This window comes from Sceloporus occidentalis, unplaced genomic scaffold (genome assembly GCF_023333645.1).
Source record: "Sceloporus occidentalis isolate IW3139 unplaced genomic scaffold, rSceOcc1.0.p SCAF_4, whole genome shotgun sequence".
NCBI classification, from domain to species: domain Eukaryota; kingdom Metazoa; phylum Chordata; class Lepidosauria; order Squamata; family Phrynosomatidae; genus Sceloporus; species Sceloporus occidentalis.
The window spans coordinates 77187598-77242884 of record NW_028316984.1 but is presented as its reverse complement, the minus strand read 5'-3'; the positions used below and the strand labels follow the sequence as shown (position 1 = coordinate 77242884).

The window sequence follows — 55287 nt, the reverse complement described above, 5'->3', positions numbered from 1 at the left end:
ATTAGAAATATTGGGAGTTGATTAGTGGGCTCCCCTGGAGTCCCCTTGTTTCTAAGCATGAGTCCTAGGAAGCTTTCTGGGGGATCATTAAATTTAGGGGTGCCAGTTCAGGATTATTCCCATACCTCAGACCTAGGAATGGCCCCTGTTCGTTTAGCATTGTGCATTAGTACGAACCACAGCTTGTCATGGTTTTTCATTCAAACACATACACCGATTATATTTTTCTGTTTGGAAGTTAAGACAGAAATCTTAGCTAAAGAATCTGTAGCCAGATCAAGGTGAAATGAAGGACTTATTTCTTCTCATCTATTTAGGGAGATGGTATATGAAATATTAAAAGTAGCCTACTTGCTTCTAGCCAGAAGGTGGCTGCAGAGTAGAATGGAGGGTGAACCCTGGTGTACCCACAATGACTAGGAGGGAAAGAGGAAGCTAAGTCAACGCATAGTCCCACTGAAGAATCCTTGCAAATTGTAGCACTAAAAAAATTAAGATTTGCAAATTGTGGCAAGCTGATGCTCTCCAAGGTGAACTGGAGATTTGCATGCAGCACTTTCCTATTGCCTGGAGCTGATTCCCACTAAAACTGGAGAATTTGCACCCTGGTCTCCCAACTGGAAATGCCTTGTAAAACCTGGAGTCTCAAGGCTAGGCCCTGAGATGTGGCAAACCTAATTAAGTGTGCAGTTCCAGAAGAGCAGGAAAGACAGAATATTGACTGGAGAGATGAGAAGTTGGGAGAGAAAGAGGGGAAAGTAGAAGAGTGCCCCCATTTTACCCAGCAAGGACCAGAAAGCTTAAGAGAAACCTCCAAAAGTAGGTTTCCAGTTGGGAAAGTGATCTGCTCTAATTTCTCATAACTTTCTAGGAGCAGCAACTCCTAGAAAGGAAATGGGCCAGTTTACTTCTATTCCCTTAATCCATAATGCAAAAAGAGTGCTTTCTTCTTCCTTTGTGCCAATGCCAGCCAAATCCCTTTGGACTAGTACTGTAATTTGCTTCAGAATTTTACAAGTCACTTGATTGCTTAGAGGTTTTGAGCATGTTGTGCCACATCAGTCTGGCTTGTATGTTCATTCCTAGATTTACAAGTCAGGCTTCTTGAATCTGGCTGTATGCTGTTATTTGACCTTCCCATCCTTTCTACTTATTTTGATTTATTTTTATACTAGAATCCCCCATGTTAGACATAACAGGGAACACTGGCTTCAAGTTAGCAAGCTGACCAGGTTAATAAGCAAGCAAAGATTTTGTTCATTAGGCAAGGTATTGGCCTGGTGAATACTTGCTTCAGTAGGCACTGCAATGTGATGGTTAAAGGACTGTAAAACTGGGAAAGTAATTCCAATGTTTTGATATTATACAGTCATAGGTTTTGGATCTGACTGTGATTCAGACTTCATGATGGACCAGATTATCTTCTAGCACAGTTAAATTATTCCTGATGGGTCTAGGCTTTTTTTTAAAAGAAACTGCTTCAAGGGAGGGTCATGTAAACATTGTGCCCAACAGTTATTGTGATCAGGAAATTTCCCTAGTGGCCTCAATAAACAATAATTCCTTGCCTTTTCTCCTCCCACTGCTGCTCCTGGCAGCCTGGTACATATCTGAAAATTGTAAAAGGAACACCCCAATCTCACCCCAGCAACCTCCGCTCCTTTGCACCAGACAGATGATTTTTCCTTCCCCTTGCCTTTTAGACTCGATACTTGGTGTGGCTGTCCTTTGAGTTCTGTTCACCTTCCTTGAAATGGTGGGTTGGGTGGGAATGTGGGGAAGGCCACAGAAAGGAACATGGCAAGTGCTTCAGCTGGGGCTCACCCTTCACCTTGCAATGTATAATTGATTGAGTTCATCAAGTGTAGTGATGACTACTGGCTTATGGCTCTGAAAATACCTTTGATGAATTCATGGGGATAAATCTACCAGTGGCTATTAATGGGGAAGTCTAAGCTTGGGGAAAACATGTACATTGTGTGTGTGAGGGAAGATGGAAACAAAGGTGGTGGTGGTGGGACAAGATGTTGTGTGTTAAGTCATATTGCTGTTTGAGGTAAAGGATAAGGTGGCACCTCTCTCTTAGGCACAGAAGGTGACTGGACTGACCATGGTAATTTTTGGACCTTGGCAAAGGGAGAGCATTTTGTGCTATACCTATAGGCAACAGACTAGGGTGGAGGGAAGGGAGTATTACCTTCTTTCCAACTTTCCCTACTTTTGGAAGCGAAGTTGCACCAATGCTTGTATAGACTGATCAGTGGGAGAAGGAGTGATGGGGAGCTAGATTGTCCCTGCAGTTCTCCCTCTCCTTTGCCCTTTTTTAGATCACTCAATCAGTACTTAAGACTTGCTTCTTTCTTGCCTGTAGAAGTCACTTCTCCTTTCTGCAAGTATACCGCACAATTATAGCACTATGGTTCTACTTTACCTGCCATGGCAACATCCTATGGAATCCTGGGATCTGCAGTTCAGGGAGGGATCTTTTGAATTCTCAGCCAGGGAGCTCCTCTGGTGCTTCTGACCAAACTACAGATGTCAGGATTAGATAGGATGCAGCTACTGCTGTTAAACTGAATTCATGGTACTATAATTGGGTAGAGTGAAGGGGCCCTAAGAAATTAGTCTCCTTGTTCCCTTTTTCTGGATATCAAGCAGCCATAGGGCTTGAGCCTGAATCATGGTTGCTAATTTACCCCACACATGAGACCCAGCTTTGATCAGGTATAGCTCAACTCATTTTGGAGTTTATCACATGGGAGGAATTTCTCTTAATTTCGAATGAAAAGAAAGTGGAAGCAGAAAGCATTCACGTGAATTCACTAGTTCAGCGAATTTATGTGAATTTGAATTGCATTTGAACTGACTTCCCATTGCCCTATTTTTGGGCAATTTTTTGCTTGCCATTGCCTGAAATTGTGTGTGATCAACTCTCACGCAATAACATTAAACCCCATGATTGCGTTCGAATTGCCATTGGATTATACTTCCAATTTCCCTTGTCTGATAAATTCCTTTGTCTGTCTCCTTCCCTATCCCAAGGTAAATTTGGAGACAATAAATGCTAGTTTTCCTTTTCTTCACCTGACTAGAGGATTCTGAGTAATTACTCCTGTTTCTACTAAACATTTTCTGCTGGTCGTAGGGTTGCCATAAGTCAGGACCTCCAAACCAGGACAAATGTAGGACAAATGCAGGACAACATTTTCAAATGTAGGACACGTTTTTTTAAAATGGAGGACACGTGAAAAAATTGATGCTTTTTTAGAAATGTTAATATAAATGCATGTTTCTTAGGCATGATCAAAATGGAGGACATTTTGACATTATTCGTAGACAGATCGCAGAAATGTACTTCCCTTTCTGGCCACCCCCCTCTCCCCATTCCAAACAGCACATTTGGGCATTGAACATGGCTTTATTTTAACATTGCCTCTTGCATATTTCAGAGGCTTATTCCACAACTAAACCCTTTGGGTTTAACACTGAACATGGGTTAGCATGGCTATGCATATAGAACATGGTTAAACAAAAAGTGGATTTGCCCTCGGTTTCAGGTGTCTCACCAAGTATACTTCTCAGAAGTGTGTACTTGGTCAAGGGACTTTGGTTTTTCTTCATTTTGACTTGTTTTGTCTGTATTCTTCCCCACTAAATAAAGAAGACATGAAATGGAGTTAATGGGTACAAGTTGTTAAACAAAAAAGTCTTGTGAGACTCTGTAGGCAAGAGGTGCACCATGTTAAGAACTGCATTAAGCACACTAAGGCTGCTGCCACACTGCTTTCACTCTCATCACTCCATCCTATGGAATCCTGGGATTTGTAGTTTGTTGTGGTGCCAGGGCTGGGCTTTGAAATCTCAGGCATAAGAGAGGCAAAAGGCTTGGGCTGCATCTACACTGGAGAAATAATCTGGTTTGAGACCACTTTAACTGCCTCGGCTGAATGCTATGGAATTCTGGGAATGGTGGTCTGTTCCAGCACCACAGCAGAATGGCAGTTAAACCCCTGGAAAGCTCTCTGACCAAGGTGACCAATGCCCTCACCCCAAAATGTAGGGCACCCAAGCAAAAAAAAAAAAAATGTAGGACATGGCCAAAAATAAAAGCTAAAAACACCCATGTAATTATAAATCCATGCTTCTTAGCCATGATCCAAATGGAGGACATTTGAAATTTGACAGAAGAGGACATGTCCTGGAAAAGGAGGAGGATGCCTGGTCACCTTGTCTCTGGTCCAAAATACACTGCAGAAATAAAACAATGCTGGACTGAAATGCCCAGAGTTCCTCACCAAAGCTGCATCCACACTGAGGAAATAATCCAGTTCGAGAGTGACTTAACTGTCCTGGGTTAGTGCTGGGGAATGCTGGGAATTGTAGTACACTGTGGCCCCAGAGCTATCTCTGACAGGGAGTCCCATAACCCGCCAAACATAGTTGAACTGCAGTGCCCAGAATTCCTCCCCAGGTGCATCCACACTAAGGAAATGGTCCAGTTTGAGACTGCTCAGTGCTGGGGAATCCTGGGAATTGTAGTCTATTGTGGCCTCAGAGCCATCACTGACAGAGAAGTCTCAATGTCTCCCAAACACTAGCATTACCAGGATTCCCTAGCATTGAGTTAAAGCAGTCTCAAAGTGGGTTATTATTCCTGCAGTGTGTGAGAGAGATATAAAAGCTAGGGACTGGATTCATTTGGAGGATCTCTGTGTCCAAAACACACTGCTTGGACTGCCAGGGCTCAGTGCTATGGAATCCTGGGAATTGTAGTTTATTGTGGCACCAGAGCTCTCTGACAGAGAAGGCCAAATGCCTCACAGACACCAGAATTCCAGAGCATCGAGCTTTGGCAGTTAAAGGGGTCTCAAAGTGCAGAGGGGGGGGGGGAGAGAAAAGCCAGGGAGTGTGAATGAGCTCTGAGAGGAGGAGGAGGAGGAGGAGGGAGGGAGGGAGCCAAGGGAAGTGGCCGGGACCATCCGGAGGAGCCCCTGCTTTTCCTCATCATCGCAGCCTCCTCTCTTCCACCGCAGACTGCTGGCAAGAGTAGGGCTGCCATAATTGTCCACTTTTACCAGGGACAAAATGTAGGACAAATTCAAGACCAAACTGTAGGGCAACTGCAGGACAAAACTCAGCTCAAAATGTAGGACATTTAAGGTCCACCATTTTTCTTCAATGTCCTACATTTTGGGCTGAGTTTTGTCCTGCAGTTGTCCTACAGTTTGGTCTTGAATTTGTTCCACATTTTGTCCCTGGTAAAAGTGGACAATTATGGCAACCCTAGGCAAGAGGCTCTGCCCCCAGGCAACGCCTCCTCTGTGGACCATTCAGCCTCCTTTTGTCAAAAGAGCTCTGGTGCCACAAGAAACTACAATTCCCAGAATCCCATAGCACTGAGCCATGGATGTTTAAGGGGGGGGGTCAAACTATTTCTGCAGCCTTTTGCTACCCCAAAGCCCTCTATTATTTACCACCAAGGCAAAATCTCTTCCTTCACCAAGCCATTGAAAACCAACCCAAGTGGAAGGCTGATTGCTTCTTTCCCATTGGTCAGCATTGGGAGAAATTTGCATATTACAAGTAAAGGTGTTTAGGGCCTCAAAAACGATCCTGTGATAAAGAATTACAAGAATACTGATGTGGTATACATTTAAAAGATGAGGCATTTAGACTCCCAGTGAAACATGAACGATTTATGGCCTTTTTTTTCTTTTCTCACTGTAACCTGGAAAGTTAGGCCTCTTGCAGGACATATATACCAATGTGGGTGGGCAAAAGCTCTGAGTGGCAGATGTCCTGAAGATCTGCTCTCTAGGCTACGCCAGTGTGCCAGGTGGGGAGAGTGGCACACAGCTGCGCAAGACGGCAGGGAGGAGGCAGGGGAAGGCCGAACCGGGGGCTAGGGGCCAAACCGGACCGGGACCGGGAGGGGGCCCCCAAAAGCGGGTTTGTCATGGGGGCTGCCGGGTTATGGCATCCCTAGCTGGTAGTGACCATCTCAATATGCTTGTGGAGAAGATGGACAAGAAGAGATAAAAGCTGTAGCCTTGCTTGTAGGCTTTCCAGAAGCATCTCATTGACTACGGTGGGAACAGGATGCTGGAAGGAGTGGATGGCTGGTTTGTTCCAGCAGGGCTCTTGTTACATTTTTATGTTTATCCTGTGTTGAGTGAAGTTGTAAAAATTAATTTTTCAGATATATTTTCTCTCCCCTGCCTTTTAAAAATAGTCAAGTACAGCCCAACCTTTATGTTGTTTGCCTTGTGCAGAAAGTCCCTTAAATCTGGATTTTACCAGAGCATAGAAATTTTACTTTTTGGATTACAATTCACAAAATCTCACACTTTTGGATTATAATTTTTGGACTACAATTGCTAGAGTCTTGGTCATGTTTGCTGGGGGATTTTGGGAGCCATAGTCCCAAGAGTAGGGCTGGGGAAGGCCCTTTTCCAAATTCTGAATTTTACAAATAGGACAACTTGCTTTTTATAATTATTTGTTTCATATCCACCTTTCTCCCAACATAGGATCCCAAGCAGTTTACAAATTAAAACAAAGTACAGCAAAAAAGAACTATTAATAGAAAAGTTTTTAAAAATTAAACAATTCTATTTAAAAATAAAATTTAAAATGCATTTAAAGCTTAATAAAAAAGGTACAGGCTGAAAGTGCTGCCTGCTTCAAGAGGTAAAAACCCAAACACCTGCCTAAATATAAAGGCATTTGCCTGCTGGCAGAAAAGCAACAGGGAGAGGGCCAACCAAACCTTCCAAGCCTAAAGTTGAAAAGAATTTTGCCCCACCTCGGTTGCTGCTATATGAACGCACAGTGTGGAATGTCATACTAGGGGACAAACGTGTAGAGAGGCTTCATTGTTTTCAAGGAGTGAGTGTCTGAGATAATATGAGATAGCTTGATGATTCGCTGAGAGATGCAAGTCATTGCTTGATGCTGCCATCATCAAATTAGGAACATGCATGCAGGAATCAGTCTTTAGTGACTCTCAGGAAAAAAAAACAGGATTTGAACACAATAATTCTAAAACCCAAAGCTCTTCATTTTGCTGGCTAAGTCACACTACCTTCCTCATGCATCTTGTCTTGTTGCCCCCACCCCCCACCCCCTGCACAACATTTGCTGCTTCCTGTTACATTGGAAAGCTAACAGCAGTTGGTTTTATTTGCAAACATATCTTGGTCATTAGGTGCACTGCAAGTGACTGGACTCAGAAATAAGAGCTTAATCTGAGTAAAATATTAACAAATGCAAGTGTTTCTGGAGAAGTTCTCAAATGCTTGTAATTCCAGAGTGCTTTCCTCTTCTCCCAGGGGGCCATTATTGTCCATTTTGAGATAAGAATGGTAAAGCTTTTTGCAAACTAAAAAATGCGATAGGAGAACAATAAAATTAAATGAGTATAAAAATGGCATTCAAGAGACGAACAAGGCTGCTTCTCTTTGCAAGTTTTCTCCTCTAGCTTTAAGGATTCTGGTACTTCTGGGAATTTGGATAACCTCTTGGCAGTTCTCCAGCTATTTGGGTTCTCTGAACATTTCAGTATGTATCCATTTGAGCAGCTCTTGGGTAAATTGCATTGGGAGAAAGATACAAGCTGTAATACTGCAGCAGAAACAGGACCATCTTTGATACTGTTTAGCAGTGCTCCTTGCAGCTGCTAAACAGGGGCCTGTTACAGACTGCCAAAATAAAGCTGCTTCGGGTCTCTTTGGAGATATGCTGTTTAAATGATGCATGCATCCTAAGAATCCGGAAGCTGCACCAAAGTTGCACTCCAGTGCTTAGGAATGGAGTGTGGCTTTGGCACAACCTCCACACTCTTAGGACCCATGCATCATTTAAATAGCAGACCTCCAAAGAAGCCCAAAGCAGCTTTATTTTGGCAGTCTGTAACAGGCCAGAGTCTCTTTCCCCAACCCCAAATCAGAGTTTCCATCAATAGGGAAAAGACTGCCAGATGCTCATGGTCATATGAAGTGTATGTCATGAGGAGCAGTCCCCATGCTGTGACATTTTTAGCACCTACCTTAGCACTGTTTTCTCATTTGAGGCTGTCACGGTTTAGGGAGCTTCAGAGAGGGCCCTTTTCTCTATCCTGCTACCTTTGTTTGTACATCTGGTGGGAGCACAGGGGAGGACCTTCTTAGTGACAGCTCTAAGGCTTTGGAAACCCCTTCCTAGAGAGGCTAAATTGGCCCTATCCATGCTATCCCCCATAGTATCCCCTGGGCAAAGTCCAAAGTATTGATTGTTACCTTTAAAGCCTTACATGGTTTGGGTTGAAGTTACATAGATTGTTTTCCCCTACAATCTTCTCCATACATTCAGGTCATCTGGGACTGGGAGACATCTACTTTAGTCAGCCAAAACTAGGCAGACTGTTACCCAGAGGATTTTTTTCCAGCTGCCCTACAAGCTGCCAGAAGAAATTTGTCAGCTGAAGACACTGTCTGTATTTAAATCATCAGTAAAGACCAGACCTTTCTGACAGGCCTATAGTTTATTTTTAAATTATGGTTTTTTAAAGTATTTATTGATGGGTTTTAATTTGTATTGGCTTTATATACTCTTTTAAATGATGTTATATGTTGTGTTATTGTTTACAGGGAAAGAGCTTTGAATAATATGCTGTACTGTGTATTTTTACTTTTCGATATATATTTTAACATATAAAACAATATTTATATAAAATATTACTTTGGGCTATATTTTAAAAATTGATTTTTTATGTTTTGTTATCTGTATTTGTTTTAAATTTTGTGAGCTGCCTAGAGTCCCAGGTTTAAGGAAAATATGTTCTATAAATAAACAAACAAAGCAAGTGCCACTGGCTGTACAAACTGGAGATAGTGCCATGGTTCTGTCTGTCTCATAACATGGCAATCTCCTCACACAGAGCTGCATTCAAATCATTAATATGTCACTGCCAGATTCCACTGAACTATACAGCTGGAAAGAACCTTCAAGGTCATCTGCTTTAGAACTGAAACAATTACAATCAAACATACAAGCAAAAACAAATATACATATGCAAGTATTTATTGCATGTATACATATGCAATTATTATAATATGTGCAGGTGTTAATGTTTTTTGCATTGATTGGTACCTCAGGAATCCTAGTGGTGAAAGGTGAGGAATATAAATCTATCTGAAATTTATTCCTCACCTAGAATCTTCATAGAATTGGAAGACACCACAAGGACCATCCCGTCCAACCTCCTGTCATGCAGGAACACAGAATCAAAGCACCCCGGACAGATGGCCATCCAGCCTCTGTGTAACGACATCCAAACAATGAGGCTCCACCACTCTTTGAGGAAATGAGTTCCACTGTCGAGCTACTCTTACTGTCAGGAAAGTCTTCCTAATGTTGAGGTGGAATCTCTTTTCCTGTAGTTTGAAGACCTTCAAACACTAGAATTTCTGAGGTGTCAATCAATGCAAAAAACATGAACACATGCACATATTATAATTGTTTGTAATATGACAATACAACAAGAATAGAGAAATCACAACAGCAACTATAAATTAAATATTCATTATTTAAAAGACATCATATTATGAGGAGATTACTGTGTTATTATTATTATTATTATTATTATTATTAAGCTTTATTTATATAGCGCTGTAAATTTACACAGCACTGTACATAAAATCATTAAATTAGACGGTTCCCTGCCTTCATGCTTACAATCTAAGGAGACACGACACAAAAGGAGAAGGGAATGGTTGAGGGGAAGGGGATCAGGTCAAGCATTCTTCTCTCCCTCTGAGGCCTGGACCAAGGCAGATGGACAGATGGAGGGCTCTGTATCTTAAGGAAAGGCCTGATGGCATTGGCCCACCCTCTCTCCCCCTCAGAGGCAAAGATGGAGTCAGATGCCTTGTGGGAAGGGTTCAGTTCCTTTCTCTCCCCCTCAGAGGCAAAGATGGAGTCAGATGCCTTGTGGGAAGGGTTCAGTTCCTTTCTCTCCCCCTCAGAGGCTAGGATGTAATTAATTTTGATGGTGCAAATGAAAAAGAGCAGGGGAAAGGAGGGATTAGCAATACTGATTTATTATAGCATGAGATTTCATAGAGTTCAAGCTACTTTGAAACCCATGAAACAACATGTAGTTTCTTTGATATGTAGAGCAGGATGACCAGCAGGCAGCCTCTCCCCAAGGCTTGAAGTGGGGTAAAAGATAGATTAGGTAAAAGTAAAGATAGTCCCTTGATATGAATGTCTAGTCTTAAGTGACTGTAGGGGTGGTGCTCATCTCCATTATTATGCTGAAGAACCAGCATTGTCCAAGGACTGCTCTGTTGGTCATGTGGCCAGCATGACCGCACCGAATGCTGTAACCTTTCCACTGAAGTGGTACCTATTAATCTACTTGCATCTGCATGCTTTTGAACTGCTAGTTTGGCAGAAGCTGGGACTAGTGACAGGAGCTCACTCAGGCATCAAACTGTCAACCTTTTGATCTTCTGATTGTCAGAATTGGCGTGTTAACCACTAAGTCACTACATCCGTTTAAGATAAATGAAAACACATTAAACCAAAGCGTTCTGTATGTTACGGGAGGAGGCATCCTGGCATTTTCCTCATGTCTTCTCCATCCTCATGTGGAAATGCCTGTTTAATTTGCTACACTGAAGACCAACTAAATCCGAAGAATGTTAAATGTAACTCTTTTGCAGTGCACTCATCCAGTGAAACTTTTTTTAGACCGACTACAGTCTTCTTGAAGCAGGACAGTTTGCCACTGCACAAGTTGTGTTTCATCTGCAGTTTGGTTCTCTTCTTCTTGCCTTGCAAAACTGCTGTCTTGTAGGAACTGTTAACAGCCAGAGGCCATATAGGCAATCTCAAGACTGCATGTTTGATCAAACTGTTTCTATCTTGGGATCAAATACCACTTAGTTGTATTGTTGCCCCTTTTCAACATGACATCAACTGAGGCTCTGCTGTTGACACTGGACATGATTTCCTGCACAATGCTACTTGTTGCAATATTGTAATGAAGCAGTGAGGTCCTGCCTGCTGTATTTGTTATGTGCTGGGTTTCTCTCATCATTGCTATGTGCCTTCAAGTCAACTCTGACTTATGGCAACCATACTAAGGGACTTTCTTGTCAAGATTTGCTCAGAGGGGGTTTGCCTTCCTCTGAGGTTGAGATAATGTGACTTGCTCAAAGTTATCAAGTGGGTTTTTAGGGCTGAGCAGGGATTTTAGGGCTGAGTGGGAATTTGAAGTCCTTGTCCAACACTCAAACCCACTAAGCCATGCTAGTTTTCCATGTATTTTCTCATATACAGTATCTATGAAATGCTGTGGTTACACTGCAGATAGGCACAGCCTGCACAGTGATTTTTTTTTAAAACAAAGAAAGTCAGATTGTCATGTTTTAAGAAAACTAGTTTAAAATGGGTTTTTATTTTAAAAATATTTTTCTTGTTCTACTCTGACAATTCATTTCCAGCTCTGCTGTCCATCACTGGTTCCCCATATTCAGCTGAAGGAGAGGAAAAGAAAAAGCAAAATCAAAGGGATGAAGTGGAAAAAAATAATAATTGCAGGAAGGAGAAGGAAAGCAGTCACTAAATAATCAGATTAAAGATGATTAGGAAGGATTCCTTGTAAAAATCATTCACCCTGAGTTTTCTTCCCTGTATTGCATCTACATTTTCACAAGTACAGGGAGCCAGGGGGAGCTGGTTACACTGCAGATAAACACAGCCTGCATTCTGCTAGAGTTCCCTGTTAAGACCAAATCAGAGAACTTTGGCTCATCATTGGTTAACAAAACTGGAGAAGAAGGTAGGATATGACTGACTATGGATCACAAGAGAAACATGGGGCTAGGATGCTCATCTATGGCCAGGATAATCTTGTGAAGATGGCCATACTGTCTTGAGAGGTTTAGAGTCATACAGAATTACACTTCTGTTACGTTCTGCATCTTGGTTTTAAAAAAGAAGGCCTATACCAGTAGTTCTCAAACAGTGGTGTGGAACCTCTTGGGGGGGGGGGGCAAGGGATGCTCAAAGGGTGTGTAAGACTTGGAGACACTGATCCCCCCTCCTCCTCTTCCAAAACTTTTTTATGTGTAACACTTACACATGCATTGAGGTAAATATTGAATTTACTTAAATAAAATTGTTCCAATTTGAACAATGTTATTTCCTTGTAAAATGTTAAAATGTATATGAACGTGCAAATGAAATATGCACATTAAATAAACAAAGTATTTTTATTCCTATACTGTCAAGTGGGTGTGTGTGCAACATCCATATTTAGTTGTAAAATGCAGTCACAGAAGTAAAAAGTTTGAGTGCCACTGGTCTATACCATGCAAACAAGGAAATGTTAGTGCTAGAAGAAGAGAAGAGCTTGAATAATATAATTCTAATCACATTATTCTGACATCGAACCAGGGATAGAGATTGTGGTATGTTTAACTGAAGAATGAGGGAGAAAAATAGAGTAAGGTGATTGGTTTGGTTTAAGTCTTTTCAAAATATTGGGTAGTTTGGTTTTGAGTGAGTAATTAGGACCCATTAGTTTTACAAAACTGTTTCCTTAAGGAGATGAAAACTGCTACAACTGGTTTGTTGATATGCATCAACAGAGCTCCCTGCAGTTTTAGACTCTTCTTGGTGATGCAGCTATGAGGACGGTAAAATTGAGAGCTTTTTTTCAAAATTTGCCACTGGCCTTTCTTACTCTTTGTTTCTGGAGATAGATGGGAATTGATTATGGAATCCACTGGCTTCTGCCTGCTAGTGATCAGTTGGAAAGACAAGGAAAGAACAACTAAGAGGGTTCCATGGTTGGCCCCAGGGTCCGTTACAGAGGAGTATATCACATGGAGCTTTTTGGTGGTGTTGTGGCTCAGTTTCAACTCACTTCCAATGATGAGGTTTCACTTCATAAAGGGACTGTTTTATCAGACACCATTGATTTCTATGGGAGCCCCTTGCGAATTGCTTCAGCAGTCTTTCTGAAGTCACCCCTCATTTTGGTAAAAACGGGAAAAAAGTGGCTTCAGAGAATTCGCTTCCAGGCTGCCTTCGATTGCACTGCGATTTGTTCTGGTGTGGAAAAGCACTCCGATGCCACCCCCCTTGGCCCCTGCGTCCTGCTCCGTCATCCCCCTCCTCCTCCTTCATGCCATCTCTTCCTCTCTGCCAACCAGCCGATCCCATCATCTCCTGCGTCCCCTGCATCCTCCTAGACCCCGATCTGCTCCTCTCCTTTAGCCTCCCACCAATCCCATCATCCCCTGCCTTCCCCTAGACCCTGATCTGTTCCCCTCCTTCACCCTGACACCTAACGCATCATCCCCTGACTACTCCTGCATCCCGATTTCACCCCTGTACCACCTAACCCATCATCCCCTGACTGCTCCAGCATCCCCATCTCACCTCCTGTGCCACCTATCCCATCATCCCCTGACTGCTCCTGCATCCCCATCTCACCTCCTGTGCCACCTATCCCATCATCTCCTGCCTTCTCCTGCATCCTGATCCTGGCTCCAGGGACCCCCAGTGACCTATCCCATCATCCCCTACCTTCTCCTGCATCCTGACCCTGGCTCCAGGGACCCCCAGCAACCTATCCCATCATCCCCTGCCTTCTCCTGCATCCTGATCCTGGCTCCAGGGATCCCCAGCGACCTATCCCATCATCCCCTGCCTTCTCCTAGATCCCGATGAAGGATGACAGCTAAGGAGGGGGCAGGGAAGGAGGGCAGCGTCCAGAGCCCCACTGAGCATGTGCAAGGGGGCCGATTCGAATCGTTGACCCCTTACAGTATGCTCTGGTGTGGTAATACAATGTGCACTCACTCCCCTTTGCTTGAGTCCGCATCACGTGACTTGCTTGGAATTGAGCTGACTTCGCTTCCCCTTCACTTCGGAAGGACAACAGAAAGGCAACCAGGTGTGGGAAAACATGACATTTTAACCTCAATCCGAATTACTAGAGAGGAGTGACTCTGAATCTGGTGTGGAAAAACATCACGCTTTGGATTGCTAGAACAGGAGTGACTGCGGATCTGAACTGCAACCCTCCCCATGTGTGATAAGGTCCAGAGATTAATCAGTACAGAACAAAAAGCCATGCTATTACTTTCTAGGGCTCTTTAGCTTTCAAGGTTAAATAAGCTGCTATGGTTGAGTTCTAACATTAAGACTAAGAAGTGTTGTTCTAGAACCATTAGCTTCCTGCCACACTCTGTATCGTGTCGGCAGGGTCCCTGCATTTTGACTCATGCTGCAAGTAAAGACAAGAGCCCTAGGCACAGATTTTTTTAATATTTACATTCAGTTTGCATTCATATATTTTCATTTGGGAGCAGGTCTGCTTAGATACATGAGACTGATCAACTTATTTACATGAAACAAGAGAGCCAGAGCTGTGGGCCTGTGAATGTTTCCTGTGGATCTCTCCTTGATGGTCAGTCAACACCAACACCAGGTTCAAGGATTATGTCTTCTGTCTTGTTTGTGTATTCTTTTAATCCAGGAACTCCCTTTTTTGGACATTTCCTTTTGAAAAGTTTAAGAAGGAAGCAGATGTGGCTTGTCTGATGGCAGGAGTGGCAGCTTGTGGCTTTCTAGGTATTTTGGGCTGCAACTCCCACACTCCCTTGGCATGATCCATGCTAGATAAGACTATTGGGAATTCAAGGTAAAAAAATCTGGAAGACCCCTCATCCCTACTGGCTAGTCATTAAGTCATACCATTTGCCCTTGTGGCCAGTATTATTGACAATGACTGGGCATTCAGACAGGAATCTGAAATGTTGGGGAGTGAACCTGAAACCTTCTGCAGGCAGAACACAGCTTCTGCCATAAAACTATATCCTTGCAAATCCTGTGCCAAAGGGGTGGGGAACTTCTCCCCCACCATCCTGGAAGGCTGAATTCAATGTCAGACAAGTGCATGAGGGCCACATTCCATTGGTGGGTTGGGACAAAGGCAAAAGGTTGAGAGCAAAATTACTAGCATGTTTTGGCTTAAAACTCCCAAATAAAGGTAACTAAGGCTAATGATAGGCATTTCAACCCTTTAAAATAAAAGGAAAAGTTGCACAGAAGCTGAGAAACTACGGAGATTATCACACAGGCAAAAAAGACTGGAGCATACCGTTATGTCACTGTCTTTTTTTGCCAGTGTGATAATCTTCTATGAGATGATAATATTAGGATGATGTGAGCATGGTTGTCAGATGAATCACAAAGGGATTTTAATACTCTCCGCTCAAGCAAAAACAAACTACTGTAGCTTCTCCTTCATTATTTATTTTTCTTCATTAATAATGTGTGCCATCCCAACCACACACTGATGTTACTCAGCTATATGTGTCCCTGTTTTCATTTGTGAAATGTTGGAAGATATGGATGTATTCTGGGGTCTCAGATGGGTTACAAAGTGGCATCACTCGAGGTGTGTGTGTGTGTGTGTACTATATCACATGATATCTCAGAGGGGGGTGAACATCTAGTGGATCCACTGCTCATCTTCTGTCCCATGAACCTTTTGGCTGCCCTCCTCTGCCAGTCAGGCCACCTCTGCTGTGGCCGCTGGTGGGGTTTAGGTGCTAATGCCAGCCAGCAACCCCTTCTGGGTCTGGTACGACTGCTGGCCATGCCAGGGAATGGAAGTACTAGAAGAGGAGTGGGTTAAAGGCAGAAGTACTCTGACGGGTGGAGAGGGGTGGCCAGAGTGTGTATGACAGGCAATGTGGGTATGTTGTGGGTAGTGAAGTGGTCAGGAGAGAAGATGGTGAGTGCACCTCCCTGCCTCATGCCACTTCTCCATCCACCTCCCTTTCCCTCCCATTCTCTCCTCACCTGATACATCCTGTGAGGGGAGTTGGGGCATCCGTTTGGGTGTTGATGGCAGTGGCATATTCCTTTTCCATGCTAATCCCTCTCCCACTTCTGCAGGACCATAGGCATAGAGGATCCCTGGAGGTCCTGGTCTGGGCCCCCTCCCATCATCTTTTCTCCATGGGCAGAGGAAGGCAATCAAGACCAGATCCCTCCCTCCACCAGCAGCTCCCACTCACTGGCTGCCTGCCAGGAGGTGACAGCATGAGTTACCACACTGGGGTGACACAAGCCCTTATGACATCACTGGGGCTACATTTATCTTCAGGGTCTGAGGTCCCCTACACCTCTTCCCTGTGGGATCCTAATTTATTTAATGTGGGTTATTCCTAGGTAATTTTGTACTACTACTTTAATTAATGGGCAAGGAAGCTTAACTCTTTATTTATTTATTTCATTTATATGCTGCTTTTCTCCAGGAAAGAGACCCAAGGTGGCTCACAAAAGGAAGCAATGAAACCATACAATTTAATTTTGAAAAAAAAATTAAATCATTAATAAAAACAAAATAAAATTATATTAAAGACATACAAAAATTTATAAACACACACACACACAGAGACAGACATATATACACATACAGGATGAGTGTCCCTTATCCAGAATTCAAAATTCAAATTTTGGACCCACTGAAGTTTTTGAACCATTTACAGAGGCAGCCCCACATACAGTGAATTACAGTAATCTAAACAGGATTAAAACCAAGACATGTGTCACTGTAGCTAGAACTGATGTCTCAAGGAACAGGAGCAGCTAACAGACTAGTTTTAATTGTGCAAACACATTTCTCACAATTGCTGAAACCTGGGCATAGAATCATAGAATCATAGAGTTGGAAGAGACCACAAGGGCCATCCAGTCCAACCTCCTGCCGTGCAGAAAATCTCAATCAAGGCATACCTGACCGATGGCCATCCAGCATATGTTTAAAGACCTCCAAGGAAGGAGACTCCACTATACTCTGAGGGAGTCAAACAGCCCTTACTGTCAGGAAGTTCCTCCTAATGTTGAGATGGAATCTCTTTTCCTGGAGCTCGTATCCATTGTACCAGGTCCTGTTCACTGGAGCAGCATAAAACAAGCTTGTTCCCACCTTAATATGGCATCCCTTAAAATATTTAAACAGAGCTATCATATCACCTCTTAACCTTCTCTTCTCCAGGCTAAACATCCCCAGCTCCCTGAGTCGTTCCTCATAGGGCACAGTTTCCAGACCCTTCACCATTTTAGTCGCCCTCCTTTGCGCACTCTCCAGTTTTTCAACATCCTTTTTTGAATTGTGGTGCCCAGAACTGGACACAGTATTCTAGGTGAGGCCTGACCAAGGCAGAATCAAGTGGCACTATTACTTCCCTTAATCTAGACACTATACTTCTATTGATGCAGCCTAAAACTGCATTGGACTTTTTAGCTGCCACATCGCACTGTTGACTCATGTCCAACTTGTGGCTTACTAGAACTCCTAATTCCCTTTCACATGTAGTCCCATTCAGCCAGGTTTCCCCCATCCTACATCTGTGCATTTCATTTTTCTGCCCTAAGTGCAGTACTTTACATTTCTCCGTGTTAAATTTCATTTTTAAAGCTTTGGCCCAGCTTCCTAGTCTATTCAGGTCATTTTGAATTTTGATCCTATCCTCTAGAGTTTTAGCTACTCCTCCTAATTTGGTGTCATCTGCAAATGTGATAACTATGCCCCCAATACTGTCATCCAAACCAAGATGTTTAATAGCACTGGGCCCAGGACAGACCCCTCTGGCATCCCACTGGTCACTTCTCTCCAGGATGAAAAGGAGCCATTGTTGAGCATCCAGGCTCAGAATTGAATCTAGGAGAATACTCAAACTGCGACCGTGAAATTTCATGGAGTGTGTAATCCATCCAGTACATCCTTGATCTGCCTTGCCATTGACCATGAGCACTTCTATCTTGGCTGGATTAAGTTTCAGTTTATTTTCCCTCATCCAGTCCATTACTGACAACAGACATTGGTTCAGTATTGAGACAGCTTACTTGGAATCAGATGGAAAGGAGAAATAGAATTGGATGTCATCAGCATTTTGATGACATCAAACTCCAAAACTCCATATGACCTCTCCCAGTGGCTTCATACAGATGTCAAACAGTATGGGGGACAGAGCTGAGCCTTGACCTTTAGGTACCCTGCAGGTGAATGACTAGGGTATCAAACAGGAATCTCTCAACACCACCTTCTGAGTTTGTTCCTCCAGGAAGGACTAGAACTACTCCAGGACAGTGCCCCAGAATCCCATTTCAAAGAGGTGGTTCAGAAGGATACCATGGTTGATAATATCAAAAGCTGCTGAAAGGTCATGACATACTCCCCTTGTACAGTTCCTTGTGTAGGTCATCCACCGAAGTGTATAAAGCTTTTTGCATCCAATCAGGCCTGAAGCCACATTGAAATGAATCTAGATAATCCATTTCATCCAGAAATCCCTGGAGGTGGGAGGCCACCACATGCTCCTTAACCTTGCTCCAAAATGCAGTGTTAAGGAATGGCCAGTAATTTTAAGAATGATGGGTTCCAGAGGAGGCATTAAAAAAAAAACCTCCTGCACGGAACTTTGCTTATATTCAGGAGTTCTCTTCTTGTAAAGCTTACCTTAGGGGCCTGGAAAACTGTTTAGGTAACCTTAACGAGGAAAGAAACACTTGAGAGTACTTTAGATAATGCTAACCAGAACAAAGAGTGTTTCAAAGATAAATTGGGAGAGGCAGACCAGCTCAGATATTGATAGCCACTTCCCAGAAAAGTACAGTTAGCAAGTCTGGACTTGGCTGCATTCTTGTTCTGAACTTGTTGGGGGGGAAAGAAAAAGAAAGGAAAGAAAAGAAGGGAAAAGGAGGAGGACAGAAAAGGCTGAGCAGAGTCCAAGTGTCCCCTGGCTCCTGTTCCCCTTCTGCTGGTTGTTAGACCAGGTTTTCTCTACTGTTCAAATCTTGGCCTAAAAATGTGAAGGTAACATATCCTGTACAGCAATCCCCTGCTCCTGTAACCTTTCCTTGCTAAGAACAATGGTTGTCTTGTGTATCAAAGTAACAGATGCTGTTTCTGGCAAGGGCTGCAGCCGCCAATGTAAACCGCTCTGGGGTGATTGAACTTGACCCAACCCAAGGCTCAGCTGGCAGAAAACCAAAGTTTTGGGCTGTGGGTGAGGTGGATGGGGGAAGGAAAGGGGGCAGGGAGTGTGACTTTGCAGTGCATAAATCTAGAAATGCAACCTCTGAAACAGATCCATCTGTATGTGCAAAGGCAGAGCCACAGAGGTGCTCTTGTAGATAGATCTCCAGACGGTCACATCCCCTAGCTGGGAGGAATTCAGATCTGACAGGAAGAGAAATGCACTTAATTTAGATTAAAGCAGGAGCTGGTCCCACTTGACACCCTGCTGCATTCATTCCTGTTGTAATAAAAGTCAGCGTCTCCTACACCATCCATATCCCTGGGGAAGAGTTAAATGGCAGGGGAGCCTTTTTAACCAAAAACATTACCCTCAGGCAAACTGCTTGGAATGTAATGAGAAAATGCACACAGAAATAAGACCTTCCATAAGCCCCCTCTTCTGCTCTGCTGGCTCATCTGTACTGTGAATACTTCCGAATGGATGGTTGAATATGTAGTTCTGATCATTTTTCTTAAAGCCTGGTTTAGCATATGTTGGAAAATACAATTGAAATCTCCCCTAAACCAGATGGTTTCAGGTGAATCACTGTTCAAACCTTCCTTCAAACGTTGGTCCCCTCAGGCTTTGACTGTTGCTACAATGCATAATTAATGAAGTTTGACACCGCTTTAACTGCCATGGCTCCATCCTATGGAATTCTGTGACTTGTAGTTTGCTCTGTCTGAGCTCTCTGACAGAGAAGGCTAAACATCTCACAAAACTACAAATCCCAGAATTCTGTAGCATCGTGACATGGTGGTGTCAAGCTGCAGTAATTCTGCAGTGCATATGTGGCCAGAGTTGGCCTACAACTCCCTTCTCCCCAGGCAAGAGATGATGGGAGTTGTATTCCACCAAGTCTGGAGAGCACTGAGCGGGGGGGGGGGGGGGGAGGCAGCACTTTCTGCTTGCTTGCAGTCTCATTTTTCTCCTTCCATTTCCATCTGGAAAGGGAGAATAACAATCCTGAATTTCCTATTAGAGTTATTGTAAATATTAATGAGTGTGATCATGTGTGTGAAGTGGGTTTCGTAATCTGAAAATGAACCAAATTGGAGAATATATTTTGCAGGTTCTCCTTGGTAAGCTTTAAGGAAAGCACCGTTTGTATTTGATTGAATAAATCGAGCAGTTAAAATGCCTGAAACTTCTGCGTTGTTAAGCAGTCATCCAGCAGAGCATGAGCTCAGACAGTAGCACATTAAAAATTAACAAACAAATAAATCATAAATGCAGACTTTTATGAAAGGTTGAACAATATGTTCAGAAATGAAGGGCCACCCAGGAAGTGCATCATGAGATGCCACTTGTATTTTGTAACGTTACCCTAAACCACTAAATCTATAAATAAATAAATAAATAAATAAATTTAAAAAACGTTTCCTGTGTTGTTAGATACCAGCTTGCACTTGGGTTGAGATGCTGGGTTGCTTATTTGTCAGAGCAAAAATAGGAACCAAATCCTCCAAATTATGCAAAATGACAATATGCTAAATCAACATTTAAAACATGTTGATTTTTTTTATTTGTGTGCACCATGGAAACAGAACTTAATTCTGTATTGATGTTCTGGTAATAGAATAAGTCAGTGAGAGCCAGCATGGTGTAGTGGTTTGAGAATTGCACTATGACTCTGGAGACTGGGGTTTGAATTCTGACTTGGCCATGGAAACTCATTGGATGACCTTAGGCAAATCATACACTCAGCCTCAGGGGAAGGCAGTGGCAAACCCCTGAACAAATCTTGCCAAAGAAACCCTATGCTGGGTTTGCCTTAGGGCAGGGGTAGGCAACCTTTTTGAGCCGGGGGCCGGGTTGCTGTCCCTCAGACAACTGGGGGGCTGAAACCAAAAAATAAATAATTATTTTTCTTTTAAAAAATTAAATAAATAAATAAACCGGGCCTAATGTAGGACAAAAATTTCAAATGGAGGACACTTTTTAAAAAATGGAGGACACGCTAAAATATTTGCTGATTCTTAAAAAAATGTTAATATAAATGCATGTTTCGGAGGCTTCTATAGACAATTGCCCCCCTTTGCCTGCCTCCTCCTGATAGGCCAAAGGCCCCACACCCTCATGCGAGAGGCCAAAGGCTCCAGCAGCAATTGGCGGCAGGACCGGGCTGGGGCCAGTCCCAAGGCCTTGCCGGGCCGCATCCAGCCCGCGGTCCGCAGGTTGCCTACCCCTGCCTTAGGGTAATCATAAGTTAGGAATGACTTCAAGGCACACAACAAGAATAAGTCAACCCAAACCCTTTAGGTGAACTACAAGTGCCATTATCCCCAGGCAGCATTTCCATTAGTATTATAATCCAAAATATTAGAATGGTACTAATCCTTCTTTAAAGCCATTCATAAACAGCTATATGGCGAGGAAGGAAGGGGAAGGTGCAACTCATAAATGTCCTACTTGCCTCCTCAGGTGAGTCTGACAGTGTCTGAGACAAAGTACTGAGCAAGGTACTGAGCCAGGCACATATTCTCAATATCAGTTTGGGAAGCTTCTGGGCCCAGGAGAGGAAGAGAACCAATAGGAGCCTGGTGTAGTGCCAGCTCTGCCATGTTTTCTAAAACAGCTCATGTTTTAGTGAGTGTCACAGAGAAAGCCAAGGGACTGGTTGGGCAGCAGTCTGTACCCACTTTGCCCATGATATAGCACTGCTGCTGGTGGTAGGGGACATTTGCCTTCCAGGGAGAGAAGAGGTGAATGCTGCAAAAGAGGGTAAATAGTATTTTTCTCAGTCCTTTATGCAGCTACCCCTACTAAGTGTGATAAGACATCACGTTAAATGTGAGCAAGTACATTTAATGTGAGCATCAGGCTTCTTTTTTCATGGGATGAACCGAATTCAGAAATGTGAATGAAGTTTTAAAACCTTAAAGCAGTTTAAGAGGGAGAAAAACATTTTTTGGCCAAATTTCTGCATCATCCGCTTAACAAAAGAGGGGTGTAAGCTGTAAACTAGACAGAAAGTTTTATTTAAAAAATCTCCCATCTGTTCTTTCCAGTGAAGAAAACTGATGTCGTGTAGGGCAGGGACAAGCAGAAACTAGGTTAAGATCTAGCAGTAGATCTCTGGGTACTTTACAGGAGATACACAAGTATTTGTGACCCAGTTGTTTGACAGTAGCAACAACAAAACAATGACTTTTCCCACCTCAATTAGACTCTTGAAATGAAAGAAGCTATCAGAGGAGTTGAGTTTCTTTTATGAAAAGACTGTGAGTTTAGTTAAGTTCTGGTACTGAAAACAAATTCCTAAGCTCAAAATTTATTGAAAGAGACAGGAGAAGTTTAACTCTTCAGCCAGTGCTTGGAAAAGTTACCTTTTGTACTACAGAAAAGGGAACTGGTAGTCCAAAAAGTAACTTCCTCCCACCTCTAATGCAGAAAATGTCTTATTTTTTAATTCCGAGCATATTTCTTTAACATCTGGTTTTGATCAGCAGATCTTGGGGTTCTAGCAAAAAACAAAGCAGATTCAACAGCCCTGAAGTCTGTCCACCCACCCTTGCTTTGGAAAAGAGAGAAAGTTGGATTTGTGCTGTGGGGTGAAACTGCTTCAGCTCCTCAAACGTACTTGGAAAGGTTTTGACTACAACCCCCAGAATTCACCCATCAGTGTGATCACTTTTCATGCTGGTTGGGAAATTCTGGAAATTGTAGTCCAAAAAGGTAATTTTCCCAGAGCTGTGTGCTTAACTGACTAGAATGTCTGACCATGTAAGAAGCTGTGCCAGTCTACTAGTTAAAATGTAACCAGCTTCACTTTTCAGCTATTGGGGAATGTTCTAATGGGAATGAAGAAAAACAAACAGAAAATGCTGCATTACTGTTCACTTTCCCCCTGTTTTATTATGCAAGGAAATAGGAAGAATCTGGTATCATGCTATCCAGAAATAGAACCAATGTTTAGGACAAAGTCCTTCTCTTTCATGCATTGCTAATGTAGTGTGAGTGGACACTACTGGGATACTTTGCAGAGGGCAACCATTTCCATGTTGTGTGCAGATTCCAAGGAAGTGGTTGTGCAAAATGCTTTTTTCCTTTGATAGAACAGGCACTAAACTTCACTCTTGCAGTATTTCCATTTAACCCCTCTATTTGAACTTGGGCTATCCAACTTTGGAAATTGGGATAGTAGCCCTCATGGGGATGACAGATGGGGGTTGGTACCCTTGTTTTCTTGTTTTCCACAGATGCCCTCCAGAGCCTTTTCTCATGGCTAGGGGTTCCTCATGAATGGGGTGGACTAGGAGGATGAAAAGTCAGAGGGAGATGTATGAACGTTCAGTAAAGACACCTTGCACGAGCAGGAATTCATGAAAGGTGCCTCCACAATCTGTCCTTCCCATTTTTTTACTCTGACCTCATTCCCACTGCCTTTTAAACCAGATCACAAATTGGTTTGAATGACCCTGGTTCACACTTGAACTAAATCGCTGAAGCGATTCGGAAAGGGGGGTCATATGCTAGACCATTTAACTTACGTCTTTTTGACACGTGATTTTTTCTACATCTTTTTGGATAAATCAGTTCCGCACAAATTTGAACCAGATTCAGATTGGAATCGATTTAAATTTGCCCTTTGGCTGGCTGGAGCGGGTCCAGTTTGAATTGATTCATTTGTGAATGTGAACCACAAGTGGGTTATTTTATTTTCTTTTGCATCAAGAAAATGCGATTGGGGCAAATGTAGTGTGAACCACCTCCGCTGCCAAACTGATCCATTGATTAGTTTCACAAAGTGATTTATTTGTAAATGGGAATGCGGCCTCTGTGCCACTGCTCACCTTAATCAGAAGGGTCTCCTCATTCTCAGAAGGAACATTTTGGGCAGAGATTCTGGATGTTGCAGGGGAAGAAGGGAGTAGGGAAGTCATCTGCAAACTCCTCTCCACCAGTGTCAGGCTTGCAATGGCTGATTTGCTTTATGGGATGATGTGGTATACCAGGGTTCCATGTCAGTAGAAGTAATGTGTCCAGATCAAGGAGACAATAGTGCTACTGTAATCTACTTTGATTAGGCCTCACCTAGACTTATGTGTCTGGAGCCACAGTTTGTGAACGACATGGGTAAGTTGAAATGTGCCCAGAGGAAGGTGATATAACATGGAGAACCAAGCCCTATGAGGAACAGGTGAGGAAGGTAGTTATTTAAAGCCCAAGAAAAGGCTGAGAGATGATATGATAGTCATCTTTAAGTATCTGAAGGGTTGCCCAGTGGAAGATAGAACAAGCTTGCTTTCTGCTGCTTTGAAAGATAGGACACAAACCAATGGCTTCAAACAACATGAAGCAAAAGTCTGATTAAACATTGGGAAGAACTTCCTGATGGTAAGAGCTGTTCAGCTATGGGGGAAGAGAGTGCTTCAGAAGGTGACAGAATCTCAATAATTGGAATTTTGAAACATAGGACAGATGACCACTAGACCTAAATACCCTAAAGGCACCAGATCATGTCTGATCTTGGAAGATAAGTAGGGTCTGCTCTGGTTAGTACTTGGCTGGGAGAACACCAACGAATTCCAGGTGCTGTGGCCTGTATTTCAGGTGAAGGGCCTGGCAAAACTGCCTCTGAGTATTCCTTGCCTAAGAAAACTTTATGAAATTATTAGAGTTGCCATAAGTCCACAGGAGACTTGAAGGCACCTATGTACATACAGATGCCCTTTCCTTGGGGTGTGTTGGCTGTGGATTCCTGCCTTGGCAGCATGTGGGACTAGGAGACCCTTGGGGTTTCTCCCAATTTTGGGAGTCTGTGAGGACAGTGTTGGAGCTTGATCTCAGACAACCTTTCACCCTGCATCCCCACTTCTTCATCCTTAAACAGAGACCATCAGGTTCCACTGCACAGGATTCTTTTGTGAAAAGGCCTTTTTGTGCAGGGTGTGTGTATGTGTGTGCGCACAAAAGGAATAAGACAATGAAAGATCCTGAATTGTGCCGCCTGGTTGCCCAGAGACAGTTTGCAGCCAAAGTTTTTGAACAAAGCAAAGCCAGGTGAGAGAAGAGAACTGGGCCAGGCCAGCGCATCCTTTTGTTTCATAACCTAGATATTTTTTTCATGGGGAGGGGAGAGGAAGCGAAGAAGGGGGAAAGGAACCAGGCCCCTCTTTCCCCCTTTCCCCCATAGCCCTGCCTTGTTCCAGCTCCATACAACCCTCCAGTGGAGTTGCCTCCTGAGGAGGGGAGCCCAGCCTGTACATTTTCAACATTCTTGCTGGAGTTAACGACTTAGAAACATGACTCCCCAAAAGCAAGGGAGAAGGAGGAGGGCTGGGCCCAGTGGTGCGAGTGTGGAAAGTGGAGTCCTGAAAGGGTGTGTGTGTGTAGTGTGTGTGGAAAGGGAAAAATGCAGAGCCTCAGGGCAGCCTCTGACAGCAGAGAGGGCTGGCAGGCGGCTCCCAAACAATGTGCTTAGTCTTCTCCTCCTCAGGCCTGGGGCTCCCGGGGCTCTACCTGGGCTAGCTTTGGCCTGGGGCCAGTGGGCCCACAGGGCTCTCTCCTTTGGCCCACACCCCCCTCCCTCAGGCCTAGCTTCCCCCTTCTTCCTCTTCCTCTTCTTCTTCCTACAGGAGCCCTTTCAGGGAAAAAACCCCCAAAGCAAAGCAAATCTGGAAACAGCTCCTTTGGTTGAGCCCCCCCCCCCCCCCCACTCAAGTGTGGTTTTTGTTTGGAAGGGGAATTCCCCCCCTCATCTGTTCATTCTTGCTCTGCTTCCGTTTCAGCCCCCCCCCCCCCCCGCTTTCCTCTGGGTGAGGCCCCTTTTCTTCCCTACTAGTTTCTTGAATGTGTTTCACTTTGGGAGGCAAACAGGCTTGTTTTTAATTTCCCTCTTCTTTTCTCTCTCTCTCCCTCCCTCTCTCTCTCTCCCCCCATTCCCCTCCTTGCTGTTCCTCCTACAGGTTGCAAGCTCTCCTGTCACAAGAAATGCGAAGCCAAGGTAAGAGCACCTTGTTCCCATTCTTATTGTTTCACAACAACGACAAGACTGCCCTTGGGTTTGGGGAGTCTTTCTTTCTTTCTTTCTTTCTTTCTTTCTTTCTTTCTTTCTTTCCACTGTGTGACTCTTCTTGGAAAGTCACTTGGATGAGGAACCAGGGGGGCTTCTGTGGCTCTTTCTCTCTCTCTTCTCTCCTCCCTGAACTTTTTCTTTCTTTTCCAAAGCTGCCCATGGTTGCTCAAGGTGAAATTTGCCAGGTTCCCACCAGGTTTGGAAAGAAGCAGCACCTCCATCGTGGGTTCCTTGCAAGGAAAGCCATCTACTTATCTTGAGGCGGAATTTTAAAACACAGAAACAAGATCTGTTTTTGAAAAATGCCTTCCCAGACCAGCATTATGGCGCTTTGCCTTGGGCTCTTTTCTTTTCTTTTGCTTTTTTTTACTTTCTTCCTTCTCTCTTTCTCCCTCTCTCCCCTCTTTCCCCAAAGGAGACTGCTGTGCTAGCAGGAAAGGTGTGCTAAGGCTTTCAAGGTGAGCAACCCCTCTTCATTGGTGGAGAAGGTTAGACAATAAATGCAGCGGCTTGGGAATTTATCCTGTCTTTGCTCACTCATTCAACGATTCCCAGACTCCAGCCTTCCAGGAGCTTTGGACTTCAGCTCCCATAACCCCAGACCACTGGCCAAGACGACTGGAGGTTCCTGGGACCTGAAGTCCAACACAACCAGAGGCTCAGAGTTTAGGAAGCACTGTGTTAGGAGGCCATATAACCTCTGGATCACTCAGGGATGTCTTTTGCCGATGAACTGAACTGCAGGAGGAAAATCCCTCCGGGTGCTTTGTTTCTGGGCTAAGATCCATTCAGTTTGGCACATGGAAGATCATAGGGGAGGATGCCCTGCCATTCTTGTTGTGGCAGTGGTGCTGTTTGCAGTATTATCCTCACTTGACAGGTTAGACACAGAGGTTAGAGAGAGTAACTTGCTGAAAGGCCAGTGATGGCAGTTCATTAACTATGCCAGTAATATGCCAAAGACAAGAAGCACTGAAGCTTTAATGGTGCTGTTTACAGAAGTGAGACACGCGATGGTCCTACTGTTGGGCAGAGTGAAGGCATTACCTTGTCTTGGAGGAACAGAGCTGTGCGTGTCAAATGCTCAGTTTTTGACTCCTGAATCTAACATGCTGCCCAAAGATGTGGCAGAAGGCCCTGTTGTTGTTGAGTTCTTTCAAGTTGTTTCCAACCCTAAGGTTCATGACCCTAAGGCAACCCTTAGGGTTTTTTGGGGCAAGATTTCTTTACAAGTAGTTTGCTATTGTTCCCCTCTGAGCCTGTGAGTGTGTGACTTGCCTAAGGTCACCCAGCAGGTTTCCATAGCTGAGGGGGGATTTGAAGGCTCCTGCTTGGCTATACCTTACTTATGTTTTTTCGTTACAACTGTACCACCAACCTTTATTTGCCTTACTGGAGCTGGTTTCAAAGGAGAGTATTACAAATCTAGTGATTGATAAAAGTGGCAGGTAGCATGGCTCGCACGCATGCCTTGATAAACGCCTTGATATTTTGCATGGCTGATTTGGAGTTGGTGCTATAGCAGTGATGCATTTTGTTTTCCTTGGGTTGTCTGAAGGCTTCCTTGTGAGTTTATCATTGTAAATAAGGGGATTTGGCTCCATTGTTGTGGACAACATTCTGGGCCATGTTGGAAGATACTGATATGCTTTATTTTTATGGAGTGCACACAGTGAAGCTTCCTAGTCCTACATCTATTGCACTGTCCTCACCACTGCTAGCTCTGTGTGTGCAAGTTATGGCTTACATGTGTAAGCCAAAATGGCACAGTCGTTTCCAGGATTTCATCTGGGAAATGACTATGGACCTTATCACACGAGGACTTAACACTGCCCAAACGTTCCCCAAATGTTGCAGAAGTGCCAGAGGTGGGATCATCCGTTGCACTTCTCTAGTATAATCGAGGCTTCCCACTTTCCTTCTGTCATGGAAGCTTTCACAGGCAAGCCTGCAGAATCCATTTTTTCAATAATGGAAGATCCCATTATTCAAAAATGGCTTCTCCGAGACTTCCCCACGATTGCTTCAGCGACAGAGGGAAAGCGGGAAGCCTCAATTACATTTTAGAAGTGCAATGGATGATCCCACCTCCGGCGCTTCTGCAACATTTGCGTAATGTTTTGGCAGTGGTAGGTGCCTTGTGTGATAATGTCCTATGTTATTTTGGTCTTCCTATGTACATTGTGCTTTGTGTGCTATGCCCATATCTTCCAGGGAACATGAATTCACAGAGGAAGAAAGAATGGCATACTGCCCCATGCCATATGCTAGATATCTCTGGTTCTAGGTTCTGCTACCCAGAGATCCTTTGGTCTCCTTTCTGTGTTTCTTTATCCCTACTTGCTCTCATTTATTGCTCATAAAAACCTTGGTTTCTCACCTTCTTTTTCTGAACCACCTGTTCTTTTTTAAAAGAGCCACTGCCCTATGAAACACTTTTGTTTCCTTTTTCTTTCCTAAAAGATAATAAGGTTGTTGTTGGGACAATTTTTACTGCCTCACTGATGTGTACCAAGGTGAACCGAAGGAGGTCCAGATGTTTTGGTCTTCCATCAGCCCTTGCCAGTATGACTGATGCCCAGGAATAATTGGGATCTACCTTCTACCCATCCCTAACGTATACTGCCCTTGTACCTGTATCATCATTGCCCAGTGTTTCTGAGCTCCGGTTTTCCTTGCAAATGAAAGAACCCTAGAGAGATTAGTCCTAATGCTTTATGGAAAAGAAGATCTGTCTGTTCAGTAGGATCTTGAGTATGGCTTCTACAATCTTGTTTGTATGCTCTAGGTGAAACAGGCACAAATGAAACAAGTGAGAAATAAAAGGCTTGTTGAGTTGTAGGTTTGAGAGGCCTTGCAGAAGAAACTAAGGTCTCATACAGACAGGCCAAAATAAAGCTGCTTTGGGTCACTTTGGAGGTATCTTGTTTAAATGGTGCATGCATCCTAAGAGTCCGGAAGCCATGCCAAAGCCACAATCCAGTCCTAAGGACTGGAGCACAGATTTGGCACAGCTTCTGGACTCTTAGGATGCATGCACCATTTAAACAGCATACCTCCAAAGTGACCCAAAGCAGCTTTATTTTGGCAGTCTGCATGGGGCCTATGACACAGGTAGGTTGTGGAAGATTAGCCCCAGGATGCAGGTTAGATGGAAGCAAAGTGAGGTTTGGAATGTGAGCAGATTATACCTAATCCACTGGGAAAATCCAAGAAAGCATTGATGAACACAGGAAAGAATTTTAGGTAAAATCAAATGAAGGTATTTGGCATGAGAGAGGAGTGTAAAACCAAAAGCATATCAGAGTCTCATAAGAAATCAATTCTGTGTTGTCAGGATATGGGCATGTATCAGCCTGCTGGACTGGTGGTGAAACAGGTGTTTTAGATCTTGAGAGCAGAGGTGTCTTGGATTTTTGATTATTTTTGGATGTTGGGATACTTGCATTTGCATATACATATATAATGAGATATCTTAGAGATGGGACCCAAGTCTAAACACAAAGCTCATCTATGTTTCCAAATACACCATATACATATAGCTTGAAGGTAATCTTATACAGTATTTTAAATAATTTTGTCTATGAAATACAGTTTGTGTGCACTGAACCAATGGAAAGCAAAAGTGTCACTTGCTCAGCCAGCCATGAAAAAAGTTTGGGATTTTGGAATACTTTGGATTTTGGAATTTTGGGTAAGGGAGATTCAACCTGTATGTATGCTATCATAAAGTGGAGGTAACAATAACTGGTAGAATGCAGAAAGTTTGGAATCATAGACAGGTTGCTTAGTTCAGGGAACAAGTATTAAGCTGGTGTTGTAAGCAAGGCAACAACACCCAGTTATAACCAAGTTATGCAAAGTAACCCTCCTTTGAATTTCAACTTGGCACATTTGTGTTACCAGAGTTTTAACACAACTTCATTGGACTGAAAAGAGATCATGTTTGGCTATTATGTAAATATGCATAGGTATGCAAATGGTGTAGTGATTTGAGTGTTGGACTATGATTCTAGAGACCAGGCTTTGAATCCCTGTTGACCATGGAATCCCCCTGGGTGACCTTGGACAAGACAGTCTCTCTCAGCCTCATATGCAAAGGCAACTTCTCTCTGAACAAATCTTGTCAAGAAACCATTGTGATAGGAATCCTTAGGGTCACCATAAGTCAAAATGACTTGAAGGCACACAACAACAATGCAAACTCTTCATTGAATATTAATTTAATGACACGAAAACCAACATATATACTGGGATGCTGAATAATGCTGGTTTATTTTACTGCTAAATCAACTGATAACACAGAAAGTTAACTCTTGTGCCAGAGACAAAGGAAATTTGGTTTTATAATGAATTTCAGTTCTATTTTTAGCAATTTCAATCAGCTCATAAAGGTCCCACTTGTCCCACACTGACCTCTGTCTAATCCATTGCCATAAAGTCTTCCAGTACAAAGTCAGTGGCTCCAGGCAATTTTTAGCCAGTGGGCCTTTCCTTAGCAAAGGGGACACAGTAAGGGCTAAATCCAGTTTGAGACCTGACTAAAGTAAGCCCATTGAATCTATTAGATTTATCTGCATGTTTACTCACCACTCAGCAGTTAGTTGGATGTGTCTAATCTAGTTGGTACTAACCAACAGGATGTCATGTTGATGAAAATGCATGTCAGCGATTCATAATAATGTAATATTCTTAAGCAGGGGTAAGTAGTCATGTACGTGAAGGTTTCTCACTCATAACAGAGTCATTTCTTCTTATCAGAGTTGTATGTTCTCTGTACCCAGAAGAGTTTTTGATGTTTTTAAAATTGATTAGCTGTGATGTATAAATGTTTCTATATCATGGCCAGCAAGTAGGACAGAATGCTGCCACATTCTGCCACATTTGGGCTTAGAACTCAGAAGATAAATGGATTTAGCATGTAGTAGGTATTTGGCACACACAAAATATATGAGAGCAAACCATGTTTTTGTAGTGCCATGCCTGATCAATGATGACGAGGAGCTTCAGTTCAGAGCAATGTTGCCTAGATGGATTTTCATCATTGATCAGAAAATGTAGAAAGAAGTATAAAAGCATTTTGGCAGCATCTTCAAAAATAACCTAGATAGAACTGGTCAGGTGCCAAAAATCATCATCATATGGTAAAGAAATAAGGAAAGGAGGAAAAACATTTCCCACTACAACTCATTTGTGAGGTAGCTGGAACAGCTAGATTTCTACCACCACCTCCCTTTCAGAGCTTTGCAGTAACAATTTCTAAGCAACGTAGCCACCTGTCATGAGTGACATTTTGGGTAATGAGGGTACAACAAATTTATCTTTCAAAAACAACTTGGGATGCATCTCCACTATAGAAATAATGCAGCGGGACACCACTTTAACTGGCATGGCTCCATCCTACAGAATCCTGGGATTTGTCGTTTGGTGAAACATCAGCACCTTTTGGCAGAGAAAGCTAAAGACCTTATAAAATTACCAATCCCAAGATTCCATAGGATGCAGTTGCAGAACATAAAGTGGTGTCAAACTGTATTATTTCTACAGTGTAGATGCACCCATAATGAGCAAGACTGAAGTTACCATGTTGTTGTAATGACTAACAGATCATTTGTTATTTGTTATTGTTGTGCCTAGTTTCTAGTTACTTTCAAATTTTACTGTTCAAGGGCACCTTGACAGGAATTTTTCAAGATTTATGTGACCAAACAGACAAGCCAAAATAAAGCTTCTTCAAGTCACTTTGGAGGTATGCTGTTTAAATGCTGCATGTGTCTTAAGAGGCTGGAAGCTGCGCCAAAGCCACGCTCCAGTCCTAAGGAATGGAGTGAAGTTTTAGCACTGCTTCTGGCCTCTTAAGATGTGTGTGTCATTTAAATAGCATACATCCAAACTGAACCGAAGCAGCTTTATTTTGGCCTGTCTGTTCGGGTCCTTATGTTAGTTTATCCTAAGTTTTTCTTTCCCTCTCAACAAAACATCAGAAAGTGATAGAAGAACACTAAGCAGTGCAACAATTAAGGCAATGACTTAATTTTTCAACACTGCAACAAATAAGAGAAACGGCAAAGAGGGCAGAGTATATAACAATGTATGCATTGGATAAAACTGTTTACAAACAGGCATAGAATCATAGAGTTGGAAGAGACCGCAAGGGCAATCCAGTCCAACCCCCTGCCATGCAGGAACTCTCAGTCAAAGCAACCCTGACAGATGGCCATCCAGCCTCTGCTTAAAGGGGACATTTTCTTGCAAAAAATATGTACATTAGAAACATCTGTGCAAGTTTTTATGCATATAAATGTTATGTATGTATGACTTCTCAGAAAGGCTTCAGAAAAAACTACACAAGGAAATGATAAGTCAAGTACTAATTCTAAAGAAAGAGAGAGAGAAGTGAGCATTCTTGAAGTTGAAATAGATTTGTCCACCCTTAATCCTGACTAGATTCAGTATGGAATACACTTGGGGAATTTGAGATAACAAAGGAACAAGTAACCATTTTAATATTTTAATAAAGAAGGCGCCAATGTGGCTTAGAGGTTTTAGCATGGGACTAGGACTCTGGAGACACGGGTTCGATTCCCAACATCGGCCATTAACCCCACTTGAGCAAATCACATGTAGAAACAATTAATATTTGTGTTGTATAAAAGGAGAGAAGGTTAGCACTCCCCTTACTTTGTGGCATCTAACCAAGTTTTAAGAAGAAGAGCCCTCCCTCCGGTCCATCTGCCTTGGTTCAGGCCTCAGAGGGAGAGAAGAATGCTGGCCCTGATCCCCTCCCCCCCTCACCATTACCTTCTCCTTTTGTGTCATGTCTTTTTAGATTGTAAGCTTGAGGGCAGGGAACCGTCTATTATAAGCCGCCCAGATTCCTGGCATATAAATAAATCCTATTATTATTATTATTATTATTATTATTATTATTATTTTGTGGCAGGGCACTTGAGGTAACAGGCCAACATGATCCATTGTTCCATAGCCTTCTGAAGATCCTACAGAATCCTGAGATTTTTAGATCTCCAGGTTTATTGGACTACAACACTCATTATTCCCAGTCCGCATGGCCCAAATGCTGGGGAAGTGTTGCACAGTGCGTACCCCAGTTGCCATGGAAGAATGGAAGCTTGCTCTTTTGGACTGGAAATGTCTGTGTGTATGCCTTCAAGTGTCCTGTCGACTTATGGCAGCCCCATAACTTTTTAAGGGTTTGCTTAGGTGAGGAAAAGCTTAGAGATGGTTTGCCATTGTCTTCCTCTGAAATATAGACTAGAGCATCTGGTGTTTGTTGGTTGACCCTACGTACTAAGCAGGGCTGACACTGCTTAGCTTCCAACATCATACGGTGTCTTCAGAGAGGCTGCCATTTTAGAATGTGGGTGGACAAAGCTTGTCAGATGTTTGGATGCATCTCCCACCATTCTCCATCATTGGCTATGCTGGCTGTGCAACCTACAATTTAAAAAAAGAAAAATGTAGCTAGAACCATACAAAAAGTGAACATTAAATGGAATTAAACTATTCATAATATTAATATAATTTAAAGCTACACCTAAAAAGATGAAATTAAAAGATAAAAAACAATTAAAACAGTTCAGTTAAAAAAAATCACCACACCCTAGCTCATTCTTTAAAAGCTTCCTGCTTTAAAAGCCTACTGGAATAGGAATGTCTTTGCCTGTCATGCCTGATGATAGAAGGACAATAGGGAGGGAACCATTCTGGCCTCCTTGGGAAGGGAATTCCAGGGTCCAGGGGCAGCCACCAAGAAGGCCCTATCTTGCATCACTACCAGCCATGTTTGTGATTGGGATAGGACTGAGAGGAGGTTAGAGCTGATGGAAGTTGTAGTTCCCACCCTGGAGTGAATGAAGCGCAGTGCACACCATTTACCAAGAGTGCTGTAGGACCTTCAGTGTAGCTGCAGCCACCAGAGAAGTGGTGAGCAAGTACAGTGGGCATAGTGGAGACATGTTTCACACCTACAGACATGTATCACTCTGTTTTTGGCTAAAATCCAGCTTAAAAATAGAACCCAAAGTTTTCTTCAGGTTTCTAGCTAAGGGGTTTTCAGCTGTTAAAAACCTGTTTTAAGCGATGGAAGGCTGTTGAGTGCTAAATGACTGATCCAGATGTGGCATTTTGGGAGATTTTTAAACAACAAGAACAACATTTCCCAAGGAGAATATTTTTGGTGAAGGTCTAGGGGTTTTAATAAGGGGAGAATAGGCTGCTCCTTTGTGCCTCTGAAGTGAAGTGTGCACAGAGGTGCACCATCTTTCGAAATGAGCGGGGAGGTTGCATGTCCAGAAACTCCACCAGTGAGTTGGAGGGGGTGTGGAATTCTGGACTGGAAATAGGGACTGTGCTGTCTCGTTCTTTTCAATTGATGGATTGTGTCTTGTGCATTGTTGTCTCTAAAAACACATCATGGGATGTGCTTAACTGCTGAAGTTGTTTAATATTAAAATTAGTGCCTTTAAAAAAATACTAAACTTTGGGTCCAGATGGTTGTGATATTAAACATGTGGCTTGGAATTATGACTCTCTCTCTTTTTTAAAGAACACACACACACCTATAAAAAGCAGTTGCTGGGGCCCTGTTCAAGTTCAGGTCCTGTGACAGGCTGTGGGATAAACCTTTCCTCCTACACCAGACCTGCACAATTGGGAAGTAGGAAGGGGCCCAAATTAAAATAGGTCAAAGTTGTTTAGACCACAGATAGGTTTTTTAGCGATTCACATTCCAAGTAAATGTATAATTAGTGATTAAACTGTTTTGCAAATAAACTATATTATAAAAAAGGAAATTCAGTTAATATAAATTAATTACACTTATTAAGATTTTTACTTATCATGAAATTCCATTAATGTTAAAAAATAAACTTTTAATACACTGTAAAGGTTTTCTTCAGGGTTTGAATGATAGCTCAGCCATGGTAACCCACTGAGTGATCTTGAGCAAATCACACTCTCAAGCATTAGAGGAAGACAATGGCAAACCCCCTCTGAAGAAACCTGCTTGATAGATTTGTCTTGTGTTGTGTACCGTCAAGTAGTTTCTGACTTATGACAGCCCTAAGACAAACCTATCACAGAGGTTTCTTGGCAAGTTTCTTCAGAGTGGGTTTGCCATTGCCATCTTTTGAAACTGAGAGAGTATTACTTGCCCGAGGACACCTGGTAGGTCTACACAGCTGAGCTGGGATTCAAGCCCTGGTTTCCAGGGTCCTAGTCCAACATTCAAACCATTGTGCCCCATTGGCTGTCAGATATACCTGAGGGGCCACCGTCATCTGGAAACCACTAGAAGGCACACAACACACACACACATGAGTTTTAAACATATTTGCTTGATGAAGAAGCCAATGGAGCTTCGTAAACTTGTGGGACGCTTCTGGGGAAATAAAGTACTACTCACAATTAAATTCTGGGTTGCAGAGGAGGCTTGGGGAGAGCATTCCCTCTTCCTCCTCCTCCTGTGCCCAGTTTCTACTTGTGAGTAAAGGCTGGGCAGTGGAAGAAGCTTGAGGGGAACATTCGCTCTTCCTCCTCTGCCTGGCTTCTACTCACAAGTAAAGGCTGGGTTGCAGAGGAGGGGGAGGAGCATTCCTACCTTACCTTAGTTGGCAGCCACACCATCCACAGGAAGTTGCCCTATATTATGGCAGGCAGCTGGAAATCCTCTGGTGGTCTGCATGTGGTGCAGGCCTGTTTTACACAGTGAACTCAATGAAAATCCAATCCCAGCTGCTATTTGGGAGGAGCAGGGAAGCTTCCAAAGGTACCAACTGGATTGTGAAAATTCCTCACGGTTTTTCAAATTGACATGGATGGTACAAGCTCATCAGTGTCTATATTTTTTGTAAATTTCATAAATGTAAAATTTTATAAATGTATGTGTCCTATGTTGGACTGTGTGCATGTTTTGGGTGTATGTCATGAAGATTGTCCAGCAAGGAATTATCAGTATTATTTTCTGTTCATCTATCAACCACTTAATTTTTGTGCTTTTGTGACCCTAAGGCAAACCTATCATGATGTTTTCTTGGGAAGATTTGTTTAGAAGAGGTTTGCCATTGCCTTTCTCTAAGACTGAGAGAATGTGACTGGCCCAGATGATATGATAGTCATGTTTAAGCATTTGAAGGGCAGTCATATTGAGGATGGAACAAGCCTGCTTTCTACAGATCCAGAGACTAGGTCTCAGATCAGTAGATGCAAACTACAGGAAAAGAGATTCCACCTCAACATTAGGAGGAACCTCCTGACAGTAAGAGCTGTTAGATGATGGAACACACCCCCTTGGAGTGTGATGGAGTCTCCTTCTTTGGAGGTCTTTCAACAGAGGCTGGATGGCCAGCCCTCAGGGGTACTTTGATTGTGAGTTCCTGCATGGCAGAATGGGGTTGGGCTGGATGACTCTTGTGGTCTCTTCCATGTCTATAACTGGAAAGATCCTTTAGAATTTCTTGACACAAAACCAGGCAGCATTATTAAAATGTCATTTTTATAGCTGCATGCCTGTGACCAGATCTTATGCTGGAATTGCCTGCATTTTGAAGATGAAAACGTGTACATGTTGAGGAAATTTGGCAGGAATGTTAACAAGGATGTTCTGGCTTCTCTCTCTCTTTCACACACACACACACATGCGCGCGCGCTTATGCTTCCTTTCTAAGCTTTTGCGTGTTGCTTGATAAATGGCTCTAGTTTCAGAGTCACCAAGTCTGAACATTTGTTAAAAACAGTGTTGCTTCTCAAATCCTAAAGGTCTCTCTTATTCCCTCCAAAAAGTGGTATGTGTTTGTAAGACAGCTGATTCCTCTCTGGAACTCTATGTATTATGACTGCTTTATATGTTATTTTATTTTCAGGGATAGGTATGTGATGTGGTAATATGTGTTTCATAAATGTAAAATTTTATAAATGTATGAGTCTCATGTTGGACTGCGTGCAAGTTTTGAGTGTATGTCATGAAGATTGTCCAGGAAGGAATTATCAGTATTATTTAATATGTGTTGGAGCAGGCAAACTGGTGGCCCTCAAATTTTTGAGCATGCTGGTGGAGACTTATGGGTATTACAGTCCAAAGCACCAGCTTGGCAAACACTGTATTTAACTGGGAGTAGGGATGGGGAATGCACACAAAAGTTCTTTAATCATTAAAAAAATGATTGGGAAAAGTTTTTACATGTGAAAAAATGTGTACAGTACAAAACATTTCACCTTAGGCAAAAGAAGGCTGTTGAGATCCTGTAGCTTCAGAAGTATAGTTAAGTGAGAGGTAATGGCAACAGTGACAGTGAAGAGAAGAAGGTAAAGAAGGAGTCAGTGAATGAGGAGGCAGCTGGCTTGCAGCTGGCTGCTTTATGAATACCTGGCCTCAGGGCCCTCGGAGCCAAGACATTAGGGGATGGGTGATTTGAAAAAAAAATCATCCATACACAGGTGATTTTCTAAGCCATTCTTCCCAATGTTTCCTTGACTTCTGGTTTCCCAAAGCCGGTCACTCATGAAATAACCCAGATTTTCTTTCCATCACTGTGGCTGCAGCTGCTCAGAGGAGAGCAGAGACTGGCAATATACTAGCAGGACAATCTGTTTCAAAGTGATAGGATGGTGGCTTCCTTTCCTTGCTCTTCTAATTATCTTTCTTTTTTACAGGATCATTTTAGGTAGCTATTCCATATTTGTTAACAGCAAATCCAAAAGACTGATTTAAATTCTTTCCTTTGACCAAACACCCTGCCCCATAACAAAGTCAATCATATTATCTTAGATGCTAAGGTTTGTCTGTATTCCAGTCACATTCTTGAAAGATTAAGATACATTTTATGGATGACCAGAGGGTTCTCCCCTCAGGGTTTGCAATGTCTTTTGTTTCTTTTTCTTCATAAATGACAGCTGGCGTCTTGCAGACCTTGTCCTGCTTATTTTTGGTTTATGAGATATAACAGCATTTTCAGAGCTGATGGTGGTTTGAAAGCAAGATTGCTGTAGATTGGGTAGACCAGTCTTTTGGAACCTAATGCTTTTCAGATATTATTGTACTACACCATCCATCGGTCCTGCTGGCATGCCCAAGGTCAGGTGAAAATTAAATTATGAGAACATCAGCAGGGCACCAGGTTGAGGAAGCTGGTGTCTGCAGTCACCTGCTCTCACGTCTGGTAAAAAGCCATGTATTAGTTGAAAACCTGTTTGGCCAGAGGTGATAGAACAACAAGAGAAACAGGCATTCCATGTGAAGTGAACTGTTAGGCTTTTCTGCTGCTTTTAATTAATCAGTGGATGATGTAAATGCTTGCAAAAAATAAGTCAGTGTTTTATAGTCTTAACATGACTAGAACAAACAAACCAAAAAAAAAAGAAGAAGAAGAAGAAGAAGAAGAAGAAGAAGAAGAAGAAAAAAAAAAAAGGACTGGTCTAGTGAACTGTGTAAGTATTTATTTTATTTATTTATTTTGAGTATTTATATCCCACTGTCCAGCCACAAAGACTCTCAGAGCGATGATGTGAAATGGATGTGGACATAGGTAGAAACTGTATTCAACAAGTTTTTCTCAACCTATTGTTATTGATGTAGAACCATGGATGGCACAGATGAGCTCCAACTCAATCATACAACTAATATAGTGCACCATTGTTGTCTTCCAGACACTCAGGTGAACCATATTCACAGGTGATAAGAGAGTGATACATAAATGAGTGATAAATGATGCTATATATATAAATAGGCTTACAGCAGCCTTCTCCAACCTGGCATCCTCCTCATGTGTTTGTACTACAATAGCTGTCATTCCCAATGAGTGAAGTCATTGGTCACACTGCCTGGGGATGATAGGAGTCAAAGTCCAAACACATCTGGAGAGTTTCAGGTAGGTGAGAAGCTGAATCTGATTACAGTATCAAAGAGGAGGCTGGGTAAACTCATCTTATTCCAACATGGCTTTTTATGAATAAGTAATTCACACTTTCTAATTTTTTTAAAAATCTAGAACTGTATTCATGACCAAGTACAATTTTAGCAGTTGGCCATTCAGGATTGGTAGAATACACAGATCTAGGAAGGAATCTGCTGAAGCACACTTTGGATTTGCTTCAGTGGAATGCCACCTAAAATGGGTTTCTTGGGCTCAGTCATCCTAGTCACCATCATACCGTCTGCAAGTACACCTCATGAGAATTGGTGCCATCACATGGTGTCTAGGTGGGTATGAGGCTGGCATACTAGGATAAAGAGATTTTGGAGGCATCTCTAGTTGCTTTGCTATTTGGGTACAAGTATAAACCAAAGCTAATTTAACAAATAAGGGAAAGAAAACAACAACAATAACAACAACAAATTCAATTAAAGGCTAAGGCAAATATGCTCCAGGCCCAAGCAGCCCATTAACTTAATGCATTTTAAACTCAATTGCTGTGTTATATTTTCATCATCTATCCATTATTCATGTTTTGATTTATTCCCATAACCCTAGTCTTAGATATAATTCCTCAGTGATTTAAATGGAACATGCTTCCACATAAGTGGCTTATAGTGAAACACATCTTGTTGTGTATTTTATCAAGCACAGTCTTTGCTTTGGAATATAGACAGCTTCTGTTAGTTGTAAGTGTCTGTATTTCTGTCCGTGAATAGAAAACATTATGCAGCATACAAAAGATGTAATGTTTATGATGAGCAAAAGGAAAATTGATATATAAATATTTTTAAATAGCTTTATAGATTATTGGAAAAGGTCTACCACAGATATAGGATGGGCAGCACAAGGCTTAAAAACAGTACCACTGAAAAAGATCTCTGGGTCTTAATAGACCATAGGCTAAACATCAGCAAACAGTGTGATGCAATAACCAAATAAGCCAATGCAGTTCTAGGCTGCATCAAGAGGAGTATAAAGGTATACCTCAGTTAATCAAACAGATGTGTTTCTGGACATTACATTTTTTAAAATAGTCTTTATTGGAAAAAAAGTTCCATACAATTATAAATAAAAACACTTATTCATTTTAACTGTTGTCTTCCTGGATTGGTATTATGTCTTCCTTAGTCTCTTGTAGGCATTGAAGAGTACTATCAAATAACAAAGTTGTCCCCTGATCCCTATTAAGATTATTGCTTTACAAATGACACACACACACAAACACACACACACACACACACACACACAAAACAATTTAGTTACGATAGATTTTAAACTAATACATTGTAAAGTCTGCTTCTGGAGATGACATTTTTAACAGGAAAAAATGGTAGCAGAGGTCAAAATAATATTATGTATAGTAATAGAATGTATTTTATTATGTGAAAAACTAATAAAATGTTATACAGGGAAAAATAACATGGAAACAATAGGGGTAGGTTCCCACAACACACACAAAAAAGGAGCAATTCAACATATTTTAGGAAATTTTATTCAAAAATAACTGTATGTATATGTGAAATGAAAGAATCAGGCCAGGTAAGCAATGTGTAAGTTTAATTAATTTTTTTTTTCTAGAAACCATACGAAAACTTTTTCAAAATACATCCAGGAATGACTTTTTTCCCCACCATCTTCTACTTTTCTTATCATTTCTGTTTTGGTGACCATACCTATAGATCTATGCTTTTAAAAACTTGTGTGAGATAGTTCATGAAGGAGGCTTATCTGATCTCTCCTTTTCTCTTTCTTTTACTGTTCATGCATGTTCCACAAAGGGTTCTGGAGGTGGCTGCTGTTTACTTTGCCTACAGGAGGCAAGCACACATAGCTACAACAGACTTGGCTAGAACAGAATCCTGTTTTTCCCTAGCTCAGGCTTTATTACATTGTTCTCTGCATCAAAAGCCTGGTTCTCCAGCTTTCCTTCACCATTTTTCCAGTGCTGATGTGGCTAAAAATCAAACAAACCTCCAGTTAGCCAACAATAAGGAAGAAAATGGAGATGGGCTGGCATAAAAAAAACTTTGTAAAAGGAGTTTCTTTATCAGAGGCTTTGTTACTGAGATATACCTATATAATATCCCAACCAAAAGAAGTCATAGTACCACTCTATTCTGCTCTTGTCAGACCTCATTTGGAATACTGTATTCAGTTCAAGAAGAATATTGACAAGCTGGAGTGTGTGCACAGGAGGATGATAAAGATAATAAAAGGGCTGGAAACCAGGGTGTATTAAGAATGGTTTAAAGAGCTGGATATGTTTAACTTGGAGAAGAGATTGATAAGTGATGTGATAGCCGTTTTTAAATACCTGACAGGATGTCATGTGGAAGATGGGGGGAACTTGTTTTCTGTTGCTCCAGAGGCTAGGATATGAACCAGTGGATTCAATTTACGAGGTTCCATCTAAATATTGGAGAGAAATTCTTGAGTTTAAGAGCTGCTTGGCATTGGAATATATTACCTCAGAGGGTGGTACTGTAGATCCATCTTCTTGAGAGGTCTTTAAACAGAGTTTGGATGGCCATCTCTCTAGTTCAGGTCTCCACTCTGCATGAAGCTCACTAGGTGGCTGTGGGCCGGTCACTCTTGTTTCTCATTTCCTAACTTACCTAACAGGTTGATTGTGAGGATCAAAGTGAGGCAGCCCATGGATACAGCTTTGAGTTTCTTGGAGGAAAAGAGGGATATAACTAACAAATAATAATACTTTTCAGGCTGCTAACTGGGCCTAGTCTCCACAGGATTACACCTTGATAGTACTTTCCAAGCACAATTCAAAGTGTTGCTGCAGACTTTTGAAGGCAACTAGGTGGGAAGTGTGCAGCCCTCCAGACTGATTCCCATCAACCTTAGCCAGCATAGTCAATGTGGAGGGGATGATGGGAGTTGCAGTCCAACAGCCTTTGGAGTACCACATAGTTTTCCATTCCTGTTCTAGGACTTAGAACCAAGGTCTGTAAAGCATGGCCTGTCTCCATATCTGCCTGCCTATATATTAAAATATCCAAGTTTCCCTATTAGTTAAGTAAGTTGTTCTACATAAGAGAACCTTCTCCACTTTTGCATCCTAGATATGGAATGTTCTCCCCAAGAAGATTTGTCTGACATCTAATACATCCCTTTACTGATGCCAAGTGAAGCTTTTTTTACTTTCTCAGTTCTTTACATAATTTGACTTCTACTGAAACTGGGTTTGAAAACACTTATTTGTTATGTAGTTTTAAATTTGTTGGGATTTTGTGTGATTTATTGAGATTTTTAAGCTATGACAACATAGTGAGTATTTTCAAAGAGTGAATATAAAAGAACAAATATTATACCTTCACAGTACCTTGCACAGAGCTTGGAATCATTTTGGATTACCCAGCCCTGTAGTATGTTTTAGATTACAGTTTCCACAGTCCCCCAGTTGACATGGTTAACCATAAACAAAATGCTGATTATTCTCTTTGTCTCTCACTGTCTAGGTGAGAGGGATGAAAGTAGCTCACACATAAGGATAGAGATCACCTGGCCTGGACTACCAACTTCCATAATAGGAACGGGAGCATGTGGCCCTCCAGAGGTTACTGGACTGCACCTTTAGCTGCCCTGGAGTCAGTGAGGTGTTGTGGTTTGAACACTGGATTAGAACTCTGGAGACAGGATTCAAATCCCATCTAAACCATGGAAACCCAGAGTGACCTTGGGCAACTCACATTCCCTTGGTCACAGAGGATGGCAAAGGCAAACTCCCTCTGAACAAATCTTACTAAGAGAATCCCATGATATTCACCTTAGCATCACCATAGGTTGGAAACAACTTAAAAGCAAACACACCACCAACAGTTAGCATAACTAATAATCAGGAGTTGTAATCCAACACCCTCTGGAGGGGCACAAAGTTCCCAGCTGCTTTATATCAGTCTTTTGGTCAACAATGTCCACAACACTCGGTAGGCTATATTAGATGGAGCTCATAGGAGTTAAAGGATAAAACATCAAGATACCCAAATATCTCCTTCCCTTTCCCATTTTATATGTCTTGTTTTACTTTTCCTTCCATTGACTTTTCCTACAATGATTTCTGGCAATTCCCATTTGCTTTGATATTCTTGCCAAAATCTATAATGATTTGTGGGAAAGGGCCAGTTCTTAGGTTGTGACAATCATGTTGAAGTGAATGGAAATACTTTCCATAAGGGAGACACACACTTTTTAGAGCAGTTCTATGGAAGAGGGTTGAGAGCAGTCTGCACAGGCAGGAAGAAATTTTCCAGGCCTTTGGAACAACACCTATTTGTAAAAGCTTTGAGACAACATGATTGTGGTGTAGAGAATGGCAAAGCTATTTTTTTGTTTTGTTTAAAACACTCAGATTTGGGGGGGGGGGCAGCCTGCACGGGCACTGGCCATGCTGACTGGGGAGGGGATTCTGGGTGTTGCAGTCCAAAAGCATATTTTCCCAAGCTCTTCCTGATGTGTGGAACTGTCACCATGAGAAGCAGACTCCAGTAGATTCTGCTTGGTGGCCATAACATAAGAGTCTGTCACAAAAAAACAAAACAAAACAAAACAAAAAAACAGGCAGAGATGAGGGCAACATCTCAAGTACAAGAACAACAGCACCATTACTACCAGGATGGCATATAGAATTATGGAATTGGAAGCGGCTTTATGGGCTATTGAGTCCAACCCCCTGCTCAGTGCAGTATCTCCAGCTAAATCATCCCTAGCAGGTAGCTGCCCAACCTCTTTTTTAAAATGTCCAGAGAAGATCTCCACCATCTCTCTAGGCCAGGGGTAGGCAATCTTTTTGAGCCGGGGGCCGGGTTGCTGTCCCTCAGACAACTGGGGGGCTGAAACCAAAAAATAAATAATTAAATAATTAAATAATTTTTAAAAAAATTAAATATATAAATAAACCGGGACAAATGTAGGACAGAATTTTCAAATGGAAGACACTTTTTTTTAAAAAAATGGAGGACACGCAAAAAAATTTGCTGATTTTTTTAAAAAATGTTAATATAAATACATGTTTCTGAGGCTTCTATAGACAATTGCCCCCCAAAGGCCCCGGCGGCAATCAGCGGCAGGACCGGGCTGGGGCCGGTCCCAAGGCTTCGCCAGGCCGCATCTGGCCTGCGGGCCGCAGGTTGCCTACTCCTGGCGTGGGGCCTTTGGCCTATCAGGAGGAGGCAGGCAAGGGGGGGCAAGCGGCGGGCAAGGGGGACAAACAGCGGGCAAGGGGGGAAATTGTCTATAGAAGCCTCCGAAACATGCGTTTATATTAACATTTTTTTAAAAATCAGCAATTTTTTTCACGTGTCCTCCTTTTTTTGGAAAAGTGTCCTCCATTTGAAAATTTTGTCCTACATTTGTCCCGGTTTATTTATTTATTTATTTATTTTAAAAATTAAAAAAAAAATAATTAATTATTTAATTTTTGCCTTCGGGCCCCCCAGTTGTCTGAGGGACAGCAACCCGGCCCCCGGCTCAAAAAGGTTGCCTACCCCTGCCCCACGCCCTCACGTGAGAGGCCAAAGGCTCTGGCGGCAATTGGCGGCAGGACCGGGCTGGGGCCAGTCCCAAGGCCTTGCCGGGCCGCATCCGGCCCACGGGCCGTAGGTTGCCTACCCCTGGATTAGACTAAAGATTTTTCTGCTTCATCCCAGAAGCCCCATTTGGATTCCATCTTTACTTCAGAGTGGAATGCCTCTGGGGTGTCAAAATGTGGCAGATCCAGAGGCCACTTTTATTCCCTAAAACCCTCTGGGAGCCATGCGAATTACTAAAAAAACTCTTCATGGTGACTACAGTTCCTTTTCTGGTTCTCAAAAACAAGAATTATGTTAAAAAGTACAGGGAGGCCTTGCAAACTAACAGGTAAATTATTGCAGCTGCAGGCTTTCAGGAGCAGCAATTCATCCACTTTTGAGGGACCAGAAGAAAGTTGGTCTGGAGATTGTGGATGGGTTGAGTGGTCTGCATGTGGCCACAGGACTACACTTTGCCCACCCTTGCTTGGGGCCCAGTATTTCCTATCTGCAGGAATCCATGGTGCTTGCACACTTTGTGATTTATGGTGCTCTTGGTGAGCTGGGCCAGTTCTGGAGCCAGATTTAGGATCACAGTCCAGACTTCAGCATCTCAGGAAGGGTGGCGGCAGTGGGGAGAGTTGAAGAGAGAGGTCCACACAGGGGCTCCTTCTCTGTTGGTACCACTGCTTTCCCATTGTCCAGTGAATTGCTTTATTTATACTTCACTTTTTCACATGATATGGACTTGTGGTGACTAACAGTTAAAAAGAAATGCAAATAAAACCACATATAGCTAAAACCATACCAAAAATTAAGATTAAAGTAGCATTAAACTGTTTCTAGACTGAATCAGTTCCCTAATCTCTGAGTCCATGTGCAGGTCACTGCTGGACTCTGGGGCCAAGAATGTATCTCAGAGATTACAATATAGATTTTGACTGAGGAGAAAGAGAAATGTAGATTTGAATTGGAATAAGTGTAAGCTAGCACACTTTACTTGTAAAGACTTCATTTCCGATCCGGGACAGGAGCACATAGACATAAAGTTCAAAGGGAAATGTATTTTTATTGCTGTTTTTCATTTGTATCACACCCTTCTACGTAGTTTGGGTCAGGAAACTTCCCAGTTTATCCTCAAAACAATTCTGACAGTAGACTAGGCAGAGCACAAAGATTTGGGATAGGATATACTGGGAGTTTTTTTCGGTGGATTCAAATCCATCCGTCTCTTCCTTCCGAAACCATCACATTATTCAATACAACATCCAGAATATCTGGAGGATAATATGGTTCATTCTCAGCCCCCCCCCCCCCCCCCCATTTTCTTTTCTGATCATGATGTCTGACTAAATCATATGCACACTTTCCTGACTCACTCTGCTTTTTTTTTTTTTAAAAAAAAAGATTCAGACAGGTTTTTTTCTGTGTTTCTCAACAGTGCCTGAGAAGTTTATGCCATACAATTTTGTTCTTTCTTCCTTCTCACGTGCCTTCTCTATGGCAAAACAGAATTATTACAAATCATTGATCTTCGCCAATGAGAGGCACCCACAGCAATTATTCTCCACCTTCAACACATTGCTTAAATCTCCCTCTCCTCTTGTCTCTTCATCATTCTCTCCTAATGACTTTGCTAATTATTTCATCTCTAAGATCACCACTATTCGCTCTGAGATAGTCCCTCCCGATTCTTCTTCTGCTCATAATCTTCTATCGCCCTCGCCTAACAAATTTTCTGCGTTTCCTCCTGCTTCTTTGGATGAACTCTACACTTCTGAACTCTTGCAAACCTGCAACTTGTTCTCTTGCCCAATTCCTACTCATCTTCTAATCTCTATAGCTCCTTCTTTTCTGCCCTCGCTTCTCCATATCTTCAATCTCTCTCTCTCTACAGGCTCCTTCCCTTCGGACTTCAAACATGCTCTCATTTCCCCTATTCTGAAAAAACCTTCTCTTGATCCCTCCTCTTTGTCTAGCTATCGTCCGATTTCTCTTCTTCCCTTTCTAAGGTTTTGGAATGGGTTGTTTATTCTCACTGTCTTGGGTTTCTTGAAGCCAACTCCATTCTCGACCCCTTTCAGTCTGGCTTCCACCCAAGGCATTCTACAGAGACAGCCCTCACCAAGATCTCAAACGATCTTTTACTGGCCAAGGCAAATGGTCTTTACTCTGTTGTCATCCTTCTTGCTCTGTCTGCAGCCTTTGACACTGTTGATCACTCTCTTCTAGTTAATATACTTTCTGACCTTGGGTTCTCAGACTCTGTTCTCGACTGGTTTCAATCTTATTTGTCTGGCAGATCTTTTGCAGTGGTTGCAGGCGGTCAGACTTCTTCTCCTGTTCCCTTATCTGTTGGGTGTTTATCACACTATACTCTTATAGTGCTACTATTCCACTTTAACTGCTCTAGCTGCCTCCTGTTGCATTCTGGGATTTGCAGTTTTAAGGAGGGGTATTTAGAATTCTCAGGGCTCTGTTCTGGGTCCCTTTCTGTTTTCTCTCTACACACTGTCCTTAGGTAAACTCATTAGCTCTTTTGATTTTTCCTACCATCTGTATGCCGATGACACCCAGTTGTATCTTTCCACCCCCCCGACCTTTCTCCAAGGCTTGAACAGCAAGTTTCATCATGTCTCACAGCTGTCTCGCAGTGGATGCGCCATCGGCGTTTGAAGCTCAACGTGTCCAAGACAGAGCTTCTTGTCTTTCCTCCTAAGCCCACCCTTCAACACTCCTTTTCTGTCTCTGTGGACAACATTTCTATTCAACCAATCCAGCAAGCCCGCAGTCTTGGTTTCATCTTTGATTCTTCTCTGTCGTGTATCCCTCAGATCCAGACCACAGCCAAGGCTTGTAGATTCTTTTTGTACAATATTGCCAAAATCCGACCATATCTCTCCGCCTCTACTGCCAAGATCCTGGTCCATGCCCTAGTGGTCTCACGACTTGATTACTGTAACGTCCTCCTGGCTGGGCTTCCTCTTTCTCACCTCCGTCCTTTAATCTCTGTCCAGCATTCAGCTGCACGCATTATCACTTCCACCCACCGCTCTGACCACATCTCTCCTGTGTTGGCATCCCTTCACTGGCTCCCCCTCCCTTTCCATATTCAGTATAAGCTCCTGCTGTCCACACTTAAAGCCCTCCATGGACTGGCCCCTCCCTACTTATCAGACCTTCTTTCTCCTCACCTTCCCTCTCGGGCCCTCCGTTCTGGTAGTCAAGGTCTGCTGTCCCAGCCCAGGATTTCCTCTGCCCCATCTCGGATTCGCCCCTTTTCACTTGCTGCCCCTCACTCCTGGAACCTTCTTCCCCCACGAGCAAGAGCCATCACTTCTTTAACCAGCTTCAAAACAGAGTTGAAGACCATCCTGTTCAGAGAAGCGTTCCCAGGCATTGCATAATTGTCGCTTGCTATTTGATGTTCTTTCGATGCCTGTTTTATCGAACCATTTCCTGTATTGCTATGTACTTTATATGTATTAGCCTACTAGCCCCACCACCTTTCCCTTCTCCTTTTATGTCATGTCTTTTTAGATTGTAAGCCTGAGGGCAGGGAACCGTCTAATTAAAAAGATTGTATGTACAGCGCTGTGTAAATTTACAGCGCTTTATAAATAAAGGTTAATAATAATAATAATAATAATAATAATACAATTGTTGTTAATAAATTCACTTTGTCTTCCCTTTATTTTATTTATCAGCAATGACTGAGGGAGACATCACTAACTGGAGAAAGAAATCTTAGAATTTTTGAAATGCCAGGCTGTGAATGAAAATATTAAGGCAGGAATGGAAGCTCTGTGAAAGATGTAAGGACATATCCAAGGTCACTCTGGGAGTTTATGACACAGCTGGTATTGAATTCAGGTTTGTGGCCTTTTGGAAGCATGTGCTTTAACTGCCAAGGTCACCTTTCATGTTTATAAATGAATACCCCTTCCAGTGCTTACAGTGTGTGGCGCTTGTCACATGATTGGAGTCTGTTAAACGCTGATGTGTTTTGTTTGCTCTCTGCTTTTAAGGGTTGCTGTATTTGCCTTAGGTACATTTCTCCACTTTCTGTTTAATGAGAGGTGCCTATAAATCTGAGTGTGTGCTTAAGGTGATGATGATGGTGAGGGAAAGGGGTGTGTGTATGTGCATTAGAGAGAGAGAAAGAGAGATGTAATGGAGTGTGTGTGTGTGTGCATGTGCAATTTTGTGTGTGTTGACTGTTGACTTACGGTGACCCCATGAATTTCATAGGATTTTCTGAGGCAAGAACACTCTCAAAGGTGTTTTTGCCAGTTCCTACAGCACCTAGTATTTATTGTGGTTTCCCATCCAAATGCTAACCAGAGCTGCCCCTTCTTAAACAGTGAAATATAAATGGTGGGGGGGGGGGGCGGAGAAAAGGAAGGAACCAGAATATGTTCTGGCTGTGGCTTTTTTAAAAACAAGTTTTAAAAATAATTATATATTGCCTAACTTCTAGAATAGGGGTAGGGAACATGTGATCCTCTAGATTTTCTTGGACATCAGCTGCTACCAATTGTGGCTAGTATGGCCGAGGATTATAGCACTTGGGAGCCAGGATGGTGTAATGGTTTGAGTCTTGGACTATGACTCTGGAGACCAGAGTTTGAATCCCAGCTCGTCCATGAAACCTACTGGGTGACCTTGGGCAAGACACACTCTCAGTCTCAGAGGATGGCAGTGGCAAACCCCCTCTGAAGAAACTTGCCAAGAAAACCATGTGAGAGGGTCACCTTAGGGTTACAGCCTGAAATATAACAGCGCTTTGAGAGGGTTATGGGAACTTTATAACCTTGCTGAGCATTTTCATTAAACTTGATTTTAGCACTGAATTTGTCTTAATTATTGTAGTTACTTAATTCTATTTTAATTTACCATTTTTGTATGGTTTTTTTTTTTTTTACTGTATGGCGTTTTTTAATGTTGTAAGCCACCTTGAGTCCCAGCCTTGGGAGAAGGGCAGGATATAAATAAATATAATAATAACAACAACAACAACAACAACAAAGTCCATTACAGTGGACCCTTGTTATACGCTGGGGTTTGGTTCCAAGATCCCCCGTGTATAACAAAATCCATGTATGCTCAAGTCCTATTAAATATAATGACATAGCAAAATGGTGTCCCTTATAAAAATGGAAAATCAAGGTAAATTTATACTTTTTTGGAATATTTTCAAACCGTGTATGCTTGAATCCGTGTATAAGAAGGGCCGACTGTATATGTAGTAAGGTAGGAGTGGATAAAAGACAAAGTGGAGGATTGGAATTCATAGCATAAACTTTTCACTTGACAAAGAGATCACCTGGGTTTCCATTCATAGCTGTAAATATCAGTACATCTAGGCTGCCTCTGATTAGCAAGTTTTTGTAGCTATATTTTGTGCAATCTGGACTCATATTGCCTAAAAGAGGCACACCAACAAGGGATCCAAGGGATGGAACCAGCCTTTGAATGATTTGTATTAGGCTCCAGGGTGACTACTCAGGGTGGTTCTGGATGAGACTTCATTTGGGCAATTACACTGCCAGATTACAGGTAGGCTGGACATCATTGTCTTCCACCTGTAATCTTCCTATGTTTTCCCATGACTACTTCTTTCCCATTTCTACCATGAAAATATCCAGTAAGGAGTAAAAGAAGACATGTTTGAATTATGTGTTTTGGCTGGTGGTGCTAGAGCTGTCTTTCTGCATAAACCTCAGGTTTTATTCAGACTGTATCTGCACAGGCCAAATGTCCTCTTCCTGTTGTCCTGACAATTAGTCCAGATTATGCAGTGTGTGACATCTGGCCAGTTCAGCACCAAACCTGCCATATACCCCCTTAAAAAGGTTTTTGAAAAGGTGCCTTTTGCTTTGGATCTCCTAGAGCCATCCAGAGTAATGGCAGGCAGAAGTTTGCAATGTGTTCCAGCCATATGATCTGAGTGGCTTGTTTTTGGCTACAGACCCATGACAGTGGTGGGGGGGCAGTCCAGTGGGATGCATGCATAAACAGTTACCTGGTGTCACTCTGGGAGTGCCAGGTAATGGGAGGATGCCAGGGCAGTTTCGAGGCAAGAATACTCCAGGCTGCTTCTGAAGTATTCTGGCCTGTGGACACACCACTGCAATGGTTTAAATCCAGTTGTTAATCCTGGTTTGAGCAAACCCACTGAGTCAATTGCTGGATGATAAGCCAATGTTTATGTAAATTCCATTGATTCATTGGGTCTGCTGTAGCTGGACAATTGGATATAGGCCAATGAAATCAAAATAATTTTTATTCAGACCTTCATATGTCAAGAAAAGTGGCACAGAATCCCCATTTCACTTGCTAAATAGTAAATTGTATTCTGCTTGCCCTCAGAAAAGCAAAGTGACACTGCTGATGTATCTCCTGGAAGAAGCACATTAATCCATTAGTTTAATCTCCTCGTTCCCTATTTCCTCAAATCTAGGATAGAAATTTTGGAGCTCTTGTGCTCAATATATGTGAAGTCTAACGGTAGCTAGGCAATGCTAACTTTACTGTGAAGCTTGATCATTCATGGAAGGACTGGATAGTTGTGGCTCTGGGAGATGCCTTGAAAATACAGAAATGGCTATTGCTGACACAGAGTGTAGTTGCCTTGCCTTGCTGTCTTATTTTTATATGCCTCTCAAACACGCATTTTTCGCTTTTTCTGCATATGTATGTTTTTGTTTATGATGGGTGGCATTCCCTCAGGAGGTTTTGGTCTGAAGCATTAAGCTAGCAGGAAACTTGTTTAAGGAGCAAACTCGTTTTCATGAGCAAATAACCTGATTTTTATTTTCAAGTCTGTGCCCAGGCTTTGCCTGGCCACTGCAGAGTGTAGAGAATTCTGGCCTGTTCTGTGTTCTGTATCCATGGAGCAAAAGCAGCACTTTTAAGTGTGGACAAACATGATTTAAAGTATGAGTTCAAACAATGGATTAGTTCCTGATTTCACATATTAAGTGCAGAACCTTGTCTGGAAATCCCAAGCAATTGATATTCTGAAGTTGAAGGCTTTCATGGCCGGCATTCATAGTTTTTTGTGGGTTTTTTGGGCTATGTTCTAGAAGAGTTTATTCCTGACATTTTGCCAGCATCTGTGGCTGGCATCTTCAGAGAATTGATATTCTGTCTGGTCTGGCATAATCTGACATCGTTGGACAACTCTCAAAAACCATGTACCTGTAAGAGGTTCAGCTTTCTCCTTTCCCACTTCCTCCTTCATGCTACTGGTTCAGCTGTCCTTATAAGAACATAAGAAGAGCCATGCTGGGTCAGATGAGAGGCCTATGTATTCCAGCATTCTGTTTCTACAGGAATTAGTGAGAAGTTTCCAAAGATGACACAGATGCAATAGCACTGTCTCACTCCAGTTCTCAAGCAACTGTTATATACAGAGGCATGTAGAAGATAGACGGTGTGCATAAATCAAAGATGAGGAGTAGTAGGACAAGAGACCCTGGGAAATTCTAGTCTCCGTTTCATCTGAGAGAGATTTCTTCAGCTACATCCTTGTTAAGATTCAAAATATCAATATTTATACATATATACCATACTAATGATATCTAATTGATAGACAATGCAACAGTAATATACAACTGCTTACAACATTTCAGTGATACATGATGTTTCCACCGCTGAGGCTACAGCTTTCACGGCATGGAATGGCATGTGATCATTGGGGGGGATTTTGCTCAATATGCTATATGCTATTGCATATAAATTAATATCAATGCATATTTTATTTTATTTTTTTTAATTTTATTTCTATTTCTATTTTTTCATTTTTTTCATTTTGTTCTTCTTTGGAGGGAACCTCCTCTTTTCTTATGTATTATATGTAATAAAATTCAATAAAATTATTTTAAAAAAACCCTCAAAGTCTGTTTATTTAGAATCAGTATGTATGTGGATCAAAAACTCTGAAGAGATCATCTCCTTCTCCTTCCTTGCATTGGAATAGGATTATCCATTTTAGATGGGAAATGGATTCCATTCTGTTTAAGAAGAGAGATTCCATTTCCCCATAGGAACCTCTATTCCTGGCCAGTAATTCCTATAGTCATGAACAATCCCCCTGCCCAAGAGTTAACTCTAGCTGAATTTTTGCATGTTAAGATATGGACTCTCTTATGGCCAAAATAAAACATGATTTGAAATTATTTTTTAAATTGACATGCATGCTTAAAAAGAAAGAAACAGGAGATAGCCATGAGCGTACCATGTATGGGGATTGTAACTTCTTCCCCCTGTCAAAGCTGCTCTCTCCTACAATCCTGATGAAGCTATTTAGAGCAGAATGAAAGCTCCCATGCTCACCAATGAGAACATTCTTCTCAATGCAAGCAGCAACATCATAACAGAGTGGGAGGGTGGTGGTGGTGGTTTCACAATGATCACTGTGGTTGCCAGATCTCAGGACCTGGCCCCAAGTCTCCAGCTTCCATGAATTATCTCTAGCAGGTGACAAGGGTGCAAATTCTCCAGTTGTGGTGGGATCAGCTCCAAGGAAGAGAAAAGGACTTGTGCAAGTCCTACTTCAGCTAGCAGAACAGCAGTTTGCTACAATTTACAGGGCTTAATTGATTTGTTGCAGCAGACTCTCCAGGGGGCCTACATATTTGCTTATTTAGGTTCTCTCCCACTTGTTGTGGTGCCAGGGCTTACCCTCCACAATGCTCTGCATCTACTTTCTGGCTAGAAGCAGGCAGTTTGGATGCACATAAAGGTATTACCTTCTCATTTTACCTTGCGATTTCCGTTTTAATTTCCAGACAGGAACATACATTTCCCCCCTCTCCCAATCTCTCTTTCTTTGTGTATTTATGTTCTAATGACAGGCTGTAAGTAACTGGCTGTTATTTAATGCAGAGACTTATCCATAGTGGTCAGATTTTGGCCAGGAAATGTCAGGGCTTGAGATGATTCTGAACTGGAAGCCTTAATCACAGTGTGCAAGGAATAATAATAATAATAATAATAATAACAATAATAATAATTTGTATTCCACTTAATTCTAGGAATCTAAGCGGATTACAGCAGTAAAACAAGATACAGTTAAAAGAGAAATGCATAAAAAATTCCAAGATCCCCATCCCTCCCCCCTGTGGTAAAAAACATAATTAAACACTAAAAAGAGATTAAACCAAGAAGAAAAGTAGAAAAAAAAAACACATTAGTGTATAATAAAAATTAAAATGAAGTAAAAATATTTCAAGTAGAGTCCAGGTAGAGTAAAAGATAAAGATGGAGGATAATGGCAGGGGGAGGCATGTCAACAAGGATGTTCTAGTCTGGAAAGGCCTGCTGGAAGAGATCTGTCTTAATAGCCTTCTTAAAGATTTCCAAGGTGGTAATCTGACAGATCTTGTCCGGCAGGCCATTCCACAGTCTAAAAGCGGCTGCTGAAAAGGACCACTGGGTCACTGCAGAAAGTCTAGTCCTCTTCAGTTGAAGCAGATTCTTCCCAGTGCAGCAGGGAGAATGATATGGAAGAAGGTGCTCCCACAAGAAGTCAGGACCCAAGCCATGTAGGGCTTTAAAGGTTAAAACCAACACTTTGTATCTTGCCCAGAAACTAATAGGCAGCCAGTGAAGGGATTTTTAAAACTGGTGTGATGTGGGCAGATCTAGGTGTGCCAATAACCAGCCTGGCTGCCATATTCTGTACCAATTGAAGTTTCCGAACTTGACACAAAGGTAGCCCCATGTAGACCGCATTACAGAAGTCAAGCCAAGAGGTTACCAGCACATGTACCAATGTTTCAAGGTCTTCCTGCTCCAGGAAGGGGCGCAGCTTGAGGATCAGCCGAAGCTGATAGCAAATGCTCCTGTCCGTCACGTCCACCTGAGCTGTCAGATGGAGGGATGAGTCTAGGAGCACCTCCAGGCTGTGAACAGAGCCTTCAGGGGAAGTGTGACCCCGTTCAGAACTGGCTGGCATAACTCCATTCCCAGATTGGGGGTCTGTATTGCAAGTACCACCGTCTTATCTGGGTTCAACTTGAGTTTGTTTTCCCTCATCCAGTCCATTACTGCATTAAGACAGGCATTCAGAGGAGAGATGCCATCCTTAGTCACTGCATCAGTCTGAGACATAGAGAAATATATTTGGGTGTCATCAGTGTACTGATAACACCCCGCCCCATGTCTCCGGACAATCTCACCCAGTGGCTTCATGTAAATGTTGAACAGCATTGGGGACAGAATAACGCCTTGATGGACGCCCGACCTGAGCTCCCACTTGGCCGAATAACTATCCCCAAGCGACACCATCTAGAATCTACCCGAGAGGTAGGGTTTGAACCACTGCAAAGCAGAGCCTCCAATTCCCAACTATCTCAGGCGTTCCGGAAGGATACCGTGGTCAATGATACTGAAGGCCGCTGAGAGGTCCACGAGCACCAGCAGGGTGACACTTCCCCTGTCGGGGCCCAGACGCAGATCATCAACTAAGGCGACCAAAGCCATCTCAACTCCGTAGCCCGCCCTAAATCTGGTTTGAAATGGATCTAGAAAATTCATTTCTTCCAAGACTGCTTAGAGTTAAATGGCGACTGCCCTCTCAATTACCTTGCCTAAAAATGGTAACAATGAAACAGGCCTATAGTTGTTTATGTCCAGGGAGTCATGGAAAGGCTTCTTTAAAAGTGGTTTAACCACTGCCTCCTTAAGACAGGGTGGGAGGTAGCCTTCCC

At 42.4% G+C, this 55287-nt stretch overlaps 1 pseudogene; it reads left to right on the top strand.

Moving 5' to 3' along the window:
• The first annotated feature begins 32757 nt into the window (after positions 1-32757).
• Positions 32758-32795, top strand: LOC149314013 (U6atac minor spliceosomal RNA; annotated as a pseudogene).
• The last annotated feature ends 22492 nt before the right edge of the window (positions 32796-55287 follow it).